The following is a 72,089-nucleotide window of genomic DNA, read 5'->3' as shown; positions in this document are numbered from 1 at the left end:
GTTAAACTAGTTCTTTGGACCGTGTAGGTGCATAACCTACATGGAGCATGAAGGTGCTCTGCATGGTGCATGTCATGGCTTGGAGCCCCATCTGGAGCTCCATCTGGACCAGGGTTGTGGCTGGGGTGTGCAGAGATGGACTACATGAAATAGAGAGGTGAAGAAGGCTAAAAGGGACCACGTGTGCCTCGACTGTATTTTGTGGCCAGATGGGTCAATGCAGCACCCAGCCTGTAGGGCATGTTCCCAGGTCGCCCAGGTTAGGCTGATTCTTACCATCAGAAGGGTCTTGTTGGATTTTTTACCCTACAATGCCAGAGGACCAAAGATACTATCAATAGAACAACTAATTCCAAGTGGAAAGTAAATAAGAACACTTGGAATTAGTAAAATAAGAACCTAAGAATAAGCAACATTTTAAAAAGCAAGCTCTTTCTCTTTTTAATCATCTGGGTGCCAGCTCTGTTACAGAAATTAATTGTGTCCTAAAATCTGTTGTAGTTTAAAAGAAAGCAGGTAAAACAAAGAAAAACTGAAAAACAAGAGCAGAACAGTGAATGAAGGTCTTAGGACAGAAAGAACTCATCACCTATTAGTTTTCCCTGAAAGATCCTCTTTTAGGAAAAAATTGATTCCCACTGACTACACTGAGCATTTAGTACACTCTCAGAGTTAAGCAGCTGCTCTCAGTTGTTGGTAACACATTTCCTGACTCAGGGCCTTTGGTCTACCTTTTTGAAAGCTATGCTGTGATTCACAAATTCATCCGATAACCCCAACAGCAACATTAGATTGGTTCATAGTGCTGCAGGACTCTGAGGGATGCTTGGATTTATATTCTGTGCACTAACTGTAAGATCTCTATCCAATATTTTAAGACTATTAGAGGATTTTCATAAAGGAAAACACGTTTTTGGCACAAACACAACAAAACTTATCCTTTTGCCTTCACTCAAGGTTACTTTTCATATAAATATGATGTTTGTTACAGAAACTAAGAAAAAGAAAGAAAGAAAAATATTTTTGAATATTTTCTTCCAAGTTTAGTTTTAAAAAAAAAAAAAAAAAGATAAAAGGGAGTGGAAAAAAATTATAATCAATATACTTAATTTTGTACTGCAGAAACAAAAATGACTCTGCTAAGAGACTATGCATAACTTTAAGCAATACCAGATGTGGTACAGAGAGAAGTATTAGCTACTACTCACAGTTTAGACTTTCTTTTAAGGCAGCGAAGAACAGGTAAATTTGGTGGGGGAAAGTGTTATGCCAGATAAAGTCAGTTAATGAACCAGAGTCTGACGTGTTAGAAAACAAGAATAACACAGGGCTCATGCAATTTGTAAAGCATTATTGTATCTTTTTGAATTATGATTCTGATCAAGAGCAATGTAGGCACTACTTTTCTCGTAGCTCTTCTGTGTTTTGGCCTAGCAAACAAGAAGTTAATGCAGTTCCCTGAGACTGTGTCAGTGTTTGCTCATGATCACTCCCTCCTCAGCCCCAGCCAGACCTAGGGCGTGCTGTTTTGTCACCCATCCTTCTGACAGGCAGGACCCAAAGAGCTGAGCCTGCAAGACAGAAACATGGAGAAAGCACCCAACACAGCCAGGCTCCCAGGGGGTTCCTGCTGCAGGCAGACCCCTTTTCTGGGTGCTGCAGTCCTATGGGACATGAGAGGCCCAGGAACAACTGACTTGATGCATCTGCAGGCTCTTTGGAGACTCATGTGGTATTTGTTTGTTTGTTTGTTTGTTTGCTGTTTTTCTATTCACATCATGCTATATGAGCTGCCAGTTGCAGTGTCATTGCTGTAATCTTGGTCTGGAGACTATTCATCTACATCTGTGTATTCTGCTTAACTTGGAAGTGCCAATGCAGCGCAAATGCTAAATTTCAGCCTGTATTGTGTTGCATTATTCAGATTACATGCAATGTTCCTTAATTCTCACCTCAGGTGAAAATCAGCTCAGACGGTGGTTAGCAGCTGCTTCAGATCTGTCTGCAATACACACTACAGCAAAAATAAATAGCCATGGAAAGCTTTTTGTGTGCCTAGGTATACAGAGTGGTGCTGGAGTGCTGTCTCAACTTTGGTGTGATACATCCAGACAAAACAAAACAAAGGCAATCAGAAACACCCCCAAAACAATCCTTTCCCCTTCCCCTAAATGGCAGACCTCTCTGGACACACTTTCCCTTTTTCACCAGTTCTAGAGTGTGTTATGAATACTACAAAAACAGGCTCCAGGGAACGATCCTTCACAGACAAGCAGTCAGGCTAAATGAGGTAAGGCTGTTGCCAGCTGTAATTTTTCTGATCTGTGATCTGTGCAGTATATTCTAAAAAGCCAAAAATATCCACATGCTCTCAGAGGCTAGGTCAGACCTAGATGGAAGGCCAAGAAAACTCTGCAAGTTTCAACTTCAGGGCTGGCCAAGATAAGGGAGTTCAAGCTTATTCAGTCTCTAGTTCTCGCATTCAGTTTCTTCAAAGCCCCTGTCTGCAGCTTCGTCATCTCTTCTGCAGACCCACCCCGCCTGAAACACTGGTGGGAGCCACAGCAGGCTCCTTCTCTTCTCAGCAAATGGAGCCTGAGCTCAGCAAAGTCCCTCACAGCTCTGGGCATGGAGAGTGGTAAGAAGCTGCATGGCAATGCAGAATTAGAATAGCTCAGGCATGGCAAGAGAATGTTTTTTGAAACCTGCTGTAAGACTTCCCTCCGTGCACGTGTCTGCGCTGGGGCTGAGGCTTGGCTCATCCTTAGAGGGAGTGTAGACTCAGAGAGCTTCCCCAAGGCTGGAGTTGCCTGGAAGTGCAAAGCCTTCTAAAGGCTTCTCTCATATTTCCTTTGTAATTTAAAAAATGCACCCCCGTGCATTTTGATGCTGTTGCAGTGGGTCAGCAGCCCAACAAAACACATGAAATCCCACCAAATGTAATGGCTTGGAGTCATCATTCCATACATACATATCTGTGACAGGCCTGCATTTGTGTGGTCCTGCTCATAGTCTAGGGAAAAAACTAAATAATTCCTGTGTATTTGCACCAGCTCCACTGCCGCCAGAATGTGTTTACCATTGACCACTCCCAGTGTGTTATGTAGACTGTATTTCTTTCAGGAGGTTCATTTCCTACCCTCTCACAAATACTTTTGAAAGGTGATTACTTTGAGTCGTGTCACTAAAGGTGTTGTCATCCTACTACTTCTCTATGGTTTTATCTAAAGAGTGGAGTTTTTAGATAGGAAATCATATCTACGTGGTATTCAAGATATTCAGACTGAAGCCTGCAGTCCTAGTTCAATCTTTATACTGGCACAGCTCTCACTGAGGTCAATGGGCATATAGCCTGAATAAAGACTAAAAGCTGTGAGACGTGGCCCACTGGGCAAATTACTAGCGATGAACAAATTAGTTTGGATAGACTAGCAATGAAACAAAATCCGTGCTCAGAACCTAGACTGAATCAGAGCCAGTCCTCAGCATTTAGCTGCGGGTATATACCTTTTGTGAATATTCATACTCACAGCTTGAGTCCCTCCTTCCTGGCCTCAGGCCTGGTGGGTTCCCGCAGCAGGCCTGTCTTCCACCGCAGCGGCCCCGCCGCAGGAGGAGGCTTCCTCCCTGCAGGCATTTATACAGGCAGTGCTGGGACATGAACAAGGCTGCTCAAAATGGTGATTTATTATTATTACCATCATCTTTTATTATTATTATTATTATATATATATTTTAGCAAATCCAAGAACAAACAAATGTCTGGATTTCTGGTAAGTGGTGATTGAAGAGCACATCTCTTCCCATTGCTGCTTCACTTTTCTTTTGGTCCTTGGATCTGTTCACACAGCTCTGGCTTGTCCCCAAGAGATTCAACCTCCCAGACCCTACCCAGAGGCCTGCCCATGCCTCTGCAACTTGCTACCCTGGGCAGAAAGTTTGCCCTCTTCTCAGACTGGGCAAGGGAGGGAGCTCTTCCCTCTGCATCCAGGGAAGAGGAGAGCTGTGGTGAAACATTGCCAGAGTGTGGTCTGGGGAGATTTTTCTGGTTAATGCAGCCCACGAACACTGCTTTGCTCTTTGTCCTCATCTCATCTGTATTCAGGAGGATGTGCCTCTGCCCCCAGGTGCTTTCCTTAACTCTGAAGTGGAGGATCAAACCCCGAAACCTTTATCCATGTGAGAGTTTACCTCTGTGACTGGGACCTGACATGGGACTGCAGTGTGATTGTGCTGGGAGCAGGACCGTCAGGACAGCAGATTTTTTCTGCAGAGACTAAAGTTCGGATGAAATCTTGTTGCTGTGAGATGTTCAGTTTTATTTTGTGACCAAAAATATTTAGGTAAACTACAGAAGATGTATCAGACCTGTGCGTATTTAGAAAATAAGAATCTTTGAAGGTTTTTTTCATTCTTGCTACGTTGTAGAGTATGCTTAGTCTGTGTGCTACCTAATAAAAAGACCTCCTCAGCTCATTTTCACTCTCTCCTGGTGAAGCAAAAGTGCAGCAGATCATTTATACAATTTCTAGTTGGAAAACTTCGTTTAAAAGTCTGATTTTGTGGTTGAGTGACTGGAAAAGAGTCATTAATATTTTTGAAGGTATTGAAGATGTATCATAAATTTGGTCTTCAGATATTATGGATCTTTGGTGATAAAATTTAAAAATAAATAATATAGCATCTCCTCCAGATTATTTAAACTGCACAGGCAAATGTACCTGCTATATATTAACACTGTCAGCCACCTAGGCATTACAGTGGATTTTTAATGTGTTTCATCAAAACACTTAAAGGCACTTTTAAAAATATATGACCCACTAAATAAAAAAACATAAGACGTAATCTTCAAGGCACACTGATTAATGCAAAATTGACTTGAACAAATGCAGCTTATGGCCATAGTCCAGGAAGCTCTCTTGGTGCTAAAGAGTTTCATACAATAGTTTTCCATTTTCAAAATCACATCAATTTTTACTTACAACATTTTGAAAACAGGTACAGCAACTTTCAATCAACTGCCCAGCAATAATTTAAAATCCCTTACCATTAAATTGTAAACGTTTGAGTCATGTGTGGAGGACAATGCTATAGAGAGCTGATTTCCTGACTGTCATCACCCCCAGAGCTGTCAGTTGCTGTGCAGTATTGCTTGTATGGAGATAGAGATGGAGTGGGACAAATTATTCATTGCAAATAAGTTATGTGACAAATTTCTCTCTCTCTCTCTCTTTCTCTTTTTTCCCCCGGTCCATGGACCAATACCGATTTCTCCAGATATTTTCTTGATAGATAGCCACAAAATATTTATGAAAGCAGGATCCGTAGTAGGATTTGTGCATGAGCCATCCATGATGTCTACTGATACTAAATTAGTATATAATAGTAATCAAGCCATAGAAGATAGTCTCTGCCTTGTCAATGCAGCACAACTTTGAGGACAATATCTGTAATCCCTTTCTGTTATTATTTCCCGCATTTATTGTTTGAATTTCTGTAATTAGAAGTAGACTACCAGCCAACAATAGAGCACAAGATGTAATCACTGTCATGATATTTACAGCAAGGATTTAAACTGTAATGAGCTTAGCCAGCATACAGATGATGGGAAATTATAACTAAATATTTCCCCCCAAATGCCTTAATGTAATTGGACAGTTGGAAGATATGTACCCTGGGTAATACATCTGTCTTCACCAACTGCATATTGCAGTTGTGGGACACCATGAGAAAGTAAAAAAGGAAGTGAGAAGAGAGACTGCATTGCTTTTAAAGAATATTGTTTTTGTTTTTATTTATTTTATTTTATTTATTTGTTTATTTATTAAATCATTTTATTTTAATGTCCTTGGAATGCTGACCTGAGCCTGTAAGGATGAGACAGCGCACTCTTTCCTGGCCTGTGGGGCCTCTCCTCCCCGTCCAGCCATGCCAGTGGGGTGAGCTGTGATCAGTCAGCGGGGATATCACCAGCACGCCTGCAGGGTGCAGCTCAGTGTCAGGTGGGGCTCAGCCAGGAGTGGCAATCCACTTCTGGTCTCTACCCAGAAAGGAAAAAGACAACTGAGATGGGAAATTAAGGCACCTGCTCGGTCTGTTGGTTGCAGCCTGGCAGCCACACAATGCAATGTCAGCTCTGCAAGTACTTTACAGAAAGGATGCTCTTCTTCTTGCCAAGCCAGCAAGCAGACTGTTCTGTGTATGTACTGCTCATGATGCTATTTCCAGAGGCTCTTGAAGTGCAGTTATCCTTCCCACCTGACCTCTTGCCTTTCTGCTCCTTGGGAGGAGATGGAGCCAGATGAAGACCTCCCTCTCACAGCTCCTTGGAGTTCTCAGCTGCCTGGTGACCTGCCAATGGAAATCGGAGATGGGCAACATGGAGGTGTTATTTGAGGCACCTCACCCATAAGTGGATCAAAAAGCATTAAAGCTCTCATGAAAGAGTTCACCGCATACAAAGAAAAGAAAAACAGGAAATGAAAAGAGAAGCAAAGAGAATAAAAGTTCAGAAAAAGTTTTCAGGGTTCCAATATCAATATTCTTTTTATAAGACAAAAGAGTTTTAGCCATTTTTTATAAAAAGAAAAGCCTGTTTTATTGACTGATGAAAGCTTTATGATAGCTCTATGATCTGGTCTATAATTTCTAAATTGTTCCTGAACTTCTCCCTCCAGAGTATCTGATGGCAGCCCTGGGAAATGGCAGCCTCACAGTCTAACAATGTCACAGCCTTCCCCACCCCTCTAGAAGAGAAGTCAGGTCATGAGCATGCTTATGTCTTGCTCATTTACCTTGTACCAAATACCTGGCATAGGAAAAGGTATGGTCAGCAGGATGTTTAGCAGAGCCTTTGCCAAACAGGAATGACTTTGCTGAAATTAATACCTTTCAGTAATCACTGCAGCACTGCTGTAGAGGCTGGTCTTCTATCCACATAAGGATTTCAGATGAGGAAAAATGGACACTGTAGGCACAGAGCAGGTGAATACCTCTAAGATAAGGTTCGAGATCACGCTTAGAAATGGCTAACACTTTCCATGATCAAAGTGAAATATATACAGTTGGAGCTAATCAGAGCCATTATCTTGTGAAACGGAATCTCCAGATATGGGTATTTAAACAATTTCAAAAATGAAACTGACTACATTAAGACCCATAGAAAGATATCACATGTAAGTAGCATATACGGTGGGAGCGCAGCAGCCCACAGGGTTCCCATGTCTGAGGAGCAGGGAAGCTTCAAAACCTAATCTTTAGGTCTATAATCTAAGTCTAGCTCCCACTGGGTCAGGCCTTTCAAAAAACACAGACTAAGGACATTTTCTATTCACACTGATTCACAGCTGCCTCTCGGGGCCACTGCAACAAACTGGAAGAACAGTTGCACACATCATGGACTTGGTGGTGGGTGGGAACCAAGGGTCATGCCATCAGAATCCCCTCTTCAGCTGTGCTGGATCACAGGAGCTGAGCGCCAGAGCTGATGCAAGAGCTACAAAGCTGCTCCTTGCACAAACTACGTGTTTTAGATCCCCCCTCTGCCTTGATATACGAACATTTCCAGAGAAATGACACAGAGGTTCCCACGTGGCTTCAACAAAATGTGTAGGGGGAAGAGAAGACAGAGATGATATATTTTCCTGCATTTTCTGCTAATAAGTCTCCAATCTATGGGAAACCATTAAAATGTTTTTCTGCATGCATGATATGAGAATGAACATGTCTTTCCTCATACTGAATACTTGGCGTTGGCACAGTAGAAATTAGGTATGTCTCTCATTTATCCCAATGTTTTATACTTTTTTTTTTTTTTTTTTTTTTTTTTCTGGTAAATGCTGAGTTCTGGGCTTTGTGCTTGTGGAAACTGGTAATGCTATGCATATCCAGCCCGTTATTTTATTCAGGCCTCCTTACAGGGAGGTGTCTTAATGAGTGCATGCAACACGAGAACTACGGCAGAGGACCTCCACGGGCACTTGCCAGCTCAAACACCAGTTGATCCAGACCAAATAAAGCTGCTCTGCAGCATCTTGAACTGTATGACACACTTAGAAAACAAGACACGTTTCCTCTGAGAAAGGAGTTGACAAAGGGTGTGCGATTCCTGAGAGCCCTGGGTGTCCGTGGGCCAGAGCTCGTGCCAGGGTGCTGAAGCACTCTCCAGGTGGGATGATGGCGGCAAGCATCCTGTCTTGTCCCACTACCCAAAGGGAGCACTGCTCTGAGGGGTGCAGGGCAGTGGCAGGGCCATGCTGCTGAAAAAGGTCAGAGATGCCTCTGCTCCCTGTTGTGCATGCACTGTGCCCACCACCTCGCATTGTCCTCATCTCCCTGCCCTCGCCAAAGGGAGCAGTCATCAGCAAGCTGGGGGATTTGCTGTTTTCCAGAGTCTGTATTACCTTTCAGTCTATAAACCAGTTTTCATTCTGATGTAGGACTAAAGGCATCGGCTACAAACTGTTTCAGTGTGGCTGGATAAGTGTGCAGGATGGTTTGTGCACTAAAGATAGCAGTTTTGGAGCTGCCTCCCAGCTTGGCTTGTGTTGCAGCTGACACACACTTATGGTCGCTATTTCAATGGGGAAACATGAGCTGGAAGTAGCTGAACTTATATAATGTTTTTCTTTCCTTTCCCTGCCCCCCCTTCCCTCCAAACCCTACATTCTTTTGTGTTGTTCAAGTTCCCCAGTGCTTTATATGAGAATTCAGAAGTCTGGTTCTCTGGAAACAATTGTTATGTCAGCTGACATTAACACAGCAAGCACTTTAACTATTTTTCCAACATATCCATCAAGTGCAATGGCCAAAGCATTAATTCTCATTACGCTTCAACAAAGTTTCTCATTTTCCTCTAATTCTGTCACCAGACTGCCTCCATGCAAGATTGCTTTACAAATATATCAAATCATTTAAGTAAAAGGACTTTGGGAAGATTTTTTTTTTTTTTTTTTTTTTTTTTTTTAAGTGGCCTTGTGCCTGTGTGTTTGCGAATGTGCTAGGCCATTTATGGCACAAATTTAAGGCCCTTGTCTCCTAACTTAACAAAACCCATGTACATTTTAAATCAACTGAAAAATGCAAAGCTATGTAGTGCCATTACCATCTTGGAAGCTAGGGATAACACTCTAAGATCATCAGAAAATACATAGGAAAAAAACAGAGGTGAATTCAGCTGTGGTAAGATGAATTAAGTCTTTGTTACTGACTACAAACACTGGGTTGCATGTTCTGTCTCTAAAGATTCATCAGCCAGCTCTAGAAGTCTCAATTCTGACTATTTGCTGTGGGTGTTGTACAAGAAATTGCAAAAATAAAAATAGACAGACTACTACTTTGCTTTACTCATAACCAAACACTCACTGATACGTGTCGTTTCATACTGATGTGCTTGTCTGACGTTTGAGAGCTCCAATGTTCAGAGCACAGACGGTGGTGTAACTGGAAAGAGCTAAGGCCACAGTGCATATAAAATCCAATCAAATCAAATAATGAATTCCACTATAGGATATCATGGTTTCTGTGGGCAGAGACTTGAAAAAAATAAATATATAATACTGACAATATCTCAGACACTATTAAAACATTGATAAACGTTGCCATTTTCGAACTATGATTGTGGTGAATGTATTAAGCATGGTCTATACTTACTTTTTAAATGAAGCACGTGGCCCATCAGACTGCCCAAATGGCATTTTTACCTTCAAATATCAACCTAAAAACATGTGTAAGAACTGAGTTAAAGGAAGTAAGACACTGATGCATGCCACTAGATTTGTCTGGAGAGAAGAATCACGCCAGATTAACTCCCATGTCTTTTCTGAGTGAGCTGAAGATTTATAAAATAAATTCCCACCCACATTAACAGAGGTTAGTATAGGTAATTGGCCTTGTAAATCAAGAACAGAATAGACCCTTTAATGTACAGTATTTTGAGGTATTTATCGCTTTGCTGAGGCAGACAGGATTTGAGCATGTAAATCCTAGTAATGGTAATAGTAATTCTCTGTTGCAGTGCCTCCAGGGTGGTGAGAGCACCCCTCAGCTCCTGGGAGAGCTGTCCATCTCCCCCACAGCCCAACACCTCTCAGATCGTGGGCTCTGAAGCACTTTCTAGTGGTCCACAGAGACTTGCACAAATAGGACAATGCACTACTCCAAGATGCATCGCCACTTGTGTTACTGCTATGAAAGCACACCTAATTTTCTGTGTCTTTTGACCCACTCACTATTTTGTCTAGACTTCTTTCCAGCTCTGCAGTGTTTTATTTCCTAAGGAGAATGCGTGTTTAAGTTATTCTCAATTCAATCCCATATCATGACAAAAAAATGATATAGACCATGGCTGAATATATTTTCAGGAAATTTCAAAACACTTGGAGTGGGAGAAGAAAAAAAAATAATCCTGAGGTAAATGGCATGTTAAAGTCACCATTCTGCTAATATATTCCAGAAATGTGCAATGACTTTAAGAATACATTGCAACCTTCAGATAATCGTTAATGCATGTAAGTGTTCTGTAGGAAAAAAGACATTCTGTGTTATCTGCAAAAAGCCCTCCGGAGTAAGACTCCCTATCTCCAGGTATTTCTTTTAAAGGGGAATGGTTTAATAAAAATAACAAAGCTAGAAACCAAGAACATTAACTTTCACTTTGCCTAGCTACATGCTAGTACTCTTGCTGTAATTATAACACAGAGGTCATTCCAAAGGAATTACCAGCCTTCAAATGATATGAGACAATTATTCTCCAGGGAGTCGGACAAATTTGTAAGACAAATACAGTTGAAATTTCAGACATCAATCTCTTTTTTACCATAGCATGGGAACAAGGGAGCTGTGAAATGTAATTTTACCCTAAGGCCCAACAAATGATTGCATTAAAATGATTTAAAAAAAAAAAAAAAAAAAAAAAGGAAAAGGAAAAAAAGGAAAAGACTTTACATCTATTATAACTCAGAAGTAAACAGCATTTGATATTCTAAGGCTTCCTGCAAATAAAGGCACTCAGTAGCATCTGCAAAATTAGTCTTCGTGGGTGGGGGTGTGCTTGTTGTGCAGGTGCCTTTGCTGCCGTCTGCTGCCTGCTCCTTGCTGTACTGGTGCCAGTGCCCAGAGGTGCAGCCAGGGTTTTCCCTGCCCTGGCATTCCCTGAAATGGAAGGAGATCAGCTTCACATCGACTCTTCTTTTCGGCAGAACCACCAGCTGTCCCTCTCCCATGCTCACACAGTCATGCCCGTTTTGATTTAAGCCGACTACTTATGTGAGCTGAGCGGGATTTAGCCTGGTGTGTGTGTTATAGTCAAAGTGGTGAAGTGGAAAATGGATATTAAGGAACTGCTCCTTGGCTAAGATTTGATTTACAGAAACCTATAACAGTCTCATTCTTCAGATAAGTGCATTTCTCCAACTGCTATTACTCAAGAAAACAGGCTCCTTAGAAATCTTTACAGCCGACACATTGCAATGTGACCTTGCACCACTTGGCAATGCAACTCTGCATGTTTTTATTGTATTTAAATAATACTTTCTCTCTTTTTTTTTTTTTTTTCGGTCTTCATTTTTTTTCATTTATATGAGGAAGTCAAACTGTAGCTCCGGCATCTTTCTTGCATTGCACGTGCATGATGGCCACATGTGCCCATGCAGGTCCTGGGCTTCTGCAGAGGGAACAAAAAAGAGTGTGCATGTGCTTGTGTGGGGAGGGCATGTCTGTTTGTGCACGTTCTTGCATCCCTTTTTTTCCAAGGATGGATTCCAGTTCCTGTGACACCTCCTGTCAACTGCTGTCTAAATGATCTTGTTAGGTATAGCCTGTGCAAATATTTCGGCCTACCTGCTGACTTCCATTGATTGTACAAGAATGCTTCCCAAATGGAAGTTGACAAATTAATGAGAAATGCAAACACATCCTGGTTTAAATGAGTGCAAAGCAGTGCGGTGCCTCTCTGATTGATGAGGATGATTGACTGTGGAGAGCTGTGCAAGTGACCTTCTTTGGTACTTTGGGTGGGGAAAGTGCTTGAAACATCATGTTTCCATTTACTAGACCAAAGCATCTCAATCTACCCCCACGAAGCTTTGTTAAGGTACAGTAACTTTCCCAAGAGGCCTAATGAATTGTTAGGAAAAAATAGAAAACCCGCATGATGAATGATAGGCATCTCAAAGTTCCATGTGATGTCTCACCAGCAAACACTTCGTCCACCTTACTGTGGGAACACTTTGAATGCCCCAGAAATTTCCCAGAAGTATAAGAAGTTATGAGTCCCTGATGCTACATAGTTTCCTAAGTTAGCTTTAAATTAATATGCTGTTGTATTATTAGACAAGCAAAAATGGAGTAACACAGGCCAGAAAGAAAAGAAAAAAAAAATAAAAAAAAAAAGAAAGAAAAGCAGAAATGCATATATACATGTTTTTTATGCACATATATAACTTATCTGACTCAAGCTACTCTTACTCTTAGACACAAGTGGCAAATCTTTCATCATTTGCCTCTTGCCTGCATTGTATTTTGAGGGCACAGGAAACCCCATTTGCTGACTTTGGTGCCAGTACACTAAGCAGCCTCGAGGGCTGGGAGTAAACCAACAGACTCTTCGTGTCTGAAAGAAAGACAAAATGGAAACCGAGTGTCACGGCATGGTCATGACTAACACATGGAGGCAGCTTAGGGACATGTCACATGTAGTCCACAGATGATAAAACAAAGTTGTATGGAGACTCCTATGTATGCAAAACAAAACAAAACAAAACACCTCATCAAAATTCTTTTGCTCATTACAAGTGATTTGCAAGTTTTATATAAAAATCTGTGTTATGCCTCTTTGTTTCCCTGATTAGGAGGGATAGCTTCCTGTAAACATGGAGGAAATCTTGGCCCTCCTTCTTTCCATCATTTGATTTAGAAGAATCCTAAATTTTGTATCTATGGCTTTTGTGAATGTTTTCTGTCACCTTTTACTTCATTCATATGAAATCCTCATTTGATGTCTGTGTGCAAATTACCTAACGGCTCTGAGTTACTGGAAACTTCAGTTTTACAGTAATCAGAACTACTTATATCCATAAGAACTCCAGATTATGATAGAAAGCAAAGCTGTTTAAAGAGACTGATTTATTTTTCTGATGGAAAAAGAGGAAAAACTATGTAGAGCCATTGAAAGGCTGTTTTCACTGTAAATCAGTACAAACAGATTCAAGGACTGCTGCGCTTAGATCAAGAGCATACCTAACCTATAGTCAACCCAGCAGTTTAATTTTCAGACCTTGGCTCCCAGATTTGGAAGCATGAGATCAAGCCAAGATACATCACCAGTAAAAGGCTGGAGCACAAAACCAGTGTTGAATTACAGAATCCAGAAGGTTTACAGAAGTATTTAGTGAAAATTGTTTGCAAATGGGGTTATGAAAGTTTTCTGCCTCTTGCTGGCTGCTTCAGGATCTGCCCCTGTCCAAAGAGTTGAAGAGCTCTCCTCCCATCATCCTGGTGGAGATACATAGGATCTGTATGACTAGTTGCAGGATGCTTGCTGCCCAAACTGGCGTCCTCAAATTAAGCATGAGAGTCTTTCCAGAAAATGTGCTTCAGCCAAGGTGAGTGTTCTGCCACCAAAGAGGCTACTAGGCTCCGTCCAGGCATAGCTGGATGAAATGTAGAGCCCTCTGATACACAAAAATGAGGCTATGTGATCTAATGTCCTTTTCTGTACTCAGATATTTAACCCAAATTGGCATATTAAATGATTTTTTTTTTTCATTTTTTTTTTTCTTGTTTATCAGATGCACTGTTAACTGGAACAGTTCTACATGGAATAGGAGTAAACTGTGAACACAGAATTTTGCCCTGAGCAAAGCAGATTTGTATTTGATTTCTTAGCTTTGTTCTCGTATCTGATATCCATTTAAAAGAATTTCATGGGACCTGCAGGAATTGCGCTAATCAATGGGCAGTAAATTTATGGTTTTAAACAGCTTTGTTGTCCCTGAACCCAGTGCAGTCATCACTTACGTCAGGACTTGCACAGGAGTGGTTTTGGCTCTGCCTCTGTTTCAGGAGAGCCCTGGAAGTAGGTTGCTATTGTTAAAGTATGTTCATTTCAGAGCAGAACAGAAATGCTTATACCCAGCAGGATAAGCAGCTCCTAGAGGTCATGGGGAAGCATATTTACATCTCATTTAGATGTGCCTATTTCTATTCACAAAAGTAGAGGCAAGTGATTTTTAGGGAAACTCTGGCTTGTAACAGCAGCTGCTGATTTTTGATTGCTGTTTTCTTTCTTTCTCTTTCCCTTTCTTTCTTTCTTTCTTTCTTTCTTTCTTTCTTTCTTTCTTTCTTTCTTTCTTTCTTTCTTTCTTTCTTTCTCTTTATCTCTTTATCTCTTTATTTCCTTATTTTATTATTTCTTCTTTCTTCTTTTCCCCACTTGGTGGAACTTTTTTGAGATTTCCCTCTTCTTGTTATAGTCATTGAACTCACGCATTTAGTTTAGGTGGGGAGAAATGCACTCTTAAAACCCTACTCCTTTCCTCTAATGAAAGCCTGAGTTTGGTGCTGTCTCTAACATTCACACATTCACCGTGCTGTGAAAATAAAGACCTTATTAAGTGTGGAAGAGGTACCTTCTGCCAGAAGTCTCCAGGGAGACTCTCAGAAGTGCTGACATGGCTCAGATCAAGGGTTTTCTATGAGAATTTCTTAAAATAACTCTGGGGAATCACTGAAATCTTTCAGCTGGGTCCCGTTGGCTGTGACAGCTATTGTGCCATCAGGAATTATTGCATACACCCTATTTCTCTCCTCTGCATTTGCTCTGCTAGGTCTGTTAACACCTGTTTGTTTCCCATCGTGATGACCCTTGGACCCATGTTAGTATAGGGAGACCTTGCTGTACTGTCAGCAATGTAATAGGATTTCTACTTTTTTCCTGTTGCTAGTCTGAACACTGCACTGATGAAAGGCAATGTGTGGCTCCAGCCATGTCAAATTAAGTCTTCTTTGTATCCTTGGAGAGGAATGGGGAGAGGTGCTGCAGGCACCCTGCCAGTTTGACTTATTGGGGTTTTATCCTATTCTTTCCATCTTGTTTTCCTGAAATTCCCTGCAAGACACCAAACCAGCAATGGAGTCTAAGGTGCGGATATTTGTACTTCTCCCACCTGACGAAGCACTACATGGACTGGCAGTGTAAAACAGCCTGTCATCTATCAGCAGCAAGGCTGGCATTGCTTGGAGGGATGTCAAACACTGAGTGCCGTGCTTCATGCTAAGCTAGGTCTGAAAAACAGGCTCTATAAATGATAATGTTTTCACCAAGGGTGTCATCGAAGTATCTCAGGCTTTTCCCACTGACCACAGTCTAAATGGGCTTTCCAAGAACTGAAACAGGAGCCTGTGAGGAGTCAGCTCTCGAGCTGTACACCTGACCCTGACTTCTGCTGTAGTCCAAGGAGAAGTCATTTAGCCACTCAGCCTCCACTCCTCTGCTGTAAAAACACCTCCTCTGACACCAGGCAGGCTGGAAAACGGCAGCAGCGTGAACTGTGCACCACCAGCGTGAAGGAGCAGTGGGGGAAAACCCAGACCCAGCCTGGGCTGCTCAGAAGCAGCCTCAGCATTGCCCTGCCACACGGTTTTTAGGGAGAAGGTGCAAGGAAACCACGACTAATCACTTCCTGCCCCGGGCACAAGGTGCCTGGCTGAGGAGGAAAAACTCAAGGCGGGAGCACCTTTCCACATGAGTAATTGAAGCAGAGATGCATCCGACAATCTCTTAAAGCTGAAACCTTTCAGCCTAGCAAAGAATAAATGAGACTGCTCCAGTAACACTCCCTGTGTTTAGAGCCAGCTGTGCACTTAAGTGCTTTCCTAAGTAATGGGTCTTAAGGAGGCTGATAGTGGTTAAAAAAGCCTCTTGCCGGTCACAAGCATGTTCTGCTAGCACGGTATCTCTTCTCTTCTTGAAAAGGGAAATATCTGATATTAAATGGAAGTTAGGTTTAAACTTTGGTGACAGGCTGACCAGCTGCCTGCTGTTTCATGCTTTAAAACAATTTGCATGCTTACCTGTAGTCCTATTTTTAAAAATTGATTCTTTCCTAAAGGTATTCCCCACTCCCCCACCTCCTTTCTCTGCTCTGATTAACAATCATGGCATGATCTCATCAGGCCCCGACAAGTATTGATGGGCTGTAGTATCATGAGGCTAATAAAGTGTGTTACCCAGTATTTTCTGGTGACACATAAAAAACTCCCTCTTGGAAGGTGCAGGAGACAGAATATAGCATAACATAACATAACATATAAAGATAACACAACATGTATTTATTATATAATATTATATCTAAGGCTATACTAATGTTATATATAATATTATATATAATATACCACAAATGACACCAGCACAGCAGCATGGGGCTGTGGAGAGGCAGGGTCGGGGGTGTGCTTGGTGGGAGAACGAAAGCCCCAGGTCTTGCTGTGCACCCATGCTGGAGCACTCCAAAAGCAGCATACTGATTGTGCCACAGTCCTGCTGCCACTGCTGGCTCTTTGCTGTCACTAGCACAGGAGCACGATGTCCAGCCTTTGCCCTGTGAGTCCATGGCTTTGGCAAGGGTGGGTGGAAAGGATCATCGAGCACTTGGTCAATTAGCACACCTCCACTTTACAGCCGTGCCCTGAGCGTGTGCCAGACATCCAGGAACAAGGCTAAAATGACCACCTGCTCCTGGCCATGGCAGGGCATGAGTGTAAAGCCCAGGAAAGCCCCATGCTTGGTAGAGCAGCATCAGCTGGCTGCTGGGACTGAATCCCCAGCCCTGGCTATGCTGCTCCCCCTGACCCCTGGAAACACTCTGTTGCCTCCGTGGGGCAGGGTGGAGGGGTGGCCCCCAGGGCTGGGGTGAGCATCCCTGGGTTATGCACTTGGGGATAACATGTGGGGTCCTGTGGCTGCCTCTTGCAGGCAGCCCCCAGCCTCTCCTCCCTTCCCTCAGTCGTGAGCGTTGCCAAAGTGGGCTGATCCCAAAACTCCTGCTGTTGAGTGGAAGGCAGAGAGCCACAATGCAGGGTCTTTTGGGGGCTACTCTTTTAATGGAAGAAGGGAGAAAAAAAAATCCAACAAGAGGTGTATCAACAAAGAAAATCCCTTTTCTAGCTATCAAGCCCTCTTTCCCCAACCTCTGTGAATGTCTCACCTCCTGCACAGCCTCCAAATATAAACTTTGCTCAGCACACTCAGGGTAATCTTTTCACATCATAAAACTTATAATCCTCCTAAAGTGGTTTCCTAGGGTTTGAGGTATGATGCACTTATCAAATAACTGAAACAAATAAATCAGCTTATTTAGGCTGTGGTCGGTGCGTGTGTATCTCTGTGTACGCAGGGAGGAAGCCAGCGCCATACCAGCATTTGTATACATTACCAACAAAGCTGTCTGTGACAAGCTGTCCTCTGCACAACTAAATATTTAGCCGCGTATCATAAGTAACTTCTTAAGTGATTAAGGCAAGAGGGTGCTCTGCATCCGCGCCAGCGCAGGGGGACGGGGCAGCGCAGCCAGCCGGGCAGGAGGGCGCTCCTGGGGACGACAGGGCATGTGGCCTCGGTGGCTGCCCACCACCGCCCGCCTCTGCCTCGAAGCTGGCTCCGACCAGGGTCCACGCGGCTGTCTTGAATATTTGTACAGAGTTCAAGTTTTCAAACATTTGTTGCTAGCTTTTATTGGTGTTAGAACAAGGTTTATTTTTAACTGGGACTTTATTTATGGATTCCCGCAGCTGCATATTTTTTGCATGTGCAAAATTAAACCAATAAAGCAATTTCTTATTTAAGAACTATAGGATCTGTTCTGTGCTTCCCATTTGCTATAAAATCGTTGTTAATAATCTCAAAGCTCATCAGCTTATAAAGATCAACTTTAAACAACAACAAGCTAAAAATGATATCCTAAGTTTGCTCTCTGTATGTTTTTCTGCCTGTACAATAAATGTTTCTTTAGCATCCAAACACCACCAGAACTGAACTCACCTAAACTGTTGGGGTTGCCAGGATATAGATACATCCATAACCAAGTATCTTTGGATTTGGTATTTTACCTAGGTAAACAGAGAAGAAAACCAGCCTGTCCTAGGGACAGGGCCAGTTTTGGAGTGTGGGGCTCCCTCCTCCTCCTGCTGCTTTCTGCCTGTTCCACCCCCACAGCCCTCTGTGCCTGGCTTTTGCTCTCAGGGAGATGTTTCATTTCTCCTTTACTCCAAAATGGAAACTTTGGAGGCAATCAGAGCCATTTTCAAGAATGGAAGTCTCAATTCTGTTTCAGCATGGGGACAGGCAGGGGGGCCCAACAGCCTCTGTCCCACCGTGATGGTACCTGGTGTGTGAGTATGGGGGCTGCCCAGCGCACCCTCCCAGCTCCCAAAGGCCCCCTTCCCACTCCTGCATCTCGCCAGCCCTCTCTTGGGTGCCTCAGCCACCACCAAAGGGCAAGGACCCTCAGCCACTGCTGAAAGTGCCCTCGTCCTGCAGCAGTGCCCAGGCTGCCCTGGGGTTTGGCAGTGGCTCCTGTGGGGAGCACGGCCAGGCCGAGCCGGGCCTGGTCATCAACCCAGCCCTGCCTCCTCCTGTCGGAGGGGTTAGTTAGCTAGGCCCATGTGCTACAGAAATAAACACATAAGTAAAAATAATTAAATTAAAACAAACAAACAAAAATGCCAGGAGTTATTTATATTACTCTGGTTTCAATGGCGTGGACAAACTTTTAAAAACCTTGTTTCTGTGAACCACTTCTAGGAGATTTTGTTACTTGTATCTGGGAGAGCAGCACTGAGGAAGACAGTAGCACTGTCATCTTTTCTAGAATATATTGGGTTAATAAGAAAATTAAAGCTCAAATAAATATTCACCAGAAAGTAATTTCAGTCTGTCATGGAAATAATCTACATTTATAAGTTATCTAAAGTAAAGTGAGCCATACTAGCCTCCAGCAGCTCTGAAACCATTATGAATTATTGAATAAGTCATCTTTTTTTTATTGTTATTGACATAATAAATATATTTGCTAGAAAACATCCTCAGCTGCATAGGCACAGAAGTATTTATGAGCCTGTGCTCTTTACAGCACTGTTTTACAGGGCACTGTCAGCGGTGGAGGGGAAATGGAGAGAAAGAAGAAGGTTTCAACTCCGATGTTCTTGCCAGCAGACACAGTGCTTCAGTCACCTCATCTCTGCGGGTCTGTGTCTTCATGGCCCATAAAATAAAACAAAATAAAAGTATAAAGGTGTAAAACATGTGCCTGGATCTATTTTTTTGTTAATGGTTAATTCTTGGGCCACTATAAACTTTGGTCTTGCAAACTGAAATAATGCTTTTTGATAATGCAGAGTAGCTTAGGCTTTAAGATTCTACCAGGTCAGCTCTGGAAGCCATAAAAAAAATAAATCAGAAGCCTTGGGACTGATGTCTACTGTCAAAGCAACAGGAGATATGTCAGGCAGCCTTGAAAATCTTCGCATGCAGCAGTTGGGGAGGTGGACGGTGCCTGCAGCCTCAGCAGAACCTGCCACTGCCAGAGACATTGGATGGGATCTCCAGTGTCATTGTGTGTGTTTCCTCAGAGGAAGATCAGCCTGAATTGCATCAAAATGTTGGAAAAAAATATGGTAATGGGAATTGCTGTGTGCAAATGTGCCCACAACAAAGAAAGTCAACTCAGTCCTGACTGGGCACATTTGCAATGGGAACATTGTGGTGGTGAAGCCCCCTCCCAGTGCCTAACGGGTGCCTGGGGCTGCAATCCTGGGGGCCGAGCACTGGCACCTTCTGGGAGATTTCAGACTCCCCTCTGGAAGATTAGAGGTGCAAAGCACTTGCAAAAATCCTCCTTTTGCAGTAAATGCTGAGTTACATTTTTTTGCCTGTCTCCTTATGCAGTAAATACGTAATCAGCAATCTTTAATTTCCCATAAATTAAAAAAGAAAGAAAGAAAGAAATAATAATAATAAAAAAATAGCCACTACTAGCTATGAATATGCAGAAATATATGCTATAAGCAAGAAGAAGCATCATATTTTAAAGAGTGCTTCTCCCTGGAATGATACCCCAGACAAGATTTTTTTTTCTTTTCTTTTCTTTTCTTTTCTTTTCTTTTCTTTTCTTTTCTTTTCTTTTCTTTTCTTTTCTTTTCTTTTCTTTTCTTTTTTGTTTTGTTTTGAAATTAAAATCTGGTGGAGCAACATTGAAAACAAATCAGCCTTTATTCAAGTGTAAAAATTAAGGCATAAATTTCTGGCTGCTTAGCTCTCAAAACAATGTCACATTACAAGAAATGTGATATTTTGAAGAGAAACAGGAAAAAATTTATCAAAGTTTTTGTTATTGTTGCATTATCCTCCTGCTTGATCTACTAGCTATAGATACTTGGTGTCTGCTTAAGTGCTTTCCATTCTTCCCATAAGCAAATTCTGGTTGAAGACTATATATCATTTTACTCTTGATCACTGCTAGTCTCAGTACCTCATTACAGCAGAGCACTTTTTGAAACTGAGCTATAGCCCAGATAAATGATTGTATAAAGTTTTAAATAAACATACAACATTTATGTTATGTTGTTTCACAGGGATGATTTATAGTCATTTTCTTCTTCCAGTCCTGAGCTCTGGACATAAAAGACACTGAGCTCTCTGCTGTTTATCCAAGCTAAATCCTCTGTTTGTTCTGCATAAGCGTTCTTGATTCTTTAATATATTGCAGGCTTTAGCTTCAGGTTTATTCCCTCTGGGATGGTGGAATTAGATACATTAACTGACAAAGATAAGGTACGGACATTGTAGCTTAATAGCCATTAAAATAGATACTGTGATAACAAAAATGGAGCTAGAAAAGGGAGTTGAGGTTGCAATATTTTAAAAACATATATTTATGAGGCTTAGATGAATAAATGCAAAATTTAAAAAAAGTCTGTAAGGAAAGCTCCAAATGACAGTGGGATTTTGTTTGCTTGGTTTTTATTTCATAAGAGAATCAGAAATGAAAGATACTGTGAGCCAGGTTGTGTTGCCTCTCATGTTCCCAAAGACAATTTTGCTGCTTCTTCTTCTTAAAATGACATTATGTAATCTGGATGCTAAGCCACTGAAATACAGCTGTGTGCAACAGAAGAAAATCAAGAAACTGCTGTAAGATAAAGCAAACCTCTCTGCCTTAAGAAAAACTGGGTGGATTCTCCTAACTGTGTTCCCTCTTTCATCTGTGTATTTAAATACACATATATATGTTTAAATCACATGGGGTAGTCTATTTACTTCATACTGTTATTATTCACAATAGACCTTGTTCTTCTGTAAGAAAACAACACCAAATGCCTGTTTTCTCTTCTCTTGTGAGTTCAAATAAAACAAATTTTGAACCAAGCCCACTGAAAGTTGCTTTGTAGTTCATTTGATTCGGTATTCATTTGCAAACTGGTATAAAAACACGGTGATTAAAGACCTGATGCTTAACACACAAGAAAGATTTTAAGAATTACAGCAATTAATGTGACATACCCTAAGTCACCTCTTACCACAGTGTAAAAATTAAGCTAAGATTTTAGAGGCCCTAAGTGGACTTGATATATATATATTTATTTTTTTGTAAGTCAGGATTAACTGGTGTATGAGTAACAGACTGGGTGTTTTCACTGCCAAAAATTATCTAACTAGAAGTTTGAGTCTGGCAGTATAAACAGCAGCCCTGCCTGTACTTATACAAGCTTGTTATTTTGTGGTACACAAGTTGGTATGTTGTTCATGCTCTGTAACAGATTGCATTCCATAAAGCATGAAATGCGTTTTTATCTGAAACTGGAGTGGTAAAATAAGCAGCAAGCAAAATAAAGACATGGGCAGTCATTTATTTATTTATTCTACAAGCATTTATTAAAGCTAAGATACTTCCCTTCTATAGTGGTGAGACATTTCCAGGAGTGATGGTGCAAATGTTGTGAATAATCCTATTCAATAAATAAGAAAGGAAGTGCAAAAAAATAAATCCCTTCCCAAAACACCTCAGACGTTTGTGAAAGACTACTGTTAATGCATGAAAACTGCTTTTAAAACAAACATACACAACTTATTTTTCTGCAGATGCTGATTTTTTTAAATGATGTGATAGAGGTTGCTTTCAGTATATCGTATATAAATGACACACGTAAGTCTCCGCATATTACCTAATATACATATATTGCCATTCATCATAAGCAAGCCATCCCAATTAATATGTTTGCTGGTGAAATCTGCCTCTCTCTTCATTGTGCATACGGGCAATAAAATGGAAGAAAAAGGGGAAGAGTCAAAAATGACAAAAAAAAATCAGGAATTTGTTTGACTTTTCCCTGTGATTGCAAGCACAGTGGAGCGAAGGTGCTGCTTCCTCCTTCTGCTCTCTGTGGCCCAGTACCCCCCCGAGTTCTCATGCTGAGCTCCAGACTCAGCAGGATGTGGACCTTGTGACCAAGATGTGGACCTTGCGACCACCTCACGGGCACAGCTACCTTTGGCACTGGGGTGGGGGTGTTCTGCTCAGCTGCAGCCAACTGCTTTCACAGCACTTGAGAGCTGCCTTGTGAAGAGTTCAAGACCTTCAAGACTCATCTCCAACAATATCTGTCATGTTGGTTAGGATAATAGGGATTTGCTTTTACTAGTATTTCAATACTAATAAGTCAGGAAATGATTTTCCTATAAAAGTATTCACTAAAACCCTTGCAATTACTTATTTGTTCAATATACGGGACATGGCAAACAATACTTGACCTTTTATTTTCCATACATCTGTAACAACCAAGCATTAACTAGCGGTTCATCAAAACATCAGAATAACAAATAGCAATCTTCAACTTACCAATACAGTACTGCCCTGCACCAGATACAGCCTTGTCCATGGTGGGCCCAAAACTCCACATTTTTTTTCACTTTTTTCTGACCCCCTCCCTCCCCAGCTGAGTTTATTTTATTCATCTCTTACAATGGTTAACTCAGTCTTCTTTGAGAGGCATCAGCCCTGGATTAACTTAGCTTCTTCAATGTGGAAATTAGTCATAAATAAAAATTAAAATATTTTTGCCTTTTTTCTTTTCTGAAAATTTTTGACTTGCTTCATAATTAGCTAGAAAAATGACATATATTGATTTTTCTACTAAGAGCAGAGTTAGAGAATTAAATAATTTCTACTTATTTGCTGAAGAAATATCATGCTTGAAGCTAGTAACTACCCCTTTCAGGGCATTAAGTGAGTATCCAGCACAACATGAAGTCTGAGTTTAAAGCAGTTCATGAACCACGTATATAGAAAAACTCTCCCCTTTTCTCATATTGTTGTTTGAGAAATTGAGGCACAGAGCCCTCTCTATATCGACATGGGCAGAGAAACCATGCATTTGGTACCCAGCCCTCAGTCTGCCCCTTCACACAAGTGGTTCAAGAAGGATTTTGCCATATTGTATGAATTACTGCTACACGTGCACTGCTTTGTCCTTATGCTGTGGTGCAAAGACAATGCATTCTAAGATGTCCTCTTGCTAAGGCTACCTATTTCTGCTTATGGTTATTACATGCCATCTGCACTGATGATAATATACATAAATGAAATAGGAATCAGTGGCATAGAAGTATTCATTCTGGAATGATCAATCTTTCAGCTCATTTCAATGATTTGTTGTACATATAGAATAAGAAAGTACAGTCGTGGAGTCAAAAAATGCAGCTGTTCTGCAGCACCTGGTAGGATGAGGCAAGTAAAAGTCGCTGCAGATGTGTATGAGCATATTGTTGATGAGTCCAAGTTTTTCCGTGAAGAACAGTGCCCTCTCATGGAGGTAGACACACCTACGGAGATATACCTACTAATTCCTTGGAACAGTGGTGTGGTCTTGCTTTATGACATCCTGTTGTGTTTTTTTCTTTTTTTCTTTTTTTCTTTTTTTTTTTTTCTCATTTATTTTGGGTTATTAGCTCCATGTCTTCAGTGGAATAATTGGTTTATAATAAGGATAAATAAATCAGTAAGGCAAATTGCTTAAAGCAACATATGCATCCACATTCAGGAAAAGTGCAGTCCAAAATGTTATTGCTGTAGAAGTGTCAAAAATTCTCTCTAAACAACAGTCTAAACAACAGTCCCTCAATGTTGTTTGAATGATTCCTAGAGAAGCAACTGGTCTCAGTGGTTTACACCAAATATGCACTAATAATCATGAAAACATATCAGCAGTATTGGCCTAGTATGCTAGCTATAAAAACAAACCATTAAATTGTCTGACTCACTTGGAAGAGAAGGTGCATGTCAACTTCATGCCTGAGTAGGACTCAACCTTCAGGCGTATCTCTGATTATAAAGCAAATAAGGGCTTACAGTGCCTTTCAGCCCTTGTCTGTATCATCTATTGTATTATAATCTCATTGCCAAAAATAGCTTTCTCAGGTGAAAATGCTGATGATATGTGTTCTTGTATAACTAATGTCTCTTACTGAGACCAATAAAAAATTATTTTCTGTATCTCCAGAAACAAAACAAAAAAATCCCCTTACTTATGCTAAGCTATTAAAGGAACACAAAAATGTTGAAGACTTACCATTACCTCTTAAACCTAAATTCTATAACACATTTATTAGCTTGATTGCTGCTCATCGTAAAACCTGATGATTTAATTTTGCTGCCCTAATCATAGAATGGTTTGGGTTGGAAGGGACCTTAAAGATCACCCAGTTCCACCCCCCTGCCATAGGCAGGGACACCTCCCACCAGACCAGGTTGCCCCATCCAGCCTGGCCTTGAGCACCTCCAGGGATGGGGCTTCTCTGGGCAGCCTGTGCCAGTGTCTCATCATCTTCAGAGAAGGGTATTCCTTCCTCATGTGTCTTTCCTCTTTCAGTTTATCCTCTTTCAGTTTAAAGCCATTACCCCTTGTCCTATCACTACAGCTCCTGATAAAGAGTCCATCCCCAGCTTTGCCGGAGACTCTCTGGTAGTGTGACAGTAAGTCACAGTCCTTTCTGAAAACAATTTTAGTTTTCTCACAGTACTATGTACATAGCTTATACTAGCTATGTACAAGCTATGAGCAATGTACAATAGCTGTTCAAATGGTATTAGGCTACAGGCCGAGTTCTACTCTTTGCCACGAGTAAGCCCACTTCTAAATATGGATGCCACATTATTTTGTCAATAGTTATGTCAGTAACTGCATCAAAACTGTATCAGTGAAACATTTTGTAACACTACACATTCATAATGACCCACTTGCTATGTATATTGTTAGAACAAAACTTTTTGTAGCAATACATAAACTGTTTAAAATGCTGTCAAACTCCTACAAGTATTTCACTTGAGAGAAAAAAACAAACAAACAAACAAACAAAAAAAACCACCACTGGACTGCAAAGTAGTAGGTGCCATTTTTCCAGAAGCATTACTAATGAGGACTATTTTAGTCTTTGGTGATGGGGAATGACAGGCTGTAGCATTTCTTAAGAATAGAAAATAACTGTACTTGCAAGAATTCAATTACCCTACATTAAAGCCACCATGGGGTTACTGTACATCAGAAAGTCAGTAAATTATTTTTCTATAAATTAGTCTCTCAAAGTTGACTTTTTTCTTTCAATTCTGAATGCCAAACTCCTGACTGCTTCTCCACCACAGAGACTTCATATGTTGGATAGCCGACATCTGTAAAAACATTTCTAATGAAAACACTACTAATACAACCCCCTGGAGAAACAAATGAAATGAGATCTAAGTATGCAGCCGCCTTTCTACAGTTCTGTCTTTAACAATAGTGGGACTAGTGCTTCCTATCCAAGCCTTGGCACAGGTCACAATCATTTAGGCACAGTAGTAGCAAAATAAATAATTCTGTAAATATGTAATAACTGGTATAAATACTTCAGTAGCACTTAGAAGATGTGATAAAGGACTTCCGTCTTTAGCTGTGCATTAAGGTTTATCTCAGTGGATGGAAGGGAGAAGTATTTAAATTGCACTGAAGGAGAGCTACGGACTGAATACTTGAAAGCTCAGTGCCAGACATAACATTGCTTCTTTTCCACAACAGCAGTTTATAAAGTGTGTTAGTGTTGAAAGTGTTGGATAACTGTTAAAATGTTGTAAGAAATAGTTACAGCTTCACCCCAAAATACAATATACTGGAAAGATCGATCCTGTTAACTACACATCTTACTAAACCAGCTTCAAAGCAAAACATTTTTATTGTTTCTGTAATTTGTCAGATTTTTCCTCAACGCATTTCACTGCTTGAGTAACAAACAATTTAGAGACAAATTTTCCAATAAATAGACTAATAATTAAAAGGTGAAAAAGGTTGGTTTCAAATAAATGATTCTCAAAGCCTTAGTTAATGTTCCATATGAAGGTTCATAAGTAGAAATGCGTAGATTTGCTGCTTTGCTTTCAATTCTGCACTAAGTAATTTGAGTTAACTCTGGTAGTAAAGATCAGTAATACCTCGAAGTCCACACCACTGTAACTAGTCATATAACTAGTTATAGCACCTGAGGCGGCAGGTGGGGGATCCTCTGACTTCAGATTAACATAAACAGTGTTTGCTGATGTCCTCATTTTCAGATGGGCTAATGATTTGTCTTTAAGAGACTAGATTTGGATAAACATGGGAAATAATTCAGTCTTGAAGTATCCTTATTCAGACAAAATTGAAAATTGTGTGCCTGAATAATAAGAATGATGAAAGCTTAAATTAATTTGTCAACAGAACAACCCTTCTTTTCCCTGCTACTCCATTTATTTATTTTTATGGGCATTTGGGTTTACACAAAGATATTAGTAAAATTACTTATTATGAAATAATTTCATCCACTTCCCCAGTGAAATCTGGCTGCATCAATATTAATGGTATGAATCTGTCAGAATGCCAGCAGGGCCTAGCTGTTGCTCCTCTTCCCATCCCCCTTCTTTAATGATTATGGAACCAAGACTGAAATTGAAGAAAATTGAAGACAGTTTGCAGTAGGATGCGGGCTAAATTAAAATATGCTTGTTATTTCATGCATCTTTTTCAAATGGTATTTATTCTTGCCATGAAGGAGATTAAAGTAAAAATTAAGAGTTTTCTTTTTTTGATAAAAGCAGTAAACAGTCGGAATTGTTATAATGCTTAAAATGTCTCTGTAGCAATAAAACGTCAAATGGAACTCAATGTAAAAATAATAAAAAAAAAAAAACATACAGAGCTTCCCTCTGCTATATATATCTACTACAAATATAGATTTCTAGACTTCTTTAGATGGAAGCACTTCAACATTTTTTCCTGCAAAAGTTACATCAAAACATCAAGCCTAAAGTATTAGGATGAGAAGGGTGCAATACAAACAATGAACACAATGACTAATAGCTGTATAACCAAAAAAAATCTAAATTTAAAACTTAAAAAACCTCATGCTTCTAATCCTGTAAATACTGATCTTACTGATCTTTCAGGGGACAAAGTGGACCCAAACAGCTTTAAATAGGAGGCTTATAAATATATTTTAAAAGATAAAGTGATGTAATAAGTATTTTACTAAATACTCTGATTTTTACAAAGTATTCTGTTTTACTAGAAAAACTACAATTAGAAGGTTTTCTTAAACATTACAGCAGCATGATTGCTGTTTTCTTTACAAACCATGAAAAAGATTATTAGAAATTCAAAAATGAAATTAACTTTGAAAATCAACTTCTCAACTTTATGGCTTCAAGCACTAAAGACTTACTTATTACCTATATTAATACACAAAGTTTTTGTTCAAATACATAGTTGAAAAAAACACAAAATGATTAATAATAAAAATTTGAGTTTTATTTAATAACGTAACACCTGAAAAGTCATAGAATATCAGTTCAAAAATATCACCAATTATGAAAATTGTTAGTAAACAATCTATAAGATCTTTAAGACTAACGCACCCCCCAGTGTTTCAAAAAGAAACTGCACTTCCAGCAAATCAGCAAGCATTTGAAGAATGTCTTGAGCAAGTCTTCCTATCCATATAGAAGCCCTCCTGATTCATTTACAATAATTGCATGTGATCATGCGTCATTGATAAGTCACAACAAAAAAAATGTATAAAGTTGCATGTTATGGATTTGTACTGGATTTATGAAGATATTACTTGTTTTACTAGCAAAATAGGATCTTTTTAAGCACAATAATTTGAAAAAATGTAGGTGTGCAAGGCGATACAAAAGCACTTCTTAACAAGTCTGACACTGATAATCAGTAATTCCTTATAGAATCTGATATCTGAGTTTATATGGCTAGTTTAAAACATTATAGGCCCTAAATAACAATTTATTTAGCAGGAGATAAGCCCATGGTAGGGAGGAAGAGGAACAACACACTTAGGGGCAAAGTCAGATGCAATGTTATGTCTATTTTCTATATAATTCATACCATGCAAATCAGGAAGGCAAAATATATACAGCCATGTCTTTAGATATTCGTAGATTTTATGTTTTTTTTTTTTTGTTTTTTTTTTTTTTACATGGGATTTGTTATGCTTTAGATGAACAAAGATACCTAAGACTTTTTCAATACTCAGAAACATTGTACCAACAGGACAGACAAAAATCCCCGTTGAAAAACCCGTGTTGTACTAGATCCACATGAATGATTTTAAAATAACTGACAATGAAGTTTGGAAAAAAACTATTTCAACTGATTATGCACATACTAACATTTCTTGTTGAATTCTGTTGTGGCATTCAACACCTTGAGGCTATTTTTTTCATACTTAATCAAGTACTACATAAAATTTAAGTGGCAATGAGAAAACATGCATTGAAATATATGTTAAGGAATCGTAAAATGACCAGATCTTGATTAAGGAAAAAATCATTACTTAGAAAAGCTTTCTTATGCAAGTGTTCAACATTTGAGGTACTAATTCAGTGAATTTATATATCTTTTGTTTTGAGGGATGAATACAATGCATGTTTATTCCTGAACCACGGCTTTACCCTCCTGGGTTCACCTTTACTGGCTTATGTGCAAAACTGCTAGGACAAAGGGACTTTCATCCTGTACAATTCAAACTAGTTACTTAATATTTCAATCAGTTTCACAAGGTGTGAGTTTTCTTCTCCATTTAAAACCTTGACTCTTGAAAGAGTATTAACTACAGAACTTGCTATCTTAACTACAGTTACCAAAGCAAAGGTTGATTACCTTGTGATTTAATAGGAAGTGGCATGTCAAGTTCAAGTGATGCATTTTGGGTCAGAATTAAGAATTCTATCAGGGAAAACAGCTAATGTAATTTTTTCCTGCTATAGTTGAAGAACCCTTTTTACAAAAATTTAAATAAGTTATGACAGTATTGACCAAAAAGCTTAGAACAATTATAAAAAATATTAAAAATATACCTAGGCACGGTGGTACAAAGAGGTAGAAAACATTTCAGAGGAAAATACACAGGATAAATATATTTACATATATATATATATATATGAGTATAAAAACATTAAAAACCAGTCACTCCCTGTAAAACTCACAACTGTGCTTAACATTATGAATTGCAAATATTTACCTTGACTTCAAAAATGGCTAAAAATGTGCAAAATTTAAGCATGACTATACATTTTTGCAGAAAGTGGTTTAAAAATCAGTTACTCTGTTCAAGTTTAGGCTCTTTTTAACAGCTTTTTGAATGCTTTTATCTAGTGGTATTCCTTTTTGCAATAGCTTCTCTGATTTGACGATCAAGTTCACTTACAATATGGTCTTCATGATTATAGACGCCTGTTCTCAACAAGGTATCCCTCTCTTCTATCAGACGAGAGAGATAATCATCCATGTTCTCATTTAATTTTATAGAATGAGGACTATCCACTCTACCAGCAGAATTATCTCTAACATCTTGCAATTGCTTTCTCTCTTCTTCTTGTTGCTTTAGCCTGGCGTTAATAAAATGGAAGGTAAGAGGATGACTATTAAAAACTGCTTTGATTTTCAGACGAAATAATACATTAACTGAAGTAGTTAGTAAAATAAAGAAATTTGTAACAAATAACTTCTCTGTAGTAAAATAAGGGAGAACTATAAATGAAAGACTTCTTAATATAATAGCTACAATTTGACAACACTTTTTTTTTTTTTTTTTTTTACTGCATGCATAACATGTAGTAATTGCTACCAAAGCTCATATTTTAATAATGCAAATACCACTCAAGCTACAAGGCTTCAGCATACAGAATCATTGCAGACAGCCATTGGAGGACAACACTACACAGATTTAGAATTTTAATGTATTCAAAATATGATGGTATCTGTTTTCTTTTTCTTCCCTTAATGCAGTTCTCGCTGGAACTGAAGATTCAAAAGAGAAAGAAGAAAAGATGCCTAGTGTCATACACCTGTTAGCTTAAAAAACAACATGGCCTTACACATAGATTTTCTATAATACAGTACTGCTGAATTTTATAGATGTGCCATCTTTACCTAAGGGACACTAAAATGTGTTCTTTTACTAGACTGACAGCCAATTATAGTCTTGATTTAACTGAACCTTCTCTTATTCTGAGGCAGGAAGGGAGTCTTACAAGTGTTTTAATACCTGTTAAGTTCATTTCTGATATCCTCCAGCTCTTGTCGGTCTGTTTTCCCCAGCTCTTTTTCTTCTGCTGCCAAATAGCGCAACCTCATGTGCTCCAGCTCTTGTTGCTGCTTTTTAAGGCGAGCCATTGCACTTTCTTGTTCACGCTTATGGGTGAAAAGATAAAAACATAACTTGGTTGACATGTCAAAGTGCTAATTATAGCGACACAAGCAAAACTTCAGGAATGAAATCACAACAATTATGTCTCTAGTAGCAGTAGAAAGATGTTAAACAGAATGTCTTTAGCTGTGATAGTCACTGGGCTTGCAGCATTATAGATATTAAAAACTGCAGTAAACCTGTCCATGCTGGAGCAGCTGAAGCTCAGTCACAGATATCTCTCCATTAATGAAATAACAAAGAGGGACAAACCTTTACAAATACTGGCTTAAGCTTGTTTACATAAAACTTATTTGTGAAATTGCTGAAGATATATAGCAAAAAAGTCTCAGTATTAGAAGTTATGTTTTTATATAACTTAATAATATGATTTATATAGATTATACCATGCATGACAAAATGACAAGTAGCTGCATAAAATCCCGGTATTGGCCCTCATAAGGCCTAGTGTCAAAGCTTCAAGACTTGCTGAAGTTGCAATTCATGTTTAAGCCTTTAACTCCTAAAATTCTGGTGAGATTTCCTTTTAGAGTTTTCCAGCTCTATGCAAAACCTTAGGTAACTTATTCAGGGAATAAGTTACCCCTATAAAGGTTTACTTGGTTCTAAGTTTACTTTTTTGTTTTAGTGCCTTGTATAGCACCACAAAACTAGAGTTACAGTCCACTTCCACTCTGACATTGAAGTGTCTGAATGACAAGCATGTTCCTTTCTCTGCTTGTTTTCCTCCCAGTCATTTTCCGTATGACCTCCTGTGCTAACTCAACACAATCCGTCTTACACTCAATGAAACAGAAAGCCTGAGGGAAAGTGGCATTTGTTCTTGTAGTTAAAAAAACAAAGTAGGAGGTTATACAAACATCCTGAATGTAGACATACTGCGAAGTGTGAGCTTACCTTTTTAATTTTGACATCACTTTCATCTGAAATATTTGATTGTTAATACAACGTTTTATATTTATTACAGCAGTAAAAAGACAACTGTTTTATATGTGTGAATATACAGCCAACCCAACAGTTTCTGGAGAAATCTAACCCTCAATTTCAACCAAGCAGTTTTCTGAATCTCAGTCCCAAGTATCTTAAGCACTCCCTTATTATCATTAAGTAATAAAATCCAAATTTCACAAGGAGTTGATATAAACAAAAACTCTAATTGTTCATTGTTCATGTGAGCAGCCAATGTGATACAGAAGCACTTGTGCAACATTACATGTAATCATAGCACACGACTACAAAATATTTTAATAGTAAATCCAGTATACCATTCAGCATTAAATGCTACTACTTCAGTGAGACAGACCAAAATGACTTTAGAACAATTTGCTAAGCGGATACATAATAATAAAACCAGAAGCAGGAATCCTGCCAAGAGTATACAGCTGATAGATGGCTGAAGTATAAAAAAAGCACTTGGGAAAGATAAGACCATTGTCCTTCCTCCCTCATCAAGAGTTCGTTACAAAAGCACATCATTTACAAAAGAACATTACAATGTGAGAGGCATTTTTTTCTGTGAGACAGGTGTGAAGAGCAGGCTCAAATTGAAGTAAAATAGGTTTAAGTAAAATAGGTTTTAGAACATGAACCAACAAATACGTATAGCAAATTTTAAGAAGTCACTATAGCCAACTGATATTTATTCAAGAGTTCTAGGGAAATCCAAACAAAGCATAAGGGAAATTGGAGGTGTAATCCATCACTAAAATGGGTGTTGACACCCCAAGAACAACCACCTTCCATCCTATTCCCCCCAGTATCCCCCCCCCTTTTTTTTTTAATAGAATGGAATAAAACTACTCCCTCCCCCTACTGTGAGACACTAGGAATAATGGGGATCTACCACTAAGACTTATTTCCACAGTGCAGAAATTGGTTGATGAAGAAATTGGTTGAAGCCACAACTTAAAAAAAAAAAAAAAAAAAAAAAAAAAAAAAAAAAAAACTAAACTAGCAGGATGCATGGATACAGTAAGAAAAATGAACCCAGCACCCAGCTTTTGTAGAAAAGTCACACTTCTAACTTCTCTTAAGACACAAAAACAACAACAAGCAAGCCACAAAACTAAACTGTCACCAAGGAAGTCCTCTCACTCTCTTGGATTACTCATAGGTTAAGACCAGAGCGAGGACAGGACTTGATCATTTCCACAGCAGGTAGAATATGACAGTGGAACGCACAAGAACCTGTTCTTTGATATACTGGGTGATATGGCTGCCTCATTTATAAGTTATTCTCTGGTTTCCAAATATCTGGATATGCAACAGATTCCAGACAATAAGGCCAAATTTCAAGTATACAGTGGTCTAAGAGTGACGTAAATGCTAAATGCCGATTGTAATGTATGCTCAAATAGGTTGTTATAAAAACTGAAGTTGCAGTACAACAAATTTACAGAATATAGACAACTTATCTGACTACCCTGATGGTTTGAAGTATAGAAATACAAGAACAGATCAATATTTACTTGAAGACCATCACTGTTCTTGGTGCTTTCACTGGATCCAAGTTAAACTGTAATCCTGTTCAAAATGGAGCAAATTAACATTTAGCCAGCCACATTTCAGAAAAAAAGTGTTCAGATTAAATTTTCAGTTTTGTGCTTTCCTTTAGGGATTAGAGTATATTAAAACTCTACACTGTTCTATTTAAAATTCTACTCAAAATTTTATTTAATCTCAGGAGAAGAACTGTTGCACTGTACATGTAGATTAAGCCTAGAAATTTCTATTTGTTTGTCTCAATAGGTAAAGAATCTAGTCATTTGGTCTGCTAACCAGCAACTTTTCTTGATTGGACAGTAAGTCTGAAGAAACTTTTTCTATATAATCCTGTTGTAGATACAGTACAGACTACATAAACAAAATTCAAAAGAATTTGAATGTCTAATACAGCTGGGTTTTCCTGTTGGCATCATCTAAGAGTGGTGAGTCTTGGAAGCCATACAACAGATTATGTAAGAATGCAATTTACAAACCACATCATGCAGAGGAAAAAATCCACACTACTGTGGAGCACTCATCTTACATGAAGCCAGAAATCCAGATCTAGGAAAAAAAAGGAGATTTAAGGAGTTTTAACTGACATCATCTCCTTTTCTAGCCCTTATCTACTCTGATTTATAGATATGATTAGCTTCAGTTGACTGAATTGTTGCAGATTGAGAATAGGATTTTTTTTATTTTTTTTTTTGGAAATTAAATCTTGTCCTGCAGCTCAGTTAAAACATGCTCTAATTGCTCCCAGTTTTAAACTAGGACTACCATCATAGGAAGCTGGGTGATAATGGGAGTTTGTCAAACATCCTGAAAGACTAATGCAGAGTAGCACTCATTAGGACAAGACTTCAACAGGCGAGGACAAAATGGCATCCATGCCTACTTTTTAAACAGATTATAATGAGGTACATAATATACACAAATCAAGCTGTGACCATACTGAATAGAAGTATTCTAACCCAGTCCTTCAATTTGTAGAATATTACTCAGACCTCATAATGTAAAGTTTTGAAAGTGTGCTTACAGTTGCAATTTCAGAGTGAAGACAACTGTGTTGGCCTGAGAATAGATACTTCCTTACAAGTTGATATTTTACTATCTTGAGGCAGAAAATGTCAATGATCCAGGGCTTTACATTGTTCAGCAACATGCTTATGGTGGCAGATCAATAGCAAAGAGTGTTTTAAACTCTGAAAGAAGTACATTCTCTGAAGATTAACAGAAAGTCCTAAACTCAATCAGGTATATGACAGAAAGTTCCCAACCCTTTGACTGATCAGAAGGAATACCTATTAGTATTTTCATCCTTTCTGATCTCACTGAACTACCTAGTTTCAGAACAGTAAGTTCTTTGATGAAAAAACATACTTTGTGATATTTAGTGATACCAAAAAAGGGGAAAAAGAACGTGAAAGCCAAAGAGATGCAAGAACAAGAAACCCTTCCTGAAGAAACTTTTGTTCAGTTTGTGTTCCTTTTCATGTTTCTCTTGGAAAAGTGTTCAAGAAAATAAAAACCAATGTTCCTAGTGAGCATGTTCATTGCTCAAGATATCCCTAGATTTGGAGGGAAGTAAGGGTGAATAAAGAGTGCTACATTCTCCTTTTCTCCATAAAGTAGAAAAACTCTTATCAGCGTATTTTGTCTCCAAAGACAACACTGCATAAGACTTCCTTTCAGAGAAGTGCAGTTTGAAGTTCAATGTGGCTACTAATGTAATTATGACATAGATATGACAAATACTCCATGTCATTTCCTTGTTTGGGAGTCATGAGGGAAACTATGAGGTTAATTTTAGTCCCGTAACAGTGAAAAACAAGAATTTCTGTAGCATTTTAAGAGGTACAGATTGCCCTGAATAATACGACCTTTAACTAGAAAATACTACTGTTTCAAAAAACAGTATTTTCTGAGGCAAGACTTCCCTAGCACTTTGCTTAAGACTAGTCCAACTCAGAAAAATACATGAAAGCAAGTGACGAGAGATTTTGCAGTTTCATTTATGATGGATCCTGTGTGTAATGTGAATGTTACATACTTCATATTGTGAGACTTTGAAATGTATTTCCCAATATTCATCTCTGACTCCTTTAAGTCTGACAGAAGTTGTAGGGTGAGTAACAGCAAATTTGTTCTTTGTATGATGTTCAGAACAGCAATAGAAACTCATTTCCTAATAATCAATACAAGAAGACTGCAAAGAACTTAGAACACTTGTTTGATAAGAAGTCAAGTATGCTTATTTTGAATTAATTTGCTTTATTCTGATATGTTCAGAGACAGATTAGATTCGTTACAGTGGGAGAAAAAGTATTTCTTATTCGTCACAGAGGTGACTGGTACTACTTTGTAAGAGACACTCAGGCTCTAAAATCCCTTTTTTCCAATCACAATTTAATGATGCATAAGCACTGTTTATTTTTAAACCAGAGAAGGAACTCTACTTCACAGTAGTACTTAAAATTTACCACAATTTACTGTGCAATCTTCAAAAAGAATAAATATTAATAAAACAATACAGTACTAGTAACATGAAGTCCAGCATTTCTAGCCTCATATGTAACATTTTTATTTCTATTCTGTGCATGTTGAAGTTTAAAAACAAAGATATAATCGAATACGAAATATTTTTAATTGTTCCTTGGGGCATATAAGTATATACATACACACAAAATTCATGCTGTGAAGGCTTTTTGATATAGGTCTTATTATTTCAGAGAGAATATGCTCCTACAATATATCCTGCAATACAGTACGTTTTAGATTTATTCCCAAATTCTTACTGTACGCCCATCAAGCTGTTTGAAGCCTGAATAACAATCCCTAGATTTTTAAACAACTTCTAGAAACTTGAAGTTTGCTTTTTAAGATTTCAGGTAAGGGACCACTCCAGAATCATTAGCTGCTGGACTTAAAGCAGCTGTGTGGATAGAATGTAAAAACCACTAGAAACTCTGAACACTGTATTCTTGCATTACCTCCTGACTATCAACACACACCATCCCACAGCAGGGCAGCAACATATGATCAAGAAGACTATCTGCAAATTACTTCTAATTTTTACCATCTGGAAGTTATTATTGTAATACACCTAGTTGGCACAGGTATTTTTTCCTCCATTACCTTCTCAGCACTGTTAGTCATACTATCCCCTTTTGCCTTTATTTTTTTTTAAGTGAGGGGGGAAAAAGGAAACTTATCAGTGTTCCTTTTTCTTATTAATTTGATGTTTTGCCATATTTCTCTTACATACCCCAAACAAAGCCAAGCCAAACAATACCTTAGAGGCACACACTAGTTATCAGATCATTTAATTCAATATTTTACTGCCTTCCTTCATTGGTTTGCATCTCTAATGTAGTACTTGAGAACAAGAATATTGTTTTAGGAGTTTGCATGGTGGGACCTTCAATCATGTTTTGAAGCCTATGCTACTAGAGAAATAATCAGCATTAAATAAGAATTAGCCACTATTAAGAAAACAAAAATTTCAATTACAATCAGATTGTAAAAGAACCCCTCTGTGCTGCCAGGTGCTCTAGTTAAGAGGCTCTTCAATCAAGGAAGCACAATCTTTATTTTGCCATAGCTGCCTATAAATCCAAAAGGGAGATGTAAACATACATACACTAGACTAAACAATGGCTAAATAGCGGCCACTATTCACTCTCCCACTCACACATACCATGCAAGTCTGTGGGAAAACTTACGATTGAAGCTCAGGAACTCAAGTAAAGTTTTCTGAAAATAACCCAGAGCTGACAAGTCAGTAGGAGGGCCTGGATGGTTTCAAGACACAGTTTTTAACCAAGACTTGGACCTCAGACTTTTTTTTTCCCCATTTTCTTTTTTTTTTTTTTTTTAAAAAAAGCAAAGATTTATAACCCATCCTTGGCTAAATTACTTATAAATTAATCAAATTAATTACTGAGTGGATAAGCAGGAGGCTGGACAAGATAGAGTCAATGTCAACCAGCCAATAAGATCTATGTTGTTTTAAATAAATGCATCTGTGTTAGTTTGAGCAGGGCAGTTTGAGCAGAGCAGTTCTGTTTGGCACAAAACAATAAAAAACTTCATCAAAAAAATTTCTCCCAGAACACTGAATAATGTATGTATGTACACTCTGAGATTATTTTGGTTTTCTAGATTATCAGACTATCATCTGCTGAAAATGAAATTCCTGCTAGTTTTGGTATTTGTTTTAAAATACTGTTTCTTGCACTCCATTTAGTACCTGAGATCTCCACAATGTTGTGTGAGTGGCTTGCTTATTTTCACATAAATAGAACTGCACAAGTCTTGTTTCCGTAGGTTCAGACTTTCCTTGACAATAAGCTTTAGAATTCAGGTTTTGAAATCTCTGGAAATAACAAAACCTACCAGGATAAGCACAGCTATGTAGCTAGCTTGTTGAAGTTTTTGTCTTCCTAAAGATGAATAGGGATGTAAGTGAAGTACTTACATGTAGTTGCACAGAGTAAGTAAGAGGGACTAATCAAGATTTCACCAGAATGTAACCCAGCTTACTATTTTCACTCAGCTTTAAAAACCGTGCTTAAATTCAATTAACTTCTGTGTTTTGTTAAGCACAGGTGATATATATGTGCCCTCATTTGCTCAGGTCCTTTTTTTTTTGTTACCACTGGCACTGTGTTTTTAAACATTCAAATTACTAGACATGGAGAAGTTCAGAGCATGTTCTATTAACAGTCTCATAATTTTCTAAGTTATGTAGTGCATATCTCATTCTGCAAAATATAAAGCCATCACAGATGGCTAACAACTAGTTCCAAAGTAAAAGGAAACTTTTTAATTAAGGAAACATTGACTTTTATGGTTGCAAATCAGAAGAGCATTTTACTAAATGCTTAGCCTGTAGATTATGCTTCTTTAATTCACAAATTGACTGTACTAGGTCACCTTTGAGTAATGGAAATCTCTGTTTAAACATTTTTTTGGCAATGGGCACAAAGCATTAGATCTCATTTCCAAGACTTACCAGCTGGGTTTTGTCATTAACATTTATTAACAATCTAAGATATGGCTTTCAGCGTCTAATCCTCACTACACAAATGTTTTGTATAGCTCTCTAGAGAGCTTTGGTGTGACAAATTACTGGCACAGATTACAGCCCTGTGGCTATTCACCAGAGGCAACGCAAAATTAACATGGTACTAATCCAATTTAAACAAGAAATTGGTCAAACTATGTGCAATTGCACAAATCATATGAACTAAAGCAGATCTAGAATTCCTGAAGCAACACTTTCCAAATTTATATTTAAAACACAGTAAATGTTTTTTGATCAGCTCTGCTTTAGCTTTTATTTGGCTCTTTAAAGTCACTTAAATCCTTCATCAATGGACTAAGTATAAGATGAAGCATATGAGTATAAAAACACAAGAAACCACTTTTAAAGGGTTTGTTCTGTTCTATAAAAGTCTTAAATAGCATAATTCACAGTATATGCCAACTTATTTTATAATTCAGACTTTCATCAAGGGGGTCAGCTGAAACTATCTACATATGTTACTAAATTCAGATAATCAGGCCCACTGTGATGAAATTCATAATAAGAACTAGATGATGATATACTCTGTGTTAATCTGGCAACTAACAATATTCTACAGGGAACTTTTAAATTTCGCATAAAGAAAAAATAGCTAGGATATTCATGGTTGCTGAAGAAAACTTCATCAGAAAGATGAGGTTTATGATCTTCCTTCTATCATCTTTGCCAAGCGCAGTGTATCAGAAGTTGAAGAGGAAAATTTCTTCTTTTTAATCAGTAGGCAAGAAGGAAATTTGAAGACAGGTAACGTTTAGTTTTTAGTAGTGATTGAAAACAGCTAACACTGAGTAAAGAGGATTTAAAAAGTAACAATCAATTAGAAAATGGAGGGTTTAGTTTTTACTTTCCGGAGAGAAATAAAACAACAGGAATGAATCAGGAACTATAATCTTTAAGAAGTACCTTCCCACTTCACAAACCGTGAAGATAAGTAATAAATACCTTTTACTAAACTTAAATTCTGGAGGTTTAGGTCTGTGACAGTATTCGTTCAGCAACCTGGATTAGTAATTTATTAATTTGTCACAGACAATGGAAACGCTTGCCACTCTTACATATTCTGTTATATGTAGTTAAAGGTTACTGTAATTAGCAAAACATGCAATGACAAAAGTCAAAGCATATGCATTCAGTACAGATGAAACTGCTACTGCTGCTACTTTGAACAGAGTATTTTTAAGTTACTTTAAGTTACATACATATGACTGTATGTATGTATATAGTAGATATATCAGAACAGTAAAAAAAAAAAAAAACAAAACACATGCCACATTGGTTTCAGGGATTAGGATTTCCAAAAGCAGAAGCAAAAAGTTTCATCTTCAATTTCAGTTTTCTTCTGCAAATTTACTTCATGTTACAGCATTCAGCAAGTCTTAAACCATTGTTTCGGTTTTTGGTTTTACTTTCTACTCTTTATTCATTTTACACTTAAAATGCAGAGCAGTTAGGAATGTTACTGAGCAAGATGGTCAGGATGGTCAAAGCATGTTCTCTGGAAGTGGTGACTGAACTTCACAAGGAATTAGATTAATTAATGTTTCTTTTTCAACCACACCTGCTTTCAGCTAAACCAGCTTTCTTTGTTGATCTGAGCTGTATTCTTCCCTGAATTCAATGTCAAACTCAAAACAGTTTTGTTATTTTACTGACTTCTGTAAAAATCTCAGAGCTTGAATCTTACAGAGACAAACAAAACACTAAAACAATGAAGTTAATAGTAACTGTAAATAGCTTCCAACACTGCATAACTTAGTTGTCTCATACGATGGAAGAAAAAAAACTGTATACCTGTTTTAACCTTGCAAGTTCTTTCAAAGCTCTTGCCCACTGTTGTTTGTAGTGGAGCTTTGACTTGGTAGCTGACTCCAACTTTCTTTCAAGTTCAACCTAAAAGCAATTAAAACCATATCAGCTGAAGCAGTAACAGCAGTAACAATCACTGAAAGATGTATATATACAAAGGGTCTGGTTTAAGAAAAGTGTTTATGTAGTGTAACATACAACATCATCTAAAGCTGTTATATAATGTAACATAAATATTATGGCACATGAACATTTTCTTGTTTAAAATATAGCTTTATTTTTATTGGATAGCTGTCTATACAAAAGGAAAAGATTAGTTATTAGCACTAAATCTACTGATGTAACCTTTTAAATTTAAGATTCTCAAATTAGTAACCTCCCCTCTCCACCCCTCCCCCCCTCCACACTCTCTTTTTTAAAGTAAGATTATAAACTCTAATTTAGCAGTAATGCTGATGGACAAATCTCGCACAAATCTGCCTTTAAAAGGTGTATACCTTCTGGGGGGGGGGGGGGGGGGGGGGTGGGGGGGGGGGGGGTGGGGGCTTGGCGCGGAAATACACCTCTGTTCTAACCATTCTTTAAAATATATGTATAAGTCTTGGGTAGTTCTGATTTTACAGTCTAAACAATAAATCTTAAAAACATGTTATGCAATTTACCAAAAATAATTCATTGCATTGCACAAAAAATATTCCAGTACTAAAAGGCATATGAAAATAGGTGTGAAGTACACAACATGGTTACCTGAAAAATGAAGCATTTCAATCAAAAAAAAAAATCTGAGACAGTATTTTTTAATTGGACAAGAACTATTTAGCACTAGATTTGTGAAGGTTTTTTTTTTTTTTTTTTTTAATGAAAAATAAGCATAACAATATTTTAGTTAGGAATTTTAAAAGTCTGTACAGGCAAATATTTTGAATCAACTGCTTGCATTATTAAAAGCTATTTAACCATGCAGTAATATCCAGACTAGCTATACACTATATAACTGAGTGCATTTTGTGCAAAAAAGCATGGTATAATTTTTTCAGTATAATCTATTTTACTCAGACCTCTCAATAATTCTGGGCATAAGTAAAACCACAGATATGGGCATCTTAAGTAGAATATCCTCTACTGAAGGCATATGCAGCATATGAAGAAATCAACTTTTGACAGTGATTCCATTCCATGAGTAGGTAACCAATCTCTTTTCAGAAATACTTAAAAAGAAACACAGTTTCAATCAACCCTCACAAGAAACTGTTCTTAAACTTTATGAATAGAAAGCTGAGTCCCAAGTACAAATCATGACACTAATAATGCATTTGACCTATTTAAGGTCAGTTTTTCCTGCCTTATCCTCACCACAGCTTCCTCTACAGAAACAAGGCCACTGTTGGCCTTAATTGTGTGTGAATATTTAGTTTAAAGACATTGTTGGAAAAAGTAAAACAAAATGGACAAGGTAGCCAGGTTCATGCATTGTGACGGTTTTTAAAGACTAAAAAAAATTCAAAATACCTTTTCTAAAGTGAGGAGATTTATTTCCGACTGCAGCTGGATTTCTGGTTTACTACTTTGCTGTTCTTTGTATTGCTGGAACTCCTTCTCCAAAATTTTATGCTTATTTTCTGCTTCATAAAGCTACAGTAAAACAGATACAAAACAGATACTAGGAGTTACATATTCATTATTAATAATTTATTGATGATGCCATACAGCAATGTTTTAACGAGAAAAAATTTAAAGATGATCTTTGCTTTGTACTGGAAGAAAAAAACAAGTCTCTCCTCATACAAAACAGAAAGATTTATAAACACTTCTGTTCTCATTTCTAAAATAGACTTGCAAAATAAATACAGAAAACAAAGTTATTTAGATTTACACACAACTTTTAAAGAATGCCACTGTTATCTGCTGTAATAAGTTTTATTACGGACTTGCTTTCACAAGCATAAGTTGTTTAGGAATGTCTGGGAGAGGAAACAACTAATACTTTGTACAGCGAAATAGTAATTTAAAAGGCCGAAACAAAGACTTCAGCGACTAATGACTTAATGCATGTACCTCTGTCCTCACTATTTCCAGAGTTTCACGAAGATAACATAAAAAGAGAGCTTCGATTTTCATCTTAAAACTGGTAATTTGGAAAATGTAGCCTATATATGATTGCATTACTTTGCTACAAAAAACTGTGCAAGTTAAATGCTATTAAGCATTAACTTTTTTCATTATACTGTATTAATAACATTGAGAAAACATCTAATAAGAGAGTTTTAATGATAGAATAATATAACAGAAGAAGAATAAAGGTTACTCAACTAGAAAGCCCTTAATACACCTGACAAATGTGATGCATTCCACTACAGAATTGATATGATAACAACTGCAACTTGTTTTATCTTTAGTTAATGCAAATGTTTCCTGAATTGTATCTAAGTTTAGAATACTAGGTGAAAATGCTTCAGAAAATTCATTTGTTTAACAGACCACAACTTCTTTTATTAGTACATCAATGTTTCACTTCACTGATCTCCTAATTGAGTCACCTCAATAATTCTTCCACAAGAAATTTCTGCACTTTCCATAGAATCTATTTTTACAGAATTGATGTAAGAATGCAAAGATGCCTTATAAGAAACCATACAAAAACATAGTTCACTGCAGTTTTTTCCGCAGAAAGGGATGATAGCAAACTTTGACAGAGATACTACTGTTTCTTGACAATATTTTTACTAATTTCTTTTTAAAACATAGGCACATGTCTATGATGTCAATGATAAGAACAGATAGTAACTTGAAGGTTCATAGAATTCTTTAACAGAGAACAAAAAAATAACTAGGCAAGTCTTGCCAATTGGTGCAAAAGATAACATACAGGACAACAAAACAGCATAAATTTTCCCGGTTTAATTAAAGTTCAGTTATCAAAACGGAAGGTCATAAAATCAAGATAATTTCTCCACCCCCCAAAGATGGCAAAGTTTTTTTTTTGCAATGGAATCATAAAATGAACTGCAAAGTCAAGCTTCCTAGATACTCTCATATATGTTAATTGTTAACAATTTATTAAAAGGTTACTGAACTGTACACTGCAGTTCTACAAACAAAATATGCTTGTAATCACAGTTTGATTTTCAGCACTTACAAAATGAAATTATAACCACTGCATTGCAAACTGGCCCTAATCTGAAGCAAGACTGACAGAGGTGGATCCAGCATGGAGTACACTGAACAGCTGGGGATAAAGTATTTACCAAGTTACCTCAATATCGCTGCTCAACTTAACATCCTTATTTAAGATAATAAAAAACTTAAATGACAGAGACTAAACATTTAAGTGCACATACCTGCTGCTGTAGACGAAGCTTGTCTTCTTCCATCTGTTTGATTTTTGACCTTTCTAGCTCAATTTGGTGAGCACATTCTTCTCTGGCACGCCGCACAGAATCCTGTAACTCCAGCTTATTTCGTTCATGCTCTGCTTGCAACTCCTTCTTTACTCTTTGAAGCTTAAAAATGAGACCACTACATCAATTCATACATTCAGAATCTTTATTTTAAGAGTCTCTTAAAACTGCTACTATTCATTCATGACAAAAGTTATCTATTTTAGAAATTAAGCGCTAGAAATTGCATTGTTACCTACATATTTGATATATCCCCTTTTGTTGGCTTTCAGATTAACTAATCATCTTCAACTTTATGTATTTGACCTACAAGTATATTGTTACTTGACTACTAAAAACACGGCTATTTGTATCTCTACTTTCTTTCTAAATCAGATTACTAACAGAATTGAATGTCCTACTAACATTAAAAAAAAAATAAAATCTCTTCACTGCAGGAAACATGAAATTACTCCTACAGCAAAGAAAGTGTCTTTCATTCAGTAGGATCTTACGCTTCAAAATGAGTGCAGTGAAAGAACTTCTTATTAAGCTTAACAGGGAACACCATCCTTGACATGTTTGAACTTTTTAGGAAGATGTTACTAGCCTATTTACTATCTGAATATAAACTCCTCCAAATTGACCATTTTGTCCCCTCAGTCTGTAATTGTGAAGTGAACTCCCTATCATTTTGTCTAGATGCCTGTGGAATCCACAGATTTTCATTATGTTTAAACCCTCAAATCAGAATCTCACTACATTTAGAACAAGTTTTGAGACAAACATGTATGAGAATCAAAATACTTTTATTCAGATTGAAACGCATCCAAATTTAACTACCAGATTTTGTGAGTTGAAGTTATAGGTAAAGTCAGACAGTTTACAGCACAACAACATCCTGAGGAGAATAAAGAGATTCTGAGTAAAAAACTGGGAACAGGTTCAACCTCCCAGTGCATCTGCTGGAACTGTACCTTTGTTCTCAAGCAAAGGAGGGATTCCTATGATAAAGAGACTGACCTGAGCTACAGGAAGAAAAAAAAAAGTTCACTGGACTGCTAAGTCACCACAACAGTCTGCCTATATAATTGTGAGACTGTTCTGAAGTTTCTGAAGTAGGTAAACAGGAAGTTTATTTTCTCTCTTTCCATATGTTTTCCATATATAGCTTTCCTGAGGACTCATCTTGCTCCCTAGATGTGGAGTGTTCAATGAGATCCAGAAACAGTGGTAGCTACTGGTTTCTCCCTCATCTTCTTTGGTCCTGTCACTATCAAAAATATAAAATAGGAATTCTATCATATTGCTGGATGACAAAATTTGGACAATTGCAGTTCTTCCCAGCGTTCCTTGGCACCTCCTATTTGTTTCAGTGATAGATCTAGCAATTACTGTTTGAAGTAAGGCACTCTTGTACACATCAAAAAAGTTTACTATGATAGAATACCAAACATAATGGAGATATAATGATATTATATAAATCTCTCCACTGACACTAATTCTGTTAAGAAAATAAAGTTTGCAGTTCTATACTTGTAACAAATCACTCACAAGTTTGCTGAACTTCTGTGTCACTAAATATGTATAGAGGTAACAAACATTCAGCTTGAAATTGTTAGTGCTCATCTGTGCACTGGTATAAGTGTTCTTCTAGTTCTTATACACAGGTTGTAACTGCCTCCATATGAAAGAATGGATAGAAATATCTCAATCAAAAAAGTGACCAAACAACTTTTACCTCTGATTCAGCACTAAAAAGATGTCGCTCTCGCTTATCTAGATCTCTCAAGGTTTTCTGAAGTTGTTCTTCCAAAACAGTATATTCCGCTACCTTTATGAAAACAACAACAACAAAGATTTTATTACGATAAAAATTAGGCTTTAGACAGCTGAAGAATTTAAAATTGTTTCTTGTTTGATACAAAACATGGACAACATTTGGTTCACAAATTTACATACAAAACAAATCTCCAGCTTTCAATCATGAAATCATGGTGGAGAGCTTTTCTTTTATTAGCAAAAATAGGTTAGTATGCTCCAATTGGACTGCTGAAGATTTTGACCATGCAAGCAAGAGGCATGCAAAGTTGAAAATCTGCTACAATCAGCAAGCTACAGGATTTGTAACAAATATTCTGTCTACACATCATCGTAAAAAGATAAACAACTTAGCAATTTCTAGTTCAAAATTAAGCAAATGTACCACTAGCCTTGGTGTTGAAATGAAATAAAAGACTTCGATTTTAATTTTTGTACTGTTGTCTAAGTGCATATGCACCTCTAAGTTGGAAGGACTTATCACAGACCCTTTGTTGTTATTGGCAAAGTATCTTGTCAAATTTTGCAGTAATGAGATTTATGAGACTTTTCAGCAAGTATATAAACTAGTTTCCTTACCTTCTTCTTCACTAATGCCTCTCTCTCTCTGTCTCTTTTCTTCCATTCTTCTGCAAGTGCTTGCATATGGGCCATCTCCTTCTTTTTAAGCTTTTAATAAAAGGAAAAAAGTTCCTAAACAGAAACTCAAATCAGAATTGTTGATAGCACAACTTTTACAGAGAGTACTAACAGAATTAAGCCTCGAGCAGAAGTAAAAAAAATTACAAGTTTTACACTGACTTATTATAACTTTATCATTTTGATAAAGATATTTCTTACTCTTAAAAGCAAATTCTGAAGCCAGCATAAGTTGGAGAAAAATATACCAACTAATAGAAACTATATTCTCACTCTGTTAACCAAGATGAGACTGTAACAATACCTATCTTCACTTCTGAAGGAAACTTTATAGGGTAAGTGGTATGACTTAAAGAGTGGAAGAACAGCATTAGAGTGAGAATAAATGTATAGTTAATATTTATCAGCAATAACTCGCACACTGAGTATCTACTGCATTTCATAAATCATGAAAAAGAATTGTGAAAGAGAAGTTTTGTATTTTATTAACAGTTTTGTATTTTATTATATCAACCATTTAATACTAAAAAATTAGTATTCTGCCTTAAGGTTATGGAAGACATAACCTTACATCTCCAAAGTTTTAATGTATGTGAGAGAAATGCTGTTTTTACTTGAAACAGTGACAAAGTTTAAGAAAAAAAATACAGCTAATATTCCTCCCACCAATTTTGCCAAAGCTTCTCCAGGTAGTTGGGCAGTTTAGGAAGTAGGAGTAAAAACCTGATTTTCAAAAATGTCTTCTTGCATTTCCTTCCACATTTCTAACTCCAGTGCTGCTTTGTATTCAAGAGTTTCTCGAGGTTCTGGCTGGTTTTCTGGGACACCATGAGGCTGAGTATGAGGGAGATGCCGCTGCTGACCAGCACCTACACACTGACATAACAGTGGGTTTTTAGTTAGAAAACCAACATTTCAACAAAGAGTTCAATGAAAAATGCTAAAATTAATGCAAAATTTACTTGAGAAGAATCTGACACCAGAACTTCATGCATTTTCACAAGCCCGTAGTCTTCCAAAGTGATGGCATATGAAAGCTCTGCTATTCTGTTGCCTGACCTGAAAATTGCATTAGAATGAAAAACAGTCAAAAATACTCAAAGTATTCTGTAAGACAAGTAAAGCAACAAAGCTGAATTGCCAAAAGGTTCTGTGTAATTTCAGGTGACTTTTGTGAAAGTCTATGTGACAACACAACCCAGCTCTCCCATATATGTAGTTAAAAAGTACAGATTGTATAATTACAATAAGCTTTTCTGACCTTAACAACTTGTAATTGGGAACCTATTTAAATAAGAGTTTGTAACAATTGACTCATCCCTGTAAGAACAGAATGATACAGATATTGTCCCTGTAGTCATAAATCTGTTTTAACAAGTCTACCTCTTGAAAGTGTTTTGCTACTGAATTCATTTTTAAGATACTCAATTTCATTAGTTCTGTATTAGTGGTGTTAGTTAACCATAACTTTCTAGTGTTAGGTGACTTAATATATTGTGGATAACATCATTTATGGTAATCCATCCTTGGATTCCTAAAAAGGATCCCATTTCTAGATGCTTCAGCACAGGCAACCGACAGCTTTAAATCCACTTAGAGGCGGGCTTATGGTAAGTATGGTAAATATCTGTCCTAGTACAGTGAGAAAGTGTCCAGATAAACATTTAATTAGTTTGATTTGTCACCTCTGTACTCAGATGAAGAGGTAGTTTTCTGCATAGTAAGAAGTTTAGAGAAAACACAGATAAATCACCGAACTGAAAATTATCACTAGTCTGTAATATACTACGTATATACTACTACAAAAGTATATTACAATATAGACCTGTAAACGGTCAGAAATAATGCTGTCATTTCAGTTATAACTACATGATGGTGTAAAGGCAGTGACACAATCCCTCAAAACTTGGAAACTGCAGTTTGTAACAAAAAGCTTCAGGAATTAACCAGTGAAGTTTCTTCCACATAACTTTTTTCTTCTAGTAAATGCAAAAAGACAACACATTTTTTACAAAGGTGCAATCATCTACACTATCGTCCTTTTTCAAGGGAAGTGAGGGGCTACATGATTTTATGCAAAGTGCAAATAAATTACTGCATTGAGGTATTACAACTTTCTATCAGTCGTTAATAAAAAAACAAGATTTAGGGTAACGGAATTCTGAATAATTAAGTCAGTTAACATATCTGTCTAGCTTTGCTCTTGTTGGTATTACATTTTTTATACTGGTATCAGAACATCAAAACACGGAGCCAGTTACATGAATTTGACATTGCCATCTAGTGGTTTTGTGCAAAAGCATGTTTTATTTTAGCAAACTTTGTTGAAGTGTCAACCTTAGTGTCCAGTGAGATCATGAAGTAACTCTCCACTGAATCAGGCCATGCAAAAATTTAAAAAGAGCCAGAGATCAATTTAATACAAGTTTAGGAGGATGGAAGACAGTGTGTTAGTTCCTTGAAGTTTCTTGTGTGTCAAATGTTAGCATGCTTTACTTATTCATAGGATTGGAGGTTTAACACTGACCTCAGTCTTAGTAGAATTTTTATTTATTTTTAAAGGCAAAAATCAAGGCCTCATCATACAGAAGATGAGGGTCTAGACACTGATTGCTAGCACAGTTCACATTTTCAACAGGGGCATAGGACAGAAGTACATAAATATGAAAGATAAATGTTCATTTACATGAAGGATTGACATTCACACACTAATACTACTGCTCATTTGGATGTACATGAGCTGAAAACCCTACCATTATCAGTGTATAATATTGAAAATGGAAATTTCTCTACTGTGTGGATATATTTGTCCTCCTAACTTTCACTGAAGTCACACATGTCTAAAAACATACTATGGATAAACACAGGCTTAACTCTTTCCTGGAACATCAGCAGCTATTCACAATTCTTAAGTAACTTACTCAGTAAAGTCCCTCATTGCATTTAATTGGCTATTTACTTCTTTGATCTGTCTGTGAAACTTACCCAAGATCATTATTATATGATATAAGCCAGAAATTTACGCTAGTATCAATGAGGGATTGCACAATACACCTGTGGCAAATAAACTTTTAATATTTTGGATGCCTACTCCCAACTCCACTACACCGCAAACACCATTATTCACTAATTCATTAAGCACGCTTTACTATAAATATTTTCTATACAGGTTTCAGTCATCCAATTTAAAGCACTGTCTCACAAATGTGAGACATTAGGAGACAAACTTCAGTGCAAGGATGGGGGTCAGTGCATGGTAAAGGACCGATGTGAAAGTGATGAAATTGTGTTCTGTGAAAACCGTAGAGTGAAATGTCAAATTAGGAAAGCAATCACCTTTCTGCTGACCTCAGAGTGAAAAGCTCAGGTTAAAAAACCTTTTTGTTATTTAAACATTAAGTTTAAATAACAAAATGTTTAACTTTCAGTTATTCTCTCTAGTCCTTTGTTTCCCAAACTGTTCACTTGCCAGGCAAAAATATAGATTTGGCTTCACCTAAAACCATGTGAGCTTACAACTGATTTCCAAAATACTTACAGACCACCAAAAACATTTTACACTTAAAAATAAATAGGATTTTCTTCAAATAATACCAGCCCACTTTGTGAGATCTCTCAATTCTGTTGATAGCCACTATTCTGTTTTAATTTCAGGCTTCTCTATTCCATTTTTGGTATCTTATTCTCCCGAGCTCCTAATATGAAAACGAGCAAGTTGATATATTAACAGTAAGTTTAATATATATGGATTGACAGAAATATTTATGTATACATTTTTGTGCAAACCAGCTTTTATACAAGACAACCAACAGTAATCCTAAGTGTCTGATTTTTAAGATTCAATCACCAACATTTATTTATTTTCTGCTTTTATCAAGAAAATCTAAGTGCTGCAAGTAATTGTTAAAAGGTGAAAAATTAAGAGTTATTTCTTTGTTTTCTGCTGCAGGGCTACCAATGCAGCCATGTAAATAAAACACAGCCTTTACAAGTAGTGTAAATTTCTTCAAATTTATGTTTACCTTTTACTTTCCAAATTTACAAACAGAGGAAGTTTAACCTTGCTCACAGAAATACTAAACAAAAAGTTCAAGTCTTGCTACAGAGTAAAAAACTTTTGATTAGTTATTACCCTTGTGCTTCTGTGACACTGACTGTTTCATTGAAAGTCTGACGCCAACATTGTTCACCATTACCACCCAAGAAACGGGTTTTTTCTGAAGCCAAAATATTTGAAAGCTGAAGTCTTGCAATCCCTAGAAGCATGTCTTTAGTTGTTCTATCCTTGTGCCACAACTCGACCAGCAGAGGTAATCTGAAACAAGGAAATTATTTTCATGTCAGTCACCAACAGAAGAAGAATGGGACCTCATGTTCAAAAAGTCAATTCCAATCTCAGTGCTGGTCAAAGTGTCAAAATGATACAGGCTTACTGCTTTTCAGAGAAATTAGATTCACAAACTCTGTCTTTTTCATCACTTACTTCACTCAAGTTATCATTCTTTCCTCCATTTATTACTAAGAACTACATTGCAATAAAAATGATTGCAACTAAAATGATAGACTGAATAATCTTAACAGACCTAGATCTTCCTTTATGAATGCCTACATGTGAACTTTAGTCACTGTCACTCACTGAATACATCTTCTGTGTTTTTCCTTTCAAAACACCACAATTACAATGATTCTTTTAATCCACATCTAAATCCCCTATCAAAAGCATGTGGGACTACTGGAAAAATTGTGTCAGAATTCACAACTCAACTGTACTCAGCTTTCCAGGTTTTCATATTTCCAAAGATTTCAGATGGCCATCATGTTAAAAAAGGAATACAAAGCCAAAAAACTTAAACTGGAATAAATATGCTTTGTTAGAAGCATTATCTAACCTTTAATTTAACAGCGTACAACAGCAGCAAGCAATGATCCCTGCATAAATACTCACAGATAAAACCAGGAATTTGAGTCCTCGTCTTTCAAAATAATGAAGGAATGGGAAGAGAAGTGCATTAAATATTCACATTGATTCCTTACTCAGTTCTCAAACTGAAGATCTTAAGTAAAATATTTGAAACTGACTGTATTTACAATGAAAGATAAAACATTCAAGCTAATTAAGATAAAAGAACACAAGTTATCACCTGAAGAATGTATCCTGAAGCTGATGAGGTGTAGTTGCAAAGTCAAATGCACAGTAGGACTGTGGAAGAAAAACTTCCATGTTCTTCCTGATTTCTGTGGGTGGGCTTGTCATAATAGGCGCTGCACTGCCAAAAAAGGGATACGAGTACCTAATAAAAACAATAACAAAAGCAGTCAAGTAACAGTTTAATAGACATTTTCTGCATAGACTTCTGCAAAAATAAGTAATTTAGAATCTTTTTACTGACACAATTAGCATAAAAGTGAAAATCGCACAAATGTATCTAATAGTAGAACTCCTCTCTCAAATACTTTGAAGCGTCACTAATATTTGCTGTTACTTTGATGAAAAAAGCTTTAGTAATCTGTATGGATGTTTATAAACTTGAACTATTCTTTTTAAGTTAAAATTGTATTTATCATTTTATAAAATAATTGAAGGAAGAAGTATTGTACTCAAATATGGATTGTTATTTGAAAACCTTTTTTAACTGTTTACAGCTAAGACTGTTATCAATTGCTGCTGTTGAACCAAAGTATAAATATATACCAGAATCACTTGAAAATCTGAGTCACATTTGAAGCATTTAGTTTTTAAATGCCCACAGCTCAACTGACTGAAACAAAAGATGCATCCTTTTACAGATTTACAATGTGACCCAAAACTACTGTACTCGCAAATTTAGTTTGTGATAAACTACACGGGGAGGCCAAGAATTTGTTGAACGTTGATTTGCTCGAACTGATAATGCTAGCTGTCAGTTGAGTTGCTAAAAAATAAATGCTGTATCAACAGCTGCTACTTATAAAGTTTAATTGCTTAGGCAAATTTGTTAAGAGCTTGTTTAAACCTGAATTAAACAATGCTCCCAACATGCTGTTAAATGCAATTCTTTGCCCTGCGACTGATTGTAGCTTTTGTTATGTTTTTCCTCTCTTCAGTTTATTGCCACATATCACTGACTAAAAATTGAAGATCAAAAAATAACAAAACCTATTTCTTATCCCTATTTTGAAAAAAAAATAGTTTAAGTGTTATCTGAATCTGCTTTTATGTGAAATTTATAGCCATTTTATTGTTTTCCACACACCATTTTATAATGTAGCCTAAACAGAAAAATCCTTAATGATAAAAATTTATATTAGCTGTGTTTTGAAGTATTCCCCCCAACCATCTTTTTGCCCTGTTCAAAAAAAACTTAAATTCCCTAAGAATCATCAGGAACAGATTTCCCATGACTAAATATTTCCCATAGCTAAAACTATATTCAGCCAGACTGTCAAAACAAGTGGTAAGCAAATGCAGACCTTTACAACCACAATTATGTAAGTCCTTCAAACAGAATCATATATTAAAGATGTACACTGAAATGGCCCTAATGAGAACCAGAATACAAACTCTAACTGCTATGCTGTCAAGAGCTAAATATTATTCAAAAAAGAATTATTCCCTGCCCCCCGTAAAAAGAAAAAATAATAAAGAATTAAAAAAATCCAGTATCTATGAACTTTTGACCCTAAATTCTATGGAAAACCTAGAAGAAAAGTTAGAAGTTGATAAAGAAAAGTCTCTCTTTTCACTAGCAGAGCAGAAAAAAAAAAAAAAAGACTAAAAAAAACACAACATGAATACAGAAATAGAGGCTTCAATGCCCTTAATTTTAACATCTTTTAGTCTTTTCTCCTTCAATTTATTTTCCTCCCTGCTAACTTACATTCTCTGGAGCTTATACTCCAGAAATACTCCCATACTTTTCTTTTGTATTGACAGCAGTAACAAGCTAATTTCTACAGAGTTGTTACAAACTAGCACTGAAATTTTGTACTTTTGTCTAAGGCGCAAAATTCATGTATCCAAAACTTTTTTTTTTTTAATTCCAAGAACCTGTGTAACCAAGAGATGCTACTTCTCCCTACTAAGATTTGAATCCTTCCTTTAATCCTAAAGAGGATTACTAATCTCCTAAAGACTGAATATTGTTTTATTCCTCCTGGGCTCTGATATTCAAGTGAGATATAATAAAAAAAACAGTTAAGGCAAACTGTTATATGCTGTCTTTAATAGTGCAGTGCTCAGAAGTTTAGTGATGAACTAGTTGAACATCCTAAAGCATTCAGCTACTGATAATTAAAATAAGGCATCAGGCTGCAAACTGACTATAAAGATACTGTTTTGAGAAGAAAAACACTTATTACCAAGAACAAGATAAACAAAAATAAATCATACCTTAAAATGCAATTTATTGGAAAACCAACTTCCAGACCACGTATAGTTCGTAAGTCTATTGAAAAGCAAAAATGGTGAGAGGCTGCTGGAATGACAATTTTCTGTGCTGACACAGGCTCAGAAGAACTGGATGCACCCACTTGGTTGGACTGAGATGCAGCTACTGGTGCAGCATCAGCTGAAAACACAGAAGAGAATGTGCATGTCATTTGGGGCATAACAAATTATTAAAACCATGTATTAAACAAATCTCATTTTTTATGCAAGTACAATAGGTTACTTCCTGAAAGATTTCAATTCCTTGTAGTATAAACCAATACTAAAATAATATTGAAAAGTAGCCACTCTAAATTACTGCTTCTAAAAGAATATACTTTAATTCTTCTTGAAGAAACAAAAAAACTACAGAAATTTTAAGTTTTAAAGCTATGTAAGTATATTTTACTCCAAGAAATTTAAAAACTAGCTTAAAAACTAGCAGCTAATATACTGCATCACTCTGCAGAACTGAATAAGACTTCAGTTTCAATAGTTCGCTTAACTGTTCCTAGCCAAATTGAGGGCACACAGAAGAGGCAGGCTTATAAAAAAATAGTAATTTAGTTTTCTTTGAATTAACTAATCAATTTAGTTTGGAACTGAAAGGGACAGAGCACCTCAACTATAGAACTTGTGTAAGAAAGCATCAACTATTGCTGGAACTATTGCTCCCAGGCTAAGGGTTAATTTGAAATAAAAACTGAACTGCTCTAACTAGGTCTGCAAAGCACATCTGCTCATGCATGCACTTTGACAGGATTGCCCCTGTTGTTATACCCATTTTGTAATTTGGGCAACATACTGTAAGTGGCCTGTTCAATTGTATCAAGTCAGTCACAGAAGTAATTCAGATTTTTCAAGTACTTAAACTGGGGCCTTAGCCTTCCCACTACCTCCTTCGAAAAGGAAGATGTCAAGCTACAAGTTTTAAAGACTAAAGAATTGTCTCCAGAAGGTAATCCCCAGAAACATTTAAGACTGAAGAAGAGAAAAAGGCAAGAACGGACAGAATAGAGCTTCTGCCTTTTACTGCTAGCTGTTCTGATCTAAGATGTTTCCATTGTTGAGGGAAAATAAATAATTAAAAAAATCACTACTAGCATTGACTGTTTTCCTGATGTTTTATGGAGCGTTTTGTTTACATTATCAATACAAAAAAGAAAACTTCAGTACTTCAATATCAGACAAGCAGCATAATGTAGTAATGAAATTAAATCTTTTCAGTCATTTAGGTAAAAGTTTGTCACTAATTTGCTTTGTGCAATTAAATGGATGAGTAGAACTTTAAGGCTCTGACAGTGAACATAAAATTGCATAGAGTCTTCAGTTAAGATTTAAGTTGTTGCTATATTTAAATTCCATTCAATGTACTAACTGATTTTGATACGTTATTTTGCATTACTGGAATTTTGCAGATCTGACAATAGCTGTGATTTTGTTCTGCTCTGCAATTTGAGAACTGGCATCTCTTCAGTGTACTCTTTGTTAACCTCTTTGCAAGACTCAGCCACCGATCCTGGAAGATAATTGTAAAATGACAGGTTCTCCATCTTGCCAAGGCATAAACAGTAGTAAAGTTATTATGAGTAAAAAGCATAATTGGGATTTTCTCCCCCAAACTTGTTGCTGGGCTCATAAAAGTTTTGATACTTTCTATATAAAGGATAATCCATGCTTAGATATCTGTTAGAATTAAAAGAAACTTGTCTGAAATGGTGGATAAATCCTGAGAACACATTCTAGGGCACAGATTTTCCTCTGCTGAACTGGACCTCTTTAGGACCAACATCAAAACAGCAGTGATACAAATGCCATTGGAAAATAACTATTAGGCTTTATTTCTATACCATCTCTTAAGACCAATGAAACTGAGCAAACAAGGATTATTTTGAGTATTATGCTTTCATTACAGTATTTCTTCCCCTCCTGTCTCTGCTTCTGTATTTCTTCCCCAACTAGTCTACAAACTAAGTAAAAGAGAGCAAAGCGTGTACGTAACAATAAATTGTTTTCACCATTTATTTCATATAATACATTTCTTTACAATTTGAGCTTCCCTAAAAAATCCTACATTTCCCTACTGTTTTATTTAATACACTAGAACCTTAGACTCTTCCCTGAAGAAATCAGTTTCTTCATGGGTTTGTACTGAAACTTGCATTCTCAAATTCAGGTAATTTCAAGTGCATCTAGTATTACTTTTCAAACTGAAGATCATCCATATCACTTGCAATCCACACATCAAATCCCCAGTTCAGATCTTTCAAGTGCTTTCAACAACTACCACATTCAGATTACATTTACTCTCATCCTATCACTTATTCTACATACATAATTCTTACTTGCTTAAGACTTATGACAACAAATGAGCAGTACATAATCCAAGACTGACTGCACTTATCAAGTAGGGAAAAAAAATCATACCACATACTTGTTTTTTTCAGCTTTGTGCCTTTTTCAAACTTAAGACTTTCCACTTCACTTTCTGTTGCTTCATCTGTTGGTGAAGTGTGGTCATTTTGAGATGGGACATCCTTGGATGTCTGCTGCAGGCCCTCTGTTTTTCCACTAACAGGTGAAAGAACTTTCTTCTGTGGCTGTTTAGGTTCAGTTGGAGCATTTATGGGAATCAAAGGCTGTAGAGGCTGAAGAGATATGGTTCTTATTTATCATGACTTCATGGAAATACTCTGTTTTTAACATTTAACTTTGAGATTATTTTTCTGACAGGAAAGTGAAACAATGTAAAGATTATTCATAAAAGCAATTTATTTTTTTCAAATAAATATTTAACTGTCTGACTTAGAAATAATTTTTAGACATGAAACAGTGCAACAATAACTAAACCGAAAATAATGAATAGCCTATACCTGTACATTTAAGCTCTCCTTTTGCAGAACTACAGATACACCCACAGTAGGAGTCATATCCAAGGGCAACTGTGGCAGCTTTTGTTTAGTTCTATTTGGTGGAACAAGGATAAATGCTCCTTCTATTGCCACAGGATGCTGATCGATTTCCACGCTTCCTTTCTTCAGTAGTCCAGACAGGGGTATTTCAGTGCTTCCAAGAGACTGGTCACCACAGCAAAGATGGATCTGTATAACAAACACGTACCAGAATGTAACTGGCATATGCATTTCCACCTGAACTATCTGTCAAACTTCTGCTAGAGGTAGCAAATACAATAAAAATATCTCCATCCCTATATGCTGACAAGTGTTTTGAGCAGTATATTTCAATGCTGAGCTGGTAGGATTTGCCCAGTACTAGCACAGCAACAGATCATTGCTGGCTGCCCTCTGATGACCTGTCATGTTATCCCTTCTGGATGACAAATTTAGTAGCTTATGCTTTTTAAATACAGTACAAATTCTTGCTCTTAATGTGAAACACACCACCACAAGGTACAGAATAAAAAAGGCAAGTTCTCTGAAAGCTCTGTCTCTACGCATATATTCAGACTCCACTTAAATCGCAAGGATATTTGGAATTAAGTCACCACATTCTTAATTCCTTGTCAGGATCATTATTCCTTTCTCAAACCTTGTCTCAACTCTTTCTTCCTCCCACAGTGTTATATTTGCCCATTTAAGTAAAAGAGGGATCTTAAAATTTTAAGAGTCAGTCAGTGAAAGTTAATTATTGAAACTTACACAACAATTTGTTTTCTCCAAATAAATACACTTTTTTAAAAAAAAAAAAAGCAAACAAGAGCATTGTATTCTGATCCTTAACATTTATCATGTTTTTTTTTTTTTCTTGTGAAAATGAAGACATTAATGCTAAGAGGTGTAAAACTAGGTGTATATACATATGTATATTAGTGTATTAAATATTAAGGATCAGAATATAGTGCTTTGATCCTACATCCCAAATTTTAAGAAGCCAAGTTAGAGAAACAAAACTGTAAAGCATTATGTGGATCTGACCTCATGACACCTACTGTGGAAAGAATCATTTTTTTAACTTGATGAAAATATGCATAACTGTGTGCATATGTGTACATATTAAATATTTTGTTTTAAGGCAATAGACAAAGATGAATTCCCAAACACATCAGTACCTATGTTTCTCCAAGCATTAGAAGAGTATTTCAAGTTGGCAAAAAAAAATCTTAAACAGAAGTTCCTGTAACATTTTTAAACTAACCTAGATAACAAAATTACAGTTGTCTATACAAGTTTAAATCCTATAATCCAGTACAGAGGAGGAAGAAGAAAAAGACAACTTTAGAGGAACGATATTCAGAATTACATTCTGTAACTGTCTTATTTACCAGCTTTGTTTAAAAGCCCTGCACTATCCTCAGCCAAGTTGTCTAATTATGTGATCAGTTAAGTGTAAGCCAAAGCAGATCACCATAAACACTTTCATACTACACAACATTCAAAGTTATGGCTAAAGATATGCAACATCTGCTAACAGCCCAAATATAGCTGTAGTGTATTTAAAATAGCATTTGGCTAAGAACTGGGGGGAAAGCCAGACCTCTTATTATTCAGAAGCCATGTTGATGGCATAGCTTATAGAACATATTCAAGAGTTCACTCCACGGCTGACATGGATGAGGTTCTAACAGGCAGCACAAAGCAGGGCTGTGGGTTTCAGATGGTCTGATTTCCAAGGAGGCCTCAGAGCACTCGAGAATACCCTGTTTCATTCATTCTACCTTACATCATGATGTGGAACCCAGTTCACTATATACCTACCATTTCAAAAAAAAAAAGTGCTCCATCTACGCAGAAAACTTGCTGCTACAGCATTTCCCTCAGTATGAAAACCAAGTTGTAATACAAATTTGTTTCAGAAAAAAAATATTTTCCCTTTCAATGGGAGATAGATTGCTTCTTTTATTTTCATCATTTAATTTGTTTTCCATTCACATTTGAAAAGAAAACACTTACCTGCAATTTTGACTGTGCACAAAGATAAACTTGAAGAACATCAGCTGTACTACGTATTCGAACTGAAGCTCTTTCTGGCTCAAAGTTTGGATTAATTAAATCAGTGAAAGTTTCGTTTGTTACATCATTTCCCAGTAATGAGTAGTAGAAAAAAAACTCAGGCTGTCGTTCAGGAAGCTTCATAGTACTAGGAACTAACTAAAAGAGAAACGGAAGAGAAGGAATCTTTTTCATTATTGTACAGCTACAGAAAACTTCAGGCACTACCTTGGAAACTAAAAGGCTTAAAATGATCTCAAACTTCTCAGCAGCTATCCTGAACCCCAGTGTACAGTACCAACAAAATTAAAAAGAAAATTTTAATGGTAATATTCAAATTGAATTTAAAAACAGACTTACTTAACAAGGATACCAGAAACTTTCAAAATGATCCCTTTCAAGCTATTGGCAACATATACCACCACCAATGGTGGTAAATGATACTATATAATCAATAATGGCAAGCCCTATACAAATATACAAGAATAACAGCACCTCCACAAAATATTTATTGTGTAAATAAATTCGGTATATCATCTGCATTGTTATAGCATTACTTATGTGACTGAATAGAACATTGGAACATTCAAAAACAGAGCTTCTCCTTCCTTTAGGCATTGCAGCTCTGAGTTCAAATGGCACAAACTGGTCTGGAGTGATCAGTGAATTTATTTCACATGGCCCTACAATTCTAGCATTTAAAATTACATTATTTTCTCTGAAGTGGATAAGACCAAGAAAAGTTTGTCATATACCATGAGATATGATTCCAAATCATTATGAAAGTCACAGCTTCCAGCCATTGTAACTTGGGCAAGCCTGTACTTTGAAATCAGACAATGCAAAGAAACCTGTGGTACAACACAGCTTGGACACAGCAGCTGTCTGAAGCTGAATTAATCACATTAGCCTGACACTTTATCCAAGCTATTAAGTCCTTCCCTTAAGCAACATATAAACTCTACCATTTCATACAAATTGTGAATTTAGAAGGTATTTCATCTTTTCAGAACTTTAGTATTTGATAGTATGTGGTGGTCATATGCTAAGATTTATCAGCTTTCCAATGAGGCTTTTACTTTCAGTTCAGTTTTTAACAGCCGTACAAGTAGAAGATTAAGCCTACCATACAACTAGCCTGGAATAAACAGTCACTATATTTAACTGCTGTCCTCTGGACTTTCTCTGAAAAATAGCGAAGTATACCATATGCCTGAGAGCTTCCCTAAAGCCATATTATATCTGCCAGAGTCAACCAAAACCTTTTGACAAAATAGCAGAGGCTTGAATTGTTTAACATGCAGGATGACCAGGAACCTGAAACCCTGTATTGTTGCACTCATAAAAGAAAGTATGTTAACAGAAAACTGAAGTCAATTCTTAAGTTCAAGATCACCTTTGTCTAATTTTAGGCAAACTTTTCCAGAGGCAGTCTGGGAAGGTTTGAAGTTGTCCCCGTTCCTTTAGGGAAAGCAGGTCTAATGGTAAAGATTAATATTCCAACATACCTGCTATATTGACATTTTTACATTTTCGTAGAATAGTTCATAGGGTAAATCTACTGTGGTCCTTACACATTTCTTATGTTACAATATAAATTATGCACTTTAATGTAATGCATAGTTTAAAATTAGTTTTCACGCACCCCACCCCCGCCAACCCCCACTTCTGATTTTTCATCTGTATTTGACATATAAGCACTACATAACATTTCAAAGTTCTTTTTTTTTTTTAATTAATTCAGTATGGGGACAGTGCTATTTATTACAAGCAACAAGATAAAAAAAATCCTAAGTAGAAATAAGGCATAGGAAGGCAAAAATACAGGTGTAGCATAGTACTTCTTCAAAACTAAACTGGCCATGGAACAAACCTGTTCCAGCTGCGTGGCAAATGCAATGGTTACAGACAAAACAAAATAGTCTCTGCAACACTCTGCTGGTCCAATTTGATGATAGCCCTCTTCTTCATTCAGGACCGGTACAATGTTTTTAGGGTCTAGTCCAGAAAGAAAGGCAGACACTAACAAGGAAGAGAAAAAAATAGTAACTTATGATGTTACAAAAGATTCCTGCAGCAATTGATGTAATCATAATTTTACCTTTACTTATCTGTAATTTTTCTTACCACACATGTAATTGAGATCTTTATGATTGTTTCCAAAGCATTTCATCAAAATAAAAGTTTAAGTATACCTAACAATAGCTACAGAGTTTTTTTTTTTAGATAATTTCTATTCACTGGACACATTGTTTTGCATGCTACTAGAAAGAACGTTAGTTTAATTGTTACAATGAAGAGAACTTCATTTCATAGGCTGAGTTCATCACACTTTCTTCTTTGACTTGTCAAAGAAAATGCAAGACAGTAATTGTGTATGACAGACTAACTGTTGACAGAAGCATGATGTTTCACTCCACTGAGCTTCAGAATGTCTCATTTGAAGCCTTCAGATGAAGTCTTCAGTGTATAAAATAGTGGAGACTTGCGTTATAGGTTTTTAGAATACTCTAGAAAATAAAGGAAAATGTTCACAACAAGACTCAGACACAGGTCAGTGTGATTACAGGGTGCTAGCTCCATGGTCAGTGTTTCTAATGAGCTAGCCTCTAGCAACATAGAGGTATTTAAACTAAAGCCAGTTAAATAAGGCTGTAGTTAACTCATTTTAGTGAGAGTTAAAACCATGCCACTTAATATACACTATGGACTACAAGCTGACTGGTCAAGTCACTGAACAACAACAAAAAAAGCATCGACTTGCTCACCTGTATTTCTTTATCAGAAGGAAAATATAAAAACTGAAGAAATATGCAACATGAAAACCACCATCTACTGCTTATGGACCACTGCTTTCCACCTGCAATTGCAAGATCCTGACAGCCCAAATGCTTTCAACCTCTAAAAATGAACTTTAAAGGGAAATCTGAACTCTTGGTCACACTTCTGAACCATGGACAATTAAACAGCTGAGACTGGAAAGACAGTGTACTTAGTGTAACAGCCAGCTCAATTCCTGGGGTAGGCAGGATTTCTAACATCTGCTTTATGCCCCAGGCAGGTAGCCCAATAGCCTTGATACATCTAAAAGCATTGAATTCACTTAGATCCAATGTAATTTTGTAACTAATCTTCAGAGCTAAACCTAAAAGGAAGAGTTCTCCAAGGCAAGGAAGCAGAGAAACCATCGTTATTTGTAGAGCTACACTGAGACTGTACTTAACAAATTAGTTTATACATACTTTGAAACAGTGAAGTGAGGCAAGCAGAACAGAATAAAATAATACTTACAAAAACATGTTATACAATGTATTTTATGCATAAATAAGAAAATAAACAACTCACAAAAAATCCCAGACACAAGACTAACTGACCAGCACAGCACAAATAAAAACATTTGCTACTGTACTACTGTCAAGTAATAATCAAGTTTTAACACACTTTACACATTTCACTAACTACTTTTTGAATGGATAGTACAAAGGAATCCAAAACTAGAATTAGTCCCAACAGCTTAGTGTAGATATTACTACAAATATTTCATGTAAATGAACACAATGTAAGTTGAGTGGTTTAGCTTGCCATAAAAAAAAAAAATAATCAGAAAATAAAAGCAGTCTACCCAACAAACAGTACAGTACCCTACTGAACAACTTGCAATTCCAAGTCCAAACTACTGAAATTGCCTTCTGTAAAGAAGCTTTCTTACTTCCATGGTTACAGAACTTTCTAAAGCCCTGAAATCTAACCAGAGCAAAATGCCATTAGTACTGAGTCCCTGATCCTGATTTTAAAGACCAGTTAATTTGTATCTCTGTCCACCTAAAATCACACTATTACCAAAGCAACAAATCCTATGAAGGATTCATGTCACAAGGTATGTTTTCTATATGTATCATTTAGTGTTAGTTAATGCTACAATACCAAAAATTCTCTTCAGACTCAAACAACACATCTGCAACAAGTGTTATGTTGATCTGTCACAGGAACACCCACAATTCAAAGCCAATAACATCATGTTACTTACCTCTCCCTTCTCTAGGGGGTGCCTCCTTTGCTTTAAAACCATCCACCAATGCTTTTGTATCAGTTTCCAACACCACACCTACTTGTATTTCAGATTTAAATTTAGTGTACTTGTTACTAAGCAGAGGATACCATTTTGGTGTCTGCACAAACAAAAACAAAGGCCAAAGGCATTTTAAAAACAGAAGGATAATTAAAAGAAGGTTATAAAAAACAGATTTGCTCTAGTATTTCTACCTTGTCACTTAAAGAAATGTACCTTGGCATTCAGTTCTAAAAACATGGTCTGTTTTGAGTTCGCTACTACACTAAATATGCCATAGAATGGAAGAAGAGTTAAACATTCTTTTCCACTGATAGGCACAGTAGACAGGTTAACAAGCAAAATGCACCATAAACCTTCCTTTAGAAGAGAAAAAAATTTACGTTTTCAGCTGCAAGGGTGCAGAATACATTAGATGAATCACAAATCCTTATGAACTGTGATTTAAAATAAGAAACCAGGGTCATGCCATGACCCATGTCAGAGTTGTTTTGATCAAGCACAACATAGAATTTTCATGAATGCATTTTATATAGACAATATTACATGTCCCGTGTCCATCCCACCCCATCCAACTCCCCAGCTGGGCTAGAACTTCAGAACCCCAAAGACATCTTGCACAGAAACCCATTAAAAAAAAAAAAAAGCACACACCAAAAATAACTTCAGGCTCTAAAGTCTTGATTTGATGGAGACTCAGTTTACTTGTTCAATATCAAATACTTCAATAAGTTTTTACAAGTTAAGTGATAGCAATGCTTAAATACGTTGCTAGGAAGTATTTAAATTCTCAAATTCAGAAGTGCAATTTTTTTTTTTAAATATACATACTTAGCTTTCTCATGTAGTACAAAATTGTTTGTTTGCCCATGTTCTTACACAGTCAAGATCTCTTTAAAAATAAAGAAGTCCTATTAAGTAGGATTCATACTCCTTCAAAACAAGACTCAGAAGTTAAGCCTTTGCCTCGATTCAGATTCTACTTTATCTGTAGCAGCACCGTTGTGAAAACATCAATTTGTAAAGTCTTTATACCTGTTTCTTTTCCTGCACAGCCCTTAAATCAAGTACAATATAGCCTATATTCTCTTTAGCTGAAGAGACAGGATCCAAAGCAAAACACTGGAGTTTGATAGGTGTACGCTGCAGCCTGTAAGAACATTTCAGTTGAAATCCAAGATGTACAAGTTACTTCTGCAATTAGCTCACAAAAAGTGTTTCAAAAGTTTCAAGTGTACCGAGAACAATTTATTGAAATTCATAACATAGCTAGTTCTAGTAGGTCAGAAACTGAGTTTACATTGAACTTCCAAAAATTCAGCATGAAGCAACAGAAAATGAGCAAATGAATAATTTTATAAGAAGAGTTTCTTGGAGTCTCACAAATCCTCAAATGCTATTAAAAAGAAGAGCGGTGTTAAATAAACCCAGTCTCATCCATGTGCATGACATAAGCAATGCAACTTGCATTAAACTCTAATTACACTTGTGAGAAAAAGATTTTTGCAAAGCACCTAAAAGTTCTTAAAAATATAGATTAAGTGTCTAGCATAAAATACGTTCAGCCATTTTTTGCTCCTCAAAGTTAATACAGCCTTTTGAACTTATTTGACACATTAAAGTACTACCTCAATATTTTCAGTCAAAACCAATTACAGTTATGGAAACCAAATCCAATTTCTCAGTTTTATTTGAAATTTTCAAAAGAGATTTTACATAGGCTTTTCAAGATTAAAGTTAACTTAATTGTGTGTCATGGAATACATAAGGGAAGCTTGAATCCAATGCTTAAACCATAGCTTTTGTATTCTGCCCTTTTTTTTAAGTAGTATAAATGGAAGCTTTAAAAACATTTAAACTCACTGATCTTTACACAAATGACTTTTTTTTTTTTACACAAATAGCTTTCTGTAGAAGCAAAATGGTAGATCAGCATATTGCTAAAAGAATGCTTCTAAGAAAAATTCAAAAAAAGCTCAGATGAAAATAATACAAACATTGTATTTCAGTAGCTGTAAAGACAAGAAAAATAAGTTTATCTCCAAAGCAAATTTAATTTATTTCAGATTTAACTTTCCACTGTTACCTGTGCTGATGAAGTGCTTTCCTATCAAGTTCCCAAGCCAATTCAGTGGCAAATTCTGGCTGATCAGTATGCTCTACAGGATCAGTAGCCAGCTGTTCACCATCAAACTTTGCTTCAACTATAAGCATGTACTTGGGTCGTTTTGGAAAATAGCGCCCTGCAACAGAGTGTAATAGCAAGACACCATCATTTAAAAAAAAAAAAAAAGTGAGAGCTCAGATTTTCATCTCAAATGATTACATAAAAACATTTCCCATATCTTCCCTGAACTTACTCTAAAACTGTATTTTAAGAATGTGTTCTTACTATCTAAAAGTTAAGAAAGAACAAACCATTTGTGAAGCACCCAGAAACAGTGAGATATTAGGTAACAGCTAATGACTAAGAAAGAAACCAAGCAACCAGTATTATTTAATTTTGAGAAACCAAGCAACCAGTATTATTTAATTTTGAGAAATCTATGACAAGGAGGAGATCAAGCTAACAGGTAACAAACAGGAAAGTTTCAACATTCTTCCTTCATTATAGATTTGACCATCACAGCAGGGAACATGACCTCATGAGCATAGTAAAAGGTGTTTTTCCAGTTACTTCTGATTTCAAAGAAAATCACGATTGGATTAACAGAATGTTTAAGGTCATATCATGTGACAAGATGAAGAGACATGGCCTCAAGTTGCACCAGGGGAGGTTTAGGTTAGATATTAGGAGAAATTTGTTTACTGAAAGGATTCTGCAGGACTGAAACTGGCTGCCCTGAGAAGTGGTTGAGTCACCATCTGTGAAAGTCTTCAAAAGACATGTAGATGTAGAGCTTAGGGACATGGTTCAGTGGTAGACTTGTCAGTACTAGGTTGATGGTTAGACTAGATGATCTTAGAGGTCTTTTATAACCTGAATGATTTTATGATTTGTCCCAGATTCAGCACCATTCTATATTCTGATTAATAATTTTAGTGGCAAAATGAATTGTTAAGATTTGCATGTGTCACCACACTGGAAGGGGCTACATGCCTTTCAGAGGAGAGAATCTTAATTTTTAAGTTAAGTTACCTTGGCAAACAACATAAATAGCCAGAGAAGTAGAATCATAGAATGGCTTGAGTTGGAATGGACCTTAAAGACCTTCTGATTCCAACCCCACTGCCATGTGCAGGGACACCTCCCATCAGACCAGGTTGCCCAAGGCCCCATCCAGCCTGGCCTTGAACAGCTCCAGGGATGGGGCATCCACAGCTTCTCTGGACAGCCTGTGCCAGGGCCTCACTACCCTCAGAGTAAAGAGTTTCTTCTTAATGCCTAATCTAAACCGACCCTCCTTTAGTTTAAATCCGTTACTCCTTATCTTATTCCTACAATGCCTGATAAAGAGCAATTGGGTAAAATAGGTCATAAAATAGAGTAATAGAGTGGAATAATAACGCACGTTACAAACAGAAAGCACAGACACACCCCCAACAACAAAAAACCCTCACTTGCACAGCCGCGCACACACGTCGGTATTAAAAAACAAACTTATTCGTAGATCGCTGACAGCAGATGAAGAACATCAGCCTACCACGAAGAAAACCACACACCCGCGGCTGCCAGCGGGAAGCCCCCGCCGCCCCGCTCACCTTCCAGGATGGAGACGACGATCAGCAGCCGGTCGGCGGCCCTGGACACCATCGCCCCGCTCCGATCCGATCCGCTCCGATCCGTCCGGGGGCTGCCACAGGGCACGACCGCAGCCAGCGGGAGGGCCGCCGCCGCCTCCCAGCCTTTTAAACGCCAACCGCCGCCAACCGCCGCCTCCCGGCGCACTTCCGCCTGGCAACGGCTGGCCCCGCCCGCCGCTCCGCCTGCGCTTCCGGTTCCTTCTTCCCGCCCGGTGCTGGCGGGGAGGGGATAGGGGGCGGCAATGGCGGCCGTGGGAGGCGGAGGGAGACAGCTCCCTTACAGCCCTCCCGTTATAACGCTGGGGCGTTGCGGCCTTTCTCATTGTATTCTGTGTCAGGGCAATCAGTAAATTCTAGCAAAGCGCAACGTTGTCGCTCCTGCATCATTTCTAAGGTGTTAAATCTTTAATGTGAAGTAATAATTAAGCAGTAGTAACAGGAATGAGTGCCGCCAGTACCCCAAGTTATACACATGCCTTGACTTCATAAGGCAAAACAAATCACGTTACTTTTTTTTGAATTATCATTTTCATATGACAGACCTTAGTAATAGAAATTGTCCCAACACAAAGACCTTCCATTTAAATACCACAAATACTCCAGAAAGAGGCTCAACTTGCAATTATAAGGAGATGGAGAACCACTTTCTTTTATCTCTGGTTTATTCTGGTACTGAAGCACTGTTGCACGCATTTTCATAATTCTGAGTGGAATCTACGACTTGCTTGTCTGGTGCTTTCTCTCATGCCATCTTCTGCTGTATAACACTGCATTTGATACTACAGCCCTCTACCTCACGTTTGCAGTCACAGTTCTTAAATTCTTAACATTATATAAGCTTCTGAAAATGAGGTCCTAACTATTTTGAAGAAAAGGAATGCCTGGAGGCAGACTGGTGAAAAGTGAGTAGTTTGAGCTATAGAGGGGACGTGTTTGCAGAAGCTGGCAAAATGCACAATTTACGTGGCAATCTCTTTCATTTGAAAATCGATTTCTCTTGGAGTGATTCCTGGAAATAACATCATGTTCTGGTGATTTACATGAGCTTACTCCGTATCAAAGTGCTTCAGTTTGTAGTCAAAATAAACTAGTGTCAGTAAACAAAGATTTTAAACTTTTTTTTTTTTTTTTTTTTTTTTTTTTTTTAATAATGTTTGCTCTTGAAATTAAAGCCATTAGTGCTTTTTAGGTGAAACAGCTACTTAAGGTTTATCTCTAATCAGGAAAAGGTGTCTCCTTTTCCTCATAATGTTCAACTATATTTCATCTAACCTTCCTAATCCTGCCAGAGATTTTCTCATTTTCATTTTTACCTTCTCTTCAGCCCCATCATAAAATCATTCCGGTTGGAAAAGACATTTAAGACCATTAAGTCCAACCATTGGATGGACTTAGCGCTGCCAAGTCTACCACTAAACCATGTCCCTAAGCACCTCCACATCTGAATACCTCGAGGGATGGTAGCACAGCCACTTCCCTTGGCAGCCTGTTCCAATGCCTCACAACCCTTTCAGTAAAGAAATTTTTCCTAATATCCATCCTAAACTTGAGGCCATTTCCTCTTGTCGTATCTCTTGTTGCTTGAGAGAAAAGAATAACCCCCCCCCTTCTACAACATCCTTGGAGGTACTTGTAGAGGGCAATAAGGTTTCCCCCAAGCCTCCTCTTCTCCAGGCTAAGCAACCCCAGTTCCCTCAGCCGCTCCTCAGAAGACTTGTTCTCTAGACCCTTTACCAGCTTCATTGCCCTTCTGTGGGCATGCTCCAGCACCTTGATGTCCTTTGTGTAGCAAGGGGACCAAAACTGAACACAGCGTTAGTCTGATTATCTTCCTCTGTAGACAGTCTTTATAATCAATTTCTTTCCTTTTTAGTTAATTTTGTTCTAATATGTACTGCTTACCTGAATAAGACTGTTGTCACTTTTCTCACCACTTTTTTTTTCTTTTTCTTTTTCTTTTTTTTTTTCCCTCCTGGGTGTGGGGAGAATGATGGTATCTAAATAATTTCTGGTCTCTGAGTTCTCTCTGTTAGATGTTTTCTGTGATTTTGTTAATCTCTGCTGCCCTTCTCTGAATTCTTAATTAGTCCACACCCATCTTCACTGATAGTATCTACAGCCGATAGCCTCTATCAGGTGAGACCTTATACAACAGAATTACTGCTTCTTTTCCTGCAAACTCTGTACTTTTTTTCTTCTGAACTAGTGATGTAAAAACAATCACTTCAGCATTTTATTGTTCTTGGATTCTGTTTTCTGCCTATTTAGCAAGATAGACTGTTTCAGCACAGAGTCAGACAAATGCCAGGGCTAACACAAAATAATGAGAGGGTGTGGCTATCTGCTACTTTATGGGTCTTTAGGATTGCACAGAGCAAAGCATGTGGGATGCCCTGTTTCAGCAACAGCAAACCATTAAATCAGGACAGCTACCTTGTGAAACTTTATCCTTAGACACTCCCTCCGTGATATTACAGGCAATAATTGTGCCAGGAGCCTAATCATCATTACCCTTTTCCAGTAAAGACTTAAAAATAAATGAATGAATGACTGAATAAGGCAGAAAAAAAAAGAAAAGGAAAAAAAAAAAAAAAAGACATTAGGAAGACATTAAGACATCTTTGATCTTCTGCTTAATTTGTTCATCCTGTTTTGTAGAACACAGGGTGAACAAATGTCTTTTTCTTTAATCTTATCCACCAAAGAATGTTTTTTTTTTTTTTAATTGCAATTTCATAAACTTGTCTGCTTGTACTTCAAACTCATGTATTTGCCAGCCTCATATTCTTCTGTATTTTTGGCTAATCCTCCTATTCTTCCTTAGTTATTAGCCTAGCTCATTGAAGAGCTTAAGTAAACTAGAATTGTTCCTATTCTTTGTGCTTGAATACTTTGCATATACATTCTTACAGAGTTTCTTCAACGACTATAGTCTCTCCTAACCCACTTTTCTAATAAACATGTTCCCCCCAAAAAATTTTACTTATTTATCCTTTGAGTTCACTAAAATCTGCTTTCTTTAAATTTGTTATGGCTTTTTTAAAGGCATTTTTTGATGCCCACATAGGACAATCTGATAACTGTCAGACCTCCATTAATATATTAAAATATAGTATATTTTATATATTATAATATAATATATATATATTACAATATATATAATATAATTAAAATATATATTGGAAAGGCATCTAAACAGAACAATATAAAGACAATGATTTTATTAATAAGATTTTAAATGTTACTATGCAGCACACTCATTTTTAATTATTTGTGAGTTTGTTTTTAATCTGTCCAAAAAGGATGTTTTATATATATATATATATATATATATATTTCAAATAGAGTCAAAAAATCATCACTAAGAACAATGAAGGTGTTTTCTTCATAAAATACCCTTTTTCAAATGCAGTCAATTTCTATCAGATTATGTGAAACATTATATGGAAGGCAACATGTTTTTCCATTTTCTAAATTTAATTGTTTAATGCACATTAGGCAAATTATGTCATTATGCTTCTCCTTGAGCAATAGAATTAGAACTATAACATTTTCAAGATCCATTTGCCAATTTATAATCCAATTTTCATGAAGAAGATAGTCTGTCCAGTATCTTGTGCTTCATTACTATCTTCACTTATCCCACATCTCTAAGGAAACAGTATAATTAAAATTAGGTAAATACAAATGATCAGATGGCTCAGGAAAGCAAGTGAAGTAGTGAATATTTGACACAATATTTCAGTTAGTATTGGTTACTGAATTTTCTTCATACAGTAAATGGCTGAATTATTGAATTAATAAACTATGACTATCGTTATTAAATGCTGTAGTCAAAATTCATTGCTTTCATCTTCTTGTTCCAGAGGTCATTCAGCTGTAATAGTTCTTCATAGTTATTAACAAGTCTTCCTTGGCATGGTTGCTTTTTCAATTCCAGCCTCAGTTCCCATCAATATAATCATTTCACTTCCGTATATTAAAGTTTGTCTCATTTTGCAAGTTTACTTAGGTTACCTGCTTCATTCTTTCAGACGTTTCAATATTTCTTTCTATTAACATCAGAAAAATTGTACTTGTTGCCCTTCTATCTATATTCACAGCTAAGAGAGCTGTGTTCCCTACTAAAATTACATATTTGATCATTCTGTTTATCTGTGTGTTAAGGATCTGTTCTGCATTGCTTTCGGCATTCTAGTAAGCCAAGGATTTGAATCCTACAATAAGCATGTCTTAGAAGTTTGACTCTCCCCTTAAGAAGAATATATACAGAAAATGTTTGCTTTGGAATTATTTTTAATATATATTTATATTAAAAATGTCAGTGAGATGAGCTTTCAACTAAGGTTAGAAGGTGATGAGACTGTTAAGTGTTCTGTATCATTTCCAAGTTCGCCACACTATACGCAACCAGTCCTTTCTCATTGAGCCTGCCTTCTGTTAGCTTGCTCAAATTAAGAAGATTGTATTTCCCATTACAGATAATTTGTGCAGCCAGTCACCACTGAGGCATGTTGTAATAGCTTCAAAGATTCCCCCTGGACACTGCGAACAGGCTAGAATACCATTAACATGTGGTTAGCTGAGAACAGATTGTACATACACAATTCAAAAAAGGGTGAATTATCGTTCCCACTCAGGCATCTTGTTTCACGGTAGCTTAGTTCTGAAGATCCTTCTGCTTGGAAGTTTGTATTGTTTTATTGTTTGTATTGTTTTATTCACTATTTATGTTGGAGGGTGGAGGTGGTTCTATAAATAACATCTCTCTCTCTCTCTCAAAAAAAAAAAGTACTTTTAAATTCATATTGTTTTCAGCTTAAAATGCATCATATTTGTTTCTGAATGAATTAATGAATATCCTCAGGGTAGTTAGTAAATGACTCAAGATCTTTAATTTACTTCCTATTTGACCTGTCTTGCATTTCTTTCAACATTTGCAGATCATTTCACCAAAATAATTCATGTGTTCATGCACAGAGTGTAGTATATGCTCTTATCCATTTATAGTAGGAATGAAAATTGTAAGAGTAATGTGTGTTTTAAAAGGGTGATTTGAATTATTCCTCTTGTGGTTGATTGTGTATACATGTGGGAAGTTTACCCGATCATCGTGTCACTCAGTCTCCTGTTATTTGTCTGCAGACTGCTTTCCTGGTAAGTAAGTAAGCCTAATCACTTGGAAGGAGGAAAACTTCCACACAACATTTTTTTGGGGAAAAAAAAAAAAATATACCTATGGACTTAGTTATAGTGAGCACACTGTACAAGCTCTATTTTCCCATGCCCTGGTATTCCAGATTTTTCAAAGTTTTAACATACTTGTCTTTAGGTATGACATCTTAAAGGTTATACTGTGACTGAAATTTAAACTGAAATAATTTCACAGAATGACATTTCCTGGTGATTAATGATGAAGGGAATCTCTTATATCACATTTTCTCCTCATCACTCATTTATTTCTAGGAAACCCCTTGCATTTTGAGAGAACTAATAAATCTAAGTTAAACTAAGGGCCTAATTTAGAATCCATGGGAATCAGTGAGGTTTCTTTGCAAGGATGACTTTAGCATATTTTGGATCATGTCCCAAGTGACCAGCTACACTAAGAGTCTTCTCTTCTTCAGACTGAACATCCCCAGCTCTCTCAGCCTGTCTTCACAGGAGAGGTGCTGCAGCCCTCTGATCATCTCTGTGTCCCTGCTCTGGACCCACTCTAACAGCTACACATCCTTCTTGTGATGTGGGCCCCAGCCCTACACCCAGCACTCCTACACCCAGCCTCACAAGGTCAGAGCAGAGGAAGCAATACCCTCCCTTGACCTGATGGCCACTCCTCTGTTGATGCAGCCCAGGACGCAGTTGGCCTGCTGGGCTGCAAGCACACACTGCTGGCTCATGTCAAGCTTTTTGTCCACCAGAACCCCC

The 72,089-nt window shown here is 37.1% G+C and overlaps 1 protein-coding gene across 2 annotated transcripts; it reads right to left on the bottom strand.

Annotated features, from left to right (window-relative positions):
* Window positions 1-27,839: 27,839 nt before the first annotated feature.
* Window positions 27,840-66,231, bottom strand: CEP120 (centrosomal protein 120). Of its 2 annotated transcripts, XM_035310283.1 has the most exons (20): window positions 66,120-66,231; window positions 64,504-64,660; window positions 63,453-63,567; window positions 62,376-62,517; window positions 60,222-60,370; window positions 58,310-58,507; window positions 56,273-56,500; window positions 55,834-56,047; window positions 53,364-53,541; window positions 51,136-51,285; window positions 50,127-50,309; window positions 46,957-47,053; window positions 46,718-46,870; window positions 45,935-46,024; window positions 45,276-45,368; window positions 43,496-43,657; window positions 41,667-41,789; window positions 40,143-40,241; window positions 30,617-30,762; window positions 27,840-29,957 (listed from the first exon to the last, which is right to left on the bottom strand). In XM_035310283.1, exons 1-20 carry the CDS (start codon window positions 66,169-66,171, stop codon window positions 29,717-29,719), a joined length of 2,970 nt encoding a protein of 989 aa, XP_035166174.1. In that variant the 5' UTR covers window positions 66,172-66,231; the 3' UTR covers window positions 27,840-29,716. The 2 variants fall into 2 exon arrangements, with proteins under 2 accessions (XP_035166174.1, XP_035166175.1); XM_035310284.1 differs by lacking the exon at window positions 41,667-41,789.
* Window positions 66,232-72,089: the final 5,858 nt, after the last annotated feature.

Source organism: Oxyura jamaicensis, chromosome Z (assembly GCF_011077185.1).
Source record: "Oxyura jamaicensis isolate SHBP4307 breed ruddy duck chromosome Z, BPBGC_Ojam_1.0, whole genome shotgun sequence".
NCBI lineage: Eukaryota > Metazoa > Chordata > Aves > Anseriformes > Anatidae > Oxyura > Oxyura jamaicensis.
Note: the sequence above shows the minus strand (reverse complement) of the source record. Positions and strands in the feature narration are given on the sequence as shown.

Bases quoted from the DNA above. Each gene is read 5' to 3' on its own strand.
- CEP120 (XM_035310283.1), bottom strand. From the start codon at position 66,171: ATGGTGTCCAGGGCCGCCGACCGGCTGCTGATCGTCGTCTCCATCCTG. The intron at 58,508-60,221 runs GTTTGTTCCATG...TTTCTCTTTTAG, and splicing joins TTGCCACGCAGCTGGAACAG to TTAGTTCCTAGTACTATGAA. The intron at 56,048-56,272 runs GTATAGGCTATT...ATATCTCTTCAG, and splicing joins AGGAGAGCTTAAATGTACAG to CCTCTACAGCCTTTGATTCC.